The 52,795-nt window shown below is 34.9% G+C and overlaps 1 protein-coding gene and 1 long non-coding RNA gene across 3 annotated transcripts; both read left to right on the forward strand.

Annotated features, from left to right (window-relative positions):
• The first annotated feature begins 21,113 nt into the window (after positions 1-21,113).
• Positions 21,114-24,432, forward strand: LOC109072042. Its single transcript, XR_006154710.1, has 3 exons — positions 21,114-21,211; positions 22,308-22,430; positions 23,047-24,432. It is a non-coding gene; the product is annotated as an uncharacterized LOC109072042 (long non-coding RNA).
• Positions 24,433-28,850: 4,418 nt separating this feature from the next.
• Positions 28,851-51,474, forward strand: LOC109076648 (protein bicaudal D homolog 1-like). Of its 2 annotated transcripts, XM_042721640.1 has the most exons (8): positions 38,613-38,879; positions 38,993-39,145; positions 40,102-40,575; positions 41,799-42,920; positions 44,454-44,605; positions 45,838-46,048; positions 50,422-50,493; positions 50,802-51,474. In XM_042721640.1, the coding sequence occupies exons 1-8, from the start codon at positions 38,628-38,630 to the stop codon at positions 50,814-50,816; spliced, it is 2,451 nt and encodes an 816-aa protein (XP_042577574.1). In that variant the 5' UTR covers positions 38,613-38,627; the 3' UTR covers positions 50,817-51,474. The 2 variants fall into 2 exon arrangements, with proteins under 2 accessions (XP_042577575.1, XP_042577574.1); XM_042721641.1 differs by lacking the exons at positions 50,422-50,493; positions 50,802-51,474 and adding an exon at positions 28,851-29,375 and having other exon boundaries at positions 38,665-38,879; positions 45,838-47,066.
• The last annotated feature ends 1,321 nt before the right edge of the window (positions 51,475-52,795 follow it).

Below are 52,795 nucleotides of genomic sequence, written 5' to 3' on the forward strand. Positions count from 1 at the left end.
AGACTAAATTTCACAGTTCTCTGTTGGTGGTTGCTAAGGTGTTCTGAGTGGTTGTTAACTTTTAACACACTTCTGTGCAGTTGCTAGGATATTCAAAAAGGTCTTAAATGCATTGTAATGTGGTTGCTGCTGACCAGTTCTTGGTTTTTAGTGGGTTGCTATGTGGTTGCTAGGGCGTTGTGGGAGGTTCTTAATGTGTTGCTATGCAGCTGCTAAGTTGTTCTGGTTGTTTAGTGTGTTGCTATGTGGTTGCTAGGGTGTTCTGGGTGGTTTTGGGTTTTAGGGTGTTGCTTTACTGTTGCTCAGCTGTTCTTGGTTTTTAATGTGTTGTTATGTGGTTGCTAGGGTATTCTGGGTGATTTATGTTTTAATTGTGTTGCTATGCGGTTTGCTTAGTTGTGTTGGTCTGTTTTTAGTGTCTTGCTATGTGGTTGCTAAGTTTTTCTGGTTGTTTTTCAATTGGTTGCTATAAGGTTGCTAGGGTGTTATGGGAGGTTTTTAGTGTTGCTATGCAGTTGTTAAGTTGTTCTGGTTGGTTTTAGTGTGTTGCAATGGGATTGCTAAGGTGTTTTGGGTGGTTTATAGGGTGTTTTATGCAATTTTAATGTGTTTAAAGTGTTTTTATGCTGTTGCTAAGCTGTTTTTTTTTTTTTTTTTTTTTTTTAGTGTGTTGCTATGTGGTTGCCAAGTTGACTTTTTTGGTTTTTAGTGTTACTATGTGGTTGTTAAATTATTCTGGTTGGTTATTAGTGTGTTGCTAAGTTGACCGGGTGGTTTTAGTCAATTGCTATGCAGTTGCTAAGATGTTCTGGTTGATATTTAGTGTGTTTTTAAGTGATTGCTAGGGTGATCTGAGTGTTTGTGATATTTTATCCACCTGTTTTAACACACACAAATCTGATGCATAGAAAAGTTATACAAGCTACCAGGTTACAAACCAGACTTATTATTAGGGGTTTGTTCAAATCACTACCCCAAGTAAGAGCCCAAGTAATAGTGTTGCTTGCCTTAGCAAACAAAGCTAACCACAACCTGTCTTTTGTTCTTAAGATGGTGCCATTGCAGTGCCGTGTGAATTACACACTAGCAGCAGTTAATTGCAGTGTAGCGTCTGATGCCATCAATAGCTTTTGGAAACATTGGTATTAATGTTCAGTCTACGTCTGACATCCTGCGACAACTCCCAATGTGTTCTCAGCTGCGTGTCTCCGCAGAGCTTCCTAGCATCTCTTCACATTAGCTCGCAGCGGCAAGCTACTTAAGAGCCAATTGGAAAAGCGTCAAGAGTCAACATTTATACCACAGCCTTTGCTCTCTGAGGGAATATACAATGAATGAGGAACGTCACAAGGCTTCATTGAGGCTGAGTTGGCGCTAGCCACAGTTCTGCCGTGAGCTTTAGCACTGTACTTACGGCTAATCTGTTCCTGGCTGTGATCTTTTCCTGTAAGCATGTGAAGTTCCATGCTGGCTGAGAGCCAGGCACTATGGGAGTTTTTCACACAACTTTGTTCAAAATAGTTGGCTTCACCAACTGTCTTTCGATAAATCAACAAGTATATGCTAAACTTAGCACACTTTCTAGCAATTATGTCACTAAAATTTGTGATTATTTTACATTTGGTAAACTGGCCGCTAATTCGATACAATCTCATTTGTATGGTTTCGTATGATCTGCTTAGTCCCCACTTTCTGTTAGGTTTAGAGATGGACCTTCTAGTATATTGTGACGAGTGGGGCGGGGCCGAGAGCCGTGGGAACGGAGCGAGGCCGGTGGAGTGATTGGGAAATGAGCGACACCTGCTCCACTCACCGGTCTCGAGTCCCACGGAGGAGATCGGGAGGATACAAAAGAGGAGCGACGACAGTGAAGGATGAGAGAGGACCAGGCCTGGGCTTTATTTTGTGGTTTGGTTTTTGTTTGTGCGCAGCAGTCGACCGTGAGGGGCTGTCGCGCTGTTTTATGTTTATTTGGTTATTAAAGTTTTATTTGAAAGTTCGCCGGTTCCCGCCTCCTTCTTCCCGTGAGTTGTTTATTGTTACATATATGTTTATTGAATCTTTCGTTTAACTGATTCATTCAAAAGCAACAATTCAATCAGCAACAGAACAAGTGAATATCTTTATTAATGGGTCACTGAATTGTTCACTCAGTTGATTTGTTTAAAAATGCTGACTTATTATGAAACAAGGGATTGTCTTTATGAATGTCAATTATTCACTTAACTGATTTGTATGAAAAAACTGAATCAAAAACTTGCTTGGTTTGGCAATGATTTTCAAAAGTCACACGTTTCCTTACAAATCACATTGTATGAATTCATATAACATCGCCACCTTGTGAACTAGTTACATTTTCTCACGAGATTAGTTAGTTTTTCTTACAAGAAATGGCTAAATGAAGCAGTAAAGCTGATTCAGAATGTATGTTTTTTTTCCCATTAATTTTTCCCCATAGGAATTAAAAAAAAAGTTTTTGTTAAAACCAAACTAACCAGCTTTGAGGTGAATAACAACATTACAAACTTTGATTTGAAATAAAAAGTAAAAAAAAAAGGTTCCAAGGCTGTGTAATTAATGGCTTTTATGAGGGAAAGAACTACAATCCCATGAAGCATTGCAAATGATGATAGATAGAAAACTTTTGATTTACATAGGTTGTGTATATAAAACAATATAATTTTACATGTATTGCAAAATATGCATATATATATATATATATATATATATACACACACACATATTTAAGTAGTTTGAGAGCATAAAGAGACTTTTGGCGCAATTTGTTTGTATCAGCTTTCTAAAAAATTTAAAATACATTACACAATAATGCTTAAAGTAAATCATAAACAAATCATTGTAGCTCTCAGTAGATCTTAAAAAAGTTGAAATTATGAGGCCTGATGGCTTCAAGTGAAGCATATACCATTCATTGTAGCTCTCAGTAGATCTGATTAATGGTTTATCATTAAAAATCAATTCCCCTATGGAGAAAATGAATGGGATTTTTACTTACAGAACCCAACTGATGGACTCATCTCAAAACTACCATGCCTATCAAAGATTTTAGAGAAGGTGGTTTATTCCCAGTTGATGTCATTTTTAAGTAGGTATGAGATCTTAGACAAATTTCAGTCTGGTTTTAGGGCAGGTCACAGCACTGAGTATGCAGGTAACACGGCAGCTCTAATTTTATGGGACTAAAGTGCAGCTTTTGACACAATAGATCATTCTTATAAAGCGGTTATCCCATTTAATTGGAATTAGTGGGATGGTTTTAGAGTGGTTCAAGTCTTATCTGTCAAATAGATCATTTTCTGTAAAGTATGGTAACTTTGTTTCAACAGCAGTGCCTGTTACTTGTGGGGTCCCCCAGGGTTCTGTTATTGGCCCTTTTTTATTTTCCTTGTATATGTTGCCCCTGGGCTCAATTTTCAAAATATATGGCATGTCTTACCATTTGTATGCGGATGATACACAGATCTATTTACCTATAAGAGTGGGAGAGAACAATGGTTCTAATTTGCTATTTGTACATCTAGAGGAGGTTAAGAACTCAAAATCTGCTTCAGCTGAATCAGAGTAAAACTGAGATTATGTTTTTTGGCCCGCCAGAGGATGTTTAGATATGTCCACATATTTGGGTTCATGGTCTGATTATTGCCATGACCAAATAAGGAACTTAGGTGTGGTGTTTGACCCAGAGCTGAAATTTGACGAGCAGATTAATGCTGTAGTAAAGAGTTGTTTTTTCCAGATTAGGTCTATTGCTCGACTAAAGCCTATTCTGTCAAGAAAAGACTTAGAGAAGGTTATTAATGTCTTTGTTTTGTCTCATCTGGACTATTGCAATGTGTTGTATGTGGAGTCCTGCCAGACCACTATTTCACGCTTGCAGTTAGTTCAGAATGCAGCAGCTAGGCTGCTAGTGGGTGCTAAGAAAAGTCATCATATCTCTCTTATTTAAGCTTCTCTCAAGTGGCTACCAGTGAACTACAGGATAAATAATAAGTAATTGCTTACTGTCCCTCGTACTCATTTAAAGTTAAAAGGGGACCAGGCCTTTGCTGTTCCGGGGCCGTGGCTCTGGAATAGTCTTCCTCAGGAACTTAGAGAGGTCACATCTTTAAATGCTTTTAAAATTGAAGTCAAAAACTATTTCTTGTCTTTAGCCTTTGAGAGGGTGGGCTAGTCTTTTTTGTTTTATAGGATGTTTCTTGTTTTAAGTTGTGTTTTAATAAAGTGTTTGTACTGCACTTTGGTCTGCAGGTGCAGTAAAAAACTCTACAAAAAAAATAAAGAAAAAAAAAATGAAAAACAATAACAAAAATAAAAAAACAGTAAAAAACAGTTACTAAGGTTTGATTGGTCAGAAATGTTTTTAGGGCAGGTCTTAGCTACTCCAGGTCAACTGCAAACATCTAAGTGCAGGGCTGCATGTTTTTGGCTTCAATGAGATGCAGCGCTGCCAAGCATATGTTCAACACCAGCACCTCACACTTGAAAAACAGGCACATGCTGGCATGCATCAGACTGGAAGAGTTGGCAACATCAATAAACAGCTAGCAGCAATTGTTATTCAAGGAGTTTCCAAGGAAACACACTGGTAACGTCTTTCCTTTGTCGGCATCTGGAGATGCGAAACCTGCCCATGGCTGTCATTAGCAGCTTCTGAAGAGATTCCACTGCAGGTTTTCATTTATACACCTCGTATGAAAATGATTTTTCCACTCTGTGCTAGTATATACTGTGTGACAGTGAAAATGTAGAGATTTTGCTATAGCACAGTAGATATATTTGGTCATAAAACACTAATCATACTCTTCTGCTCAGCTACGCTGATATCTCTGCATCTCGCTTACAGCAGTGATATGAGAAGACATGTTTGTTTTCCATCCCTGTCTCCTGCTGTAAGTGTGCTGACTCTGAACGCTATACTTTTTTTTTTTAGTCCAGGATGTTCTGCTCCAGTTCCCAGAACAAATCAAAAGCTCTTTGTGCATGTAGGAGGTTGTAGCTGAATATGCCCTTGTCTCAAGTCCCTTGTATATGGTATTATTTTAATACTCTTTTGCTGAAAAAGTTGAATAACGGAAATTAAAGCAAAAATAGATTAAAGAATGCCTGGTTTCTTCTTCTTTTTGTCAGACTTAAAGGCAAATATTTATGGACTACGCCAGAGCTTGACTATATATTCATGCCTTGACTCTCAGGAAAGCAAAGACCCAAAAATATTAATGAAATGCATGAAACAGACACTTCAGGCAAAGATAGACTGAAATACTGAAGCCAAAATCCAACGAATTGCATGCTGGAAAGTTGCTGTCATGCACAAATGAAATAAATAGGCTTTTCAAACATATATAGAGTTATAAACTAATTACTGTCTTATTTCATTTTAAATATCTAAATTATATTATTATACATATATAGTCTACATAGTGTAGGTTGTGGTTATCTTTATGAGTGTGTCATTGAATCATTCACTCAACTGACTTGTTCAAAAATGACTCATTATGAAAAAGTGATTATCTCAACTGATTTGTTATAAAACACTGAATCATACAGCATATAAACACTGTGTGTTTCCTGGTGTGCCAATTATTCTGCATGTTTGTTTGGAACTTTCTATTTTTGTTGGTGGCAGTGATGCAAAATATAAAAATGCGAATCACAAAATCATCTCAACATGAAACTATCAATGAGGAAAGACTGAATCTTGCTGTAAGCCTATACAGTAAGATTGGTGTCATCTCTATGAACTTATTGATTTAAATAGCATCAAAAAGTGTTTTAAAATAAAAATGAATGCAACAAAAAATGGTCCTACCATTTAGCCATAGTAGTGCAACATGAAGACATGGACAAGGATTTTGTACTAGACGTCAAAGTTGAACAAAACTGGTATCTTGGGACACTGACGACCTTTCCAGGTCTAATCGAAATGTCAGTAACTTCATTCTTTGCCAACTCACCCCTATCTTAGCCTTTTGCTGTACCCTTGCCATCTGCATTGATTTTCATTGCATTTTATTTTTGTCTCTCACACCCGTCGATAACCTGGCTCATCTTGCAAAGAAGTCATACAGAAAAATATGAAATTATATTTTGCATAAAAAGAAGCCTATGACCATTAAGAATTTATTGCATTTTAAAAATATATATATTTTTTATGATGATTAAGCTCAGTTTTATTACTTTAATGTTATAAATGATGCATAAATACTTTACAATTTAAATAGTATTAAATCGTTTTTAGGAAAATCTAAGTGCTTAATTATACCTTGAGAAAAAGATATTCATAAAATAGGCTGCATTTGCAAAGTTTAATTTCTTCTTTTGATTTTGGGTTGAAATGTGACTTGGACAGGTTTTTTAAGCATTCATTTATTGGTTTCTCTCTCTCTCTCTCTAAAGGACAGTCTCTCTTAGCCAAATTATTACCTATTTCTTTCCTTCGTTCTGCTTCTGCTTGCTGCTTCTTTCTCTATATTCATCCTTCAGTCCTCAGACTGAGGCAAACAGTCCATTGAGTTTTATCACTGTAAATGGCACCTAAAGTATTTATCTGCTCTCACTCTCAGAGCTGCATCTGAGCACCTTTTACATGGATATGGAGCCTGACCTGGCAGAGATGTGCTGGAAAAACCCATCCATTTCTGTATGTCCTGCAACGCTGTGCTGGCCATTTCATTTTTAGTAGCATTTTAGTAGCTATTTCAGATGCATTTGCACGTTGCATTCTATGAGTCCAAGCAGTGTATACACAGATTGTGAATAAAACAACAGAGATGCTACAAAAGGACGCTCCTGACTTCAATGTAATTAAATCCGAAATTACAAACGCAGCTGCAAATGAACAGTCACACGAGGTTGATTGCCAATTAGCAGAACCTGTCAGCTAGAAAGGATATCTTGACAATTAGCGCAGTGATACGTGCATTTACAAAGCAAACATCAGACAAATAACAGTCACAACGAGGACAGACTGACACCGCAGGAGCACTGGTCTCACAACTGCAAAACTGTTTGTTATTTATGTGTACAAGTCTATGCAGAATCATGCTAGTTCCTTGTAAAGGGCAATGGCAGTGTAACGTAATGTAACTACATGGCTACAAGAGGAACCTACAGTACATCAGCAGCACTGAGGCTGAACTCAACAGAGATGGAAGAATGCACGCCATAAGCTTTATTAATCTGGGATTTATGGTAGAGGTGTTTTCACTGGTTGTCCACAGACAATGCACAAAAAAGCATAACATGGTCATCTGAGACATATTGCTTTATTTTTCCTACATCTGAAGTGGTTTACATTTTAGGACATGCAGAGAATGCAAAGAGTGCAAGTGTTTGATTTGATGACGGCAGTAAAGGGTTAATTTTCCCCTTATAAAACAACAACAACAACAAACAGATATTTTATTAAACATAATAATCTTTATATTATTTATGCACTGCCATTCATAAGGTTGGGTTTTTGTTTTATATTTTTTGCAAGAAGTATGTAATGTTTACCAAGGCTGCAAGGCTTTTTCTATAAAATAAATAAATAAATAAATAAATAAAAATAACTGTGACTTTATCCCACAGTTCTGACTTTTTTTCTCGAAAATCTGAGTTTATATCTCATAATTCAGATGTGTGAGTTTTTTCTCACAATTGTAAGATACAAACTCAGAATTTCAAAATATAAGCTCATAATTGCTAGACATAAATTTCGTAATTCTGAGAAGGAAAGTCAAAAAAAAAAAAGTAAGGACTGTAATATAAAAAGTCTTTACTTGTAATTTTTATCCAGTGGCATAAAAAAAAAAAATTCAAGAATGTAAACTCTTGATAAATGTTTATAAAATAAATAAAAAATATTAAAAAAAAAAAAAAAAAAAAAACTCAGAATTGTGAGATTCAAACTCAGAATTATGAGGAACAAAAAGTCAAAAAGTAAAAATGTGAGATAAAAAGTTGCAATTACTTTTTTATTTTTAATTCCTTGGTGAAAACAGGCTTCCATATTTTCCTATTTAAATATATATTGTAAAATGTCATTTATTCCTGTGATCAAAGCTGAATTTTCAGCATCATTACTCCAGTCTTCAGTGACACATGATCCTTCAGAAATCATTCTAATATACTGACAATCTTCAAAACAAACATTTCTGATTATTTTCAATTTTGAAAACATCCATACTCCACAAAAATTCATTTAATTTTCAAAAACATCCACAATCAATTCAGTTAACATTCATCTTCATGGACTATTAGTTCTTCTTACAGGGACATCTCATTCACATCTTCAATCTGTTCGGTTTTCCCGCCACTCTTTAGTTGTCATGGTCTTGTCATGGAATTCATTTATCAACTCAGTTGTTCATCGTTACTGTTTTTGTCTTGTATTAAGGACTAATCGTGACACCATACATATTTTCACAAAAATCACCTACACACTCACTGTGAATAAACCTCATTTTATTTTCATCATCTTCATCCTTGGACTAATCGTGACACCATACATCTGTTTTCAGAATTCACTGATGCACTCAAAGTTACAAAGAACAACATTTATTTTAATTATAAATCTTTTGTAACATAATTAACGTCTTTACTGTCACTTTTGATCAATTTAATGCATCCTTGCTGTATAAAAGTATTAATTTCTTTCTAAACAACACCTACTGAAGTCTATAATGCAGTAATTGTTATGCACATAAGGACAAACTCAACTATAGTGTCTGACAGTTGGAAGCACAGGTTTGCAAAGATTATAAATTTCAACCTCCTTCATCTCTATAAGAACTGGAGGCTATTCTACTTGAAGAATGGTGGAGTATCCCGCCGCAGGTATTTCACAACCCCTCCAACAGGATTTCATGAAAGTCTGAAGCCGTTCTGAAGGAAAATCACGCTTTATATTCAGTGTGATAAGGACACGAAGGCTGAATGGTGTTTTTTATCATAAGGCGCTCTATCATAACCTCCTGTATCGCTACTGTCAAGTGCTGTCGAGGGATAGAGGAACACAATAAAGCCGTATGAGGCTTTGAGCTGCTAAAGCCTCGGTGTTCGAATTCCCAGCCGAATGCACCACAACGTCGCCTGGCTTATTGCTGGTTATTTACCCTCTTAGAAATGAAAACAGTCCGGAGAGATTCAGATCCAGCTGGAATGGACGAAACCACAGCATATTAGCTGTCAGTCAAGCCGTGAGCGGCTCTGGACGGGCCTCGTCGCGTCACGCTGAGGTGAATGCTAATGGACCGCACACATGTTCATGTTTCCTCAGCGGGCTGTTCTTAAAGACAAACTCGCGGCGAGAACATTAGACGCCTGACAGAAACACAGTGCTTTCCTGCAATGACACTTTAACTATTGCTTTGCACCCTTCATGTCTCTGCTCTCGCACATTTATTTCTCTGGTTGTGTTTGTAACAGCACACTGCTCTTGCTATTTCTAAAGTGTGTATAGTAAGTACACTGTGCATAGCATGTGAATATTTTATATTTTACATATGTGTGTCAAAATGTGTTTTTTTTTTAAGTCATACTGTAAATGAAACATTATTGGAGATTAACAAGAAAAAACTACTTCTGTTGTTCTTCAAAGTTTAATGTTATTTGCCATATATTTTTATGAGCAATTTGTATATTTCTGAGTGAAAATTGTTTCTACACAGTGTGCACTACTGTATCCTAGTATTATTTTATTTTGAATTCGTTTTTATTTTTATTTTTTGCATTTTTTAAATTTTTATTTTAGTTAAAGTTAATTTTATTGTGTTTTTTAATCATTTTTCTTTCAATACAGAATGTCTATATCACTAACTATAATAACTTGTAATAACTTATGACTAAAATAATTTTCTGTTTCAATTTTAGTTAAAATTGTTTGTCTGTAATATGGAAGGTCAAGAGAAGAGATATGGAAGCGATATGGAAGGTCAAGTTGAGCTCATTGCATTGTGGGATATAGCAGAAGAAGTATGCCGTTCCTAAACATCCATCTGTGAATGTGACAGTCCATCCATCCTCATGTCTCTTTCATGTTTGATCATAAAACACACACACACACACACACACACACACACACACACACACACACACACACACACACACACACACACACACACACACACACACACACACACACACACACACACACTTCTGTTGGATGGATGCAGGACATTCTCTCTGACAGCGCTGGCCTTTTCTGTTAAAATATAGATTTTATTTATTATTTATTTATTCTGTTTTCTGCGGTTCAGGTTATGCTGTCATACAGGTCAGGACTACAGGAAGCATGACGCACACCGCCGCAGGCTAACGAGGAACAACCACCATCATGATGATCATCATCTGATGTTTGTCAGAGATGACAAGCCTCATGTTCCCAAATCAGCCCTCAGGACAGAAGAGCAGGAGATCTGATCTTATTACAGCAAATGAAAGCAGAGTAAATGGTGTTTTTTTTTTCCTCTAGTGAAAATATAGAAAACAAAACTGTGAAAACAACTATAAAACTATATTTTAGCTGACAAATTCAATCCAATTCTTATGGTTCTTCAATGGTTCTGTGCAGCAAAACACCTTTCATTTTACAGGATTATTTAGTTGACTACATGAAAATAAATGATTAAACATTTGAATAAATAAATTAATGAATAAATTAATGAATTAATTAATAAATAATACATTTAAGATTTTAAATTATAGATAAAAATATATATTTACGCACACACACACACACGCACACACACACACACAGCCAGACAAAAGTTTTTGAACAGTAAGATTTTTAAAGAAGTCTCTTCTGTTCACCAAGCCTGCATTTATTTGATCCAAAACAAAAACAGTAAAATTGTGAAATATTTTATCATTTGTTTTACTATTTAAATATTCAAAATGTAATTTAGTCCTGTGATCAAAGCTTAATTTTCAGCATCATTACATCCAGTCTTCAATGTCACATGATTCTTCAGAAATAATATACCCCCTCAACAACCTTTGTTTAAAGAGATACTCAAAATGAAAATTTTGTCATTAATCACTTACCCCCATGTCATTCCAAACTCCAAACCAATTCTTCTACCAATCAATTTAAGATATTTTGGATGAAAACAGGGAGGCTTGAGACTTTCCCATAGACTGCCAAATAAATAACAGTGTCAAGGTCCAGGAAAGTATTGAAAGCATTGTCAGAATACTCCATCTGCAATCAGTGATTCAACTGTAACATTATGAAGCGTTGAGAATACTTTTTGTACATGAAGAAAAAAAAATGACTTTACTCAATAATTCCTCTCCTCTGTGTCTCTCCAAATCAGCGTAGTGCCATTTTGACAAATCTGAGCAGTACGCAGGCGGCTTACGCTCTTCTGTGTCAGCCGCGCCACAAGGATATTTTTACATGTATTTACGCTTTGGTTTGAAAGAAAACTGCACAACAGCGCAGCTGACACAGAAGAGCGTACGCCGCCTGTGTACTGCTCAGATTCGGCAAGATGGCACTACGCTGATTTGGAGAGACACAGAGGAGAGGAATTGTTGAATAAAGTCATTATTATTTTTTTTCGCTTACAAAAAGTGTTCCCGTCTCTTCATATAACCCAGATTGCACGTCTGATGGCAGATGGAGTATTCTGAAGACGACTTTCATACCTTTTATGGACCTTGACACTGTTATTTATTTGGCAGTCTATGGGACAGGCACAGGCCTCCAGGTTTTCACCCAAAATATCTTAAATTGTGTTATGAAGACGAACGAAGCTTTTACGGGTTTGGAACGACATGGGAGTAAGTGATTAATGACTAAAATTTCATTTTGGGGTGGAGTATCCCTTTAACACTGTTATTTTGTTTAAAAACAAGTAAATAAAACAAATATTATTAGAGTTTTACAAGAAAGTATTATTTTAGTTTTCCCAGATTTCTTAAGTGTGTCACTTTGTTTTTCTGAGCAAATTTTGAAGTGTTTCCACACTAGTTTATTTATTACCAATTTTTTTTATTCACTTATTACTATTTTTAAAATAATAATTGTAATAATATTTATTAGATACACTCCTAGTGTCTGGTAATAAGAAAGTTTTAAAACAAGCAGCTAACACCAGAAGTATCTCTGAATATGGTATTGTATTGTATAGAGCACAGAACACTGATTTTACTGACTGAAGGTCTGTGTATGTGCTGCCAGTCGTTGGGTTTAGAGTTCGTAATTTCTCCTTCCTCTGGTTGGAGAGCTCAACCTTCAGCAGTCTCCATACCGAAAGACAGAAGGCAGAGGAGGAGCGGCGATTGACTTGACGCTGATCTCATTTCGGGGTTAATGGGCCCAAAAACCGTGTCTGTCTCAGATCAGAGAGTGTAAAGCATCCAGACTAAATCTGACCTGACAGCATTCTCCTCTGTACTGTCATTCACGTCAGAGCGGCTAACCGCGTCTGCTTCTGCCTTCAAGACAAAGGAGTCCACTGGGTGAAGCAGTCGGGCCCACCTACATCCATGAGATTACACGATCAAACTTCACCTGGACGGCTCACATGACTATTATGTGCTTCCGGTTATAGATTAACTGATGCTGATGCTCATTCCTGTAACTCAAACAGTAGAGTATTATGCTAGCAATGCCAGGGTCATAGGTTCAATTCCCAGCATGAACTGATAAACTGTATTGAATATCAAATGCAAATATAAATCTCACACTCACACATAGTTGTAAGATACGGCATTAACTTTTAAGATATTTTTTTTAATCTAAAATATGCTTATTTAGTATATTTACTGTAGCAAAATTATGTATGCTTTGTTTTCACATTAATATTTTCCATTGCATGTTTCTCATCCTTAGAATAAAAAATATATAACTTTTAAAGCAAATAGCTTTTTTTTTTAAAAAAAAAGAAAAAAGTACAATATTAATAAATTTGAAGTCACATTTTAATTGAAAACATACATACAAATTGTAGCATATAATATAAAAATAAATAACTAAATTAATTAATATATAGTGTATAAACATTCATTTATTCTTTGCATCATTTATAATTAAATTATTTGCATTTATACAATAAATTATATATGAATAAACAAACTGTAGAATATGCTTAATATATTAGAATAAATTAAAAACATATATAGTTTAAATAAAAAAATAAAAAAATCACATTTTATGCAAATGTATAAAATCCTGTTTCTATGATAAAACCCCTTAAAGGTGTGGGCCACCAGGATCACACAGAGCTTGAATGACAGACGTTTGTTCTATAATGTTACAATCCACATAAATCACGTTTACTGTCAAAGTCACTAAAGTCGTAAAGGATCTGTTCATTCTGTTCTGTCTCTATAACGAGTGACGCACCAATGGCAGAGCAGAAAGTCAACGGACCAATGAGAGACTCCTCATTCATAGGGAAACATCTCATTGGAGCACTGCTGTGCTCCCATGATGTAGACGGATGGGTAATGATGCTTGGAAAAACATAATCAGAAGCAGGAGGCTCCTTCTCAGCACAGCACTGACAGCACAACGACTGTATTAACAAATCAGTGTGTATATCATATGATGACATGCATATCTATGTCCAGTTTTGCATGATAATAAGACAGAACAGTTTGTTATGCGATCATCTGTTCAAGGAAGAAATTATAGAAAATAAATAGGGCCCAAATAAATAAATAAATAGGATGTAATATATATATATATATAGATATATATATATATATATATATATATATATTATATATATATATATATATAAAATGTGGAAGACATTGCAGAATCCAGTCATAAAAACTGAATTTACTGTATAAAGTGGAATATCACGGAATTTGCCAAATTTTTGATGAATAAATCAAAAGTAGGTCAGTACACTTGAATCAAAAGTGAAATATTAAGCCTCAAATTACTATTTAAATATGAATCCTGCATGTTCTGCGTGTCTCTGTGTGAATATATGGCGCAGACGCAAACTTAAAAGTCTTAACCCACCAAAATAAAAGTTTATTTTAATTTGAAGAAACTATGACAGAAATATATTACATAATGTAATGATAATATTACTACTACTAATAAAATTATTATTAAACCATTATTTTTAAGGTATATTTACCAGAAAATTATTTACCACAATTTTATTTACCAGAAAAATGCGAAAGCACAACACAGTATTTCTGAAAAAAAGAAAAATAAATAAGTACATTTTTTTATAAAAAGTTTTTAATAAAATCCAGAAAAATTAAAAGGGAAAAAACAAATAAACATAAAAATTAAATGTAAATTTCACCCTAAATAAAGTGAAAAAAGTGAAAGTGAAAGTGACGTGACATACAGCCAAGTATGGTGACCCATACTCGGAATTTGTGCACACACACACACACAGCAGTGAACACACACGGAGCAGTGGGCAGCCATTTATGCTGCGGTGGCCGGGGAGCAGTTTGGGGTTCAGTGCCTTGCTCAAGGGCACCTCAGTCGTGGTATTGAAGGTGGAGAGAGCGCTGTACATTCACTCCCCCACCTACAATTCCTGCCGGCCCGAGACTCGAACTCACAACCCATGAAACTCCAATCACAAAAACCATTAGGCCACGACTTCCCAAGATGTTCAGATTGTCATAAACAAGATGTTCAGACTGTCTGAGAAACATGTGAATGATGCTGCTGTGGGAAAACTCACCTGCGTGATGCTCCAGTGTTATTGCTGGTTGCCAGGGCATTACTAGAGTATTGTGTGATTGAAATGCTGTTTTATGTGGTTGCTAGGGCACTGGTATTGTTTTGGATGGTTGCCAGGGCTCTGTTCTGTAGTTGCTAAGCTGTTGTGGGTGGTTGCCAGGGTACTGGTGTGCGGTTGCTAATGTGTTGTGGGTGGTTGCCAGGGTACTGGTGTGCGGTTGCTAATGTGTTGTGGGTGGTTGTCAGGGCGTTGCAAAATGTTGTTGGTGGTTTTGGCCTGTTGCTATGCAGATGCTGCTAGTTACCAGGATGTTGCTATGCAGCTGTGGGTGGTTGTTCCAGATTGTTGCCCTTGCCATTTCTTGCGGTTGCTAGTGTATTGTGGGTGGTTGTCGGGGTGTTGTTCTACTGTATAGTTGCTAAGGTGAGTTGGGTGGTTGCTAAGGAGTTGCTATGTAAGAAAATCTTCTTTGTAGTTTAAGCGTGTTGCTACAGTGTTTATGGTGGTTACCAAGATGTTGCTATGGAGATGCTGTGCAGCTTTGGGTGGTTGCCAGGGCATTTCAATGTGGTTGTTAGGATATTCTTGGTGGTTGCCATGGCATTTTTGTGTGTTTGATTTTGTGTTGCTGGTGGTTGTCAGGGCCTTGCTGTGTAGTTTTCAAAAATATTCTTAATAGTTTTAGCCTGCTGCCATGCAGTTGCTACAGTGTTCTAGGTGATTTTCAAGATGTGACTAAACAGTTGCTATGCAGTTGTGAATGGCTGCCAAGGCAAATCTATGTGTTGTTAGAATGTTCTAGGTGGTTGCCATGGCATTTGTCTTTGTTTGCTTGTGTTCTGTAGGATGTCACTGTGTTCCAAGTTGTTGGTTGTCAAGTTGTTATGTAGTTGCTAAGGTGAGTTGGGTGGTTGCTAGTGTCATGCTATGCAAGAAAATCTTTTTAGTAGTTTAAGTGTGTTGCTACAGTGTTCTAGGTTGCTGCACAGTTGTTATGTGGCTGTGTTGCCAAGGCATTTCAATATGGTTGTTAGGATGTTCTAGGTGGTTGCCATGCAAATATGCATGCAAATATGTATGCATGCCATGACACAAAAAAACGATAGTTTCACTTTTTTTTAATGCGAGACTATCGAACTCCACCAGTCTGCACCAAAACGAGCTTCCCTGTGTGAACTGTGAACAGAATGCACAATGACACTGCAGTGCCTTTACCGAGATTAAGAACTTTCCATTAAGATTTGAAGAGGAAAAACGCAAAGAACCGAGACAGAACAGGACACAGGACAATTAGCGATGGAATAATGAAGCAGGTCCTACGGCACACAGAAACTCCAGCCTGTTTGGTGGAATTCTGTGAGTCATTTAACCTTTAGGCAAGTGAAGGATGATCAAAAATAGATACAGGCATGTGGAGTACGATGCATACTGAACAGTCTAATGTGTGTCCTCTATATACAGTACAAGCAGCAACTAACTGCCCTTCTGATAATGTAACTCCCACTTAAAGGGACAGTTCATCCAAGAAATATGTTCATTATTATGTCATCATTTACACTTCCGTCCCCATTTACTCTAAAAAGCACCATTAAATTAGTATATGTGACAGTATCAGTAAATAAATGACTTATCACTCAAAGCTATAACCTTAAAAAAAGTCAGACTGGGAAAGAATGATGACAGAATATTGATTCTGCTTCAAACCTCTGTTAGATCCAGAAGGAACTTTGTGCACTTTGAACTGATTGCAGTCTCTTTAATGTAGCATGAAATGCGCTCACTCAAATGCCTTCCACCTGGAAGATGCAGTGCCATCAGACTGTGCCAAAGCCTTCGCTCTTGAGAAGTGTTTGAGATCGACCTTCGGTGAATTGACTGGCATCGACATGTCGACTGTTAGTAGACGAGTCAACGGGCTGTGACAGCTCTGTATAAATCAACCAATAGCACTGAATCGCATGCACCTCAGGTAACTAATGACATCGAAAAAAGAATATTAGCATACTATTTTTGCAATATGCAGTATGTATAGTGTGCAAATATTCTGTATGCATGGAAAGAACGGATCCCACAATGCAACGCATTCAACTTCACAAATGACTTTGTGACAAATGACTTTCAGCAGTAAATTAAAAACAAGTTTTGAATTTAAGGAAATAGTTAGAATCTTTAGAATGTTGGAATTTAAATATTTGAATTACATTTTTAAAAATTTAAAGAAAATTTAAAATTCTTATTTGAATGATCTGATTATTTGATCAGACTGCAAAAAGTTAAGATATTTTATATAAATAAATAAATAGACTTAAAATTAATTAGAATATTAATTATATTTATTTAGAATATTTAGAATGCTGTAAATACAATATTCATCATTTTTATTAAAAGTTAATTTCTTATTTGAGTGACTATTTGATCGGACTACCAACAATAAAGACAAATTATGCTAAAGTACATGCAACATTAACATTAGATATTAAAGATTAAATATCTTTTTTTTGTGATCATTTTGAATGTGTGTCTGATTTAAACAGTCAGTATTATTTCATGTGACAACAATACAAAATGTTTGACTACACATATTGCATAGTTTCAAATACTGTTCACCTACTAAATAAATCAAACAAACACAAAACACAAAATACTAAGTATTCACCACTACGCTGCTTCATCACAAAAAACAAAGCCGTGTTCTAAATTTTCTGTCCTTTGTGAGAACTTCACACACACCTGCCCCCTATATCCACACTCTCAGATAAAACACACATATATTCACACATCTTCAGCACATAATAATTATTACACAAAAACAAAATCTCCCCCTATAGAAAAAAATTTCAAAAGAAGAAGGTCCACAGACCCCTAGGGGCCCATGAAAGTACTGAAGGGAGACTGTGGACTGATAAAAACAAATTACCTAAAACATTATTTAATGTGTTAAACTAATTATAAATATTTAAAAATATATTATAAAAAATTATTGTCATTAAAAATACAAAAATAACATTAAAATAATATATATTTTACTATTTTGATCTATTTATATTAATTTTAAAATATTATCATTTTAATTGTATTATATAAATTATAACATGGTTACTTTGTTTTATAGCAGGACCTCTGGGTTCATCATGTTGAGGGATCTCAGGTCATAAAAGGTTGACCACCGCTGCTGTAAGGGAATATTGGTGTTGTTAAACCGTGCCGTATTGTCGGGATGTAAATTGCCCGTGAGGCTGCGAGCGCAGGAGGGATTGTGTGTTAATTGAATGTGTAATCCATTTGCTGCTTCAGACTGGAGAAATAAAGCTATCTGGCACAACTCCTGCCTCTCAGAGAGACAGAGTACAGCCGAGACTCAGGGAGGGGGAATCAGACGACCATCAGATGACCAACAGAAAACAGAGAGAAAATAAAGACAAAAAGAAAACTAAAAAAAAACATATCACATATTCTTACATTAATCAATTTAGTATAGCATGCTAAGTATGCTTGGAATGGCACGGTGCATTGTATACACAATGCCCATGTTGCAGCTTAATATAAATCAGTTCTGACTCGGCATGATGATTGACTGGTACTAAAAATACAAAAGAAGTTCTATAAGCCATTCTGACAATTCATTCTGAATGGTCATATTTAATTCAAACAGTAACATCTTAAAAATAAATATGGCATTAGCAAAAACTTAATTTTAAAAAAATTAAAATTAATGCTTTAATTTAATAAATCAATAACCCACATAAATAATCACCCACGTTGTATTGTTGCATTAATTGTAATTAAAAAGATTACATTTAAATATTTTAAATGCTACATTTAATTCCAACATCCTGCCAATTTCTATACAAAACTGTGCACTTTTAATCTATAAATTTAAGTTGCATTTAATTTAGCATCAAATGTCTTGACTTTTGGAAGACTGATTAAATAATCACTTAAAATAAATACAAATGTGATGTTTAAATTCTAACATTCTTAATATTCTAAATAATTATTTTAATTTCACACACACACACACACACACACACACACACACACACACACACACACACACACACACACACACACACACACACACACACACAATTGTTTCTGTGAATTTGATTTTGGTCTGATTATGGTGTGATATGGATTTCAACCTCCCCAGTCTTTAATTTATGATTATGAATATATTGATTTCAGTTTTTTTCTTGATTTAGAGCTACCCACATACAGCATCAGAACAGGATTTGATATATTCAGACTCATTTAAATAGTTCCTGAGACTGATTTACATAACACACACTGCTTTTGATGTCTTAGGATGCCATCTAGTGTCTCTGGGGGTAATAGACTTTCAAGTGCTTCCAGAAAGGTGAAACGCAGCACAGATAAACAGAGCCACACAGATTCAGCCTGAGACACATCCGTCACGGACGAAAGCGTTTGACGTGATAAAATATTGATGAATGTTTCTCCCTGGAGTCGTCCATGAAGGACTTCTGCACTGCATATGTGGCCTTGCTCCTGTGTTTCCACAGAAGGACTTTTAGAAGTGTGTGGATAAATAGATTTGTGTTAGTGAATTATTCAGCTCAGGCTCTACGAGGATTTGAAATGACTTTCACCCTACTGTACTCTGCTCCTGCAATGTCTGCTAGAGAGGGTGGTACATATACCACACACACACACACACACACACACACACACACACACACACACACACACACACACCCACACATATTCCACTCACACACCATCACACACACACACACACACACACACACACACACACACACACACACACACACATTTGTTTCTGTGAACTAACTATCCTCATTTATATTTAACTATCCTCGTCATATATAGCCCCATTTAGGCACTATCCTCGTCATATATATAAATAAAGTGACTATATACATAACATGAGTATCATATTACAGAAACACAGATATATATATATATATAGATATATAAGTATCTATATATATAGTATTTAATGTGTTATTATATTAGTACCATTGAGAGATTGCTATTAAGAGTTTTATATTTTATATATATATAGCTACCTAATTATATATATATAGTATATTCCATTTCAATAGTATACTATAGAGTTTTTAATTGTTTTTGTTACTTCGTTTGTTTTAGTTACTGATTTCCATTTGTATTACCACATTTTTACTACAAATCCCGTATTATAATCATTTTCAACATCAATTGATAATTTTTTTAGTTTAAAATGAGAAATGCTGCCTTAGCAACTAGCTGAAATAAAAAAGTTTTTTTATTTCAGTTAACTTATTTATGTTTCTTATGCACAAAAAATTTATTTTGTATGGTTTAAGTTAACTATAATATTCCAGATGTAGATATCCAATACTAAATTATACAATATGTAACTTATTTAATGCATATATATCAATTTTTTTTTTATTTGTCCAATAAGACTTTTAAATGCAATTTAACTCTATGTCTGTTAAGTACGTAAATATATATTCTGTACACTAGCAATATAGATGAACTGAAAGCTAACATGCATGGACTAAAAGATATGCAATTTAGATTTTCATCATTGCATACAGCAACTTTAAGAAACGTGTGAATCCAGAGCTGACCGCTTGATGTCGCTGTCGTCTAAAGAAGCGTCACTAGGTGCTGTATCTGTGCACTACAAACAATTAATGAAGAAGGGTTGTCATAATTTACATAAAATGCTCTTTTAATAAACTTAACAAGTTGTGATGATTGCTACGCTGTGTTTAGTAACCAATCCCAATAGTGGCGATAGTGCAAACCTTGCTACAAGTGCCAATAGATGTTACACAATCTATAAAAATAAAAAACAAATCTTTATTGAATAGATATATAAAATGAAAACCACACCATTACAAGATCAAGCAAATAATTAATGAGCTGCTGCTCCTCCTATGAATGCTTCAGTCATATCAGACTCACGCTGCTGACTATTACACAAAAGCTGGACAGCTTCAAGTCATTCTGGGATAGTATCCTGAACTTTTGAGACACTGAAGAAGATTCAAAGACAATGCAATTAGATGATGTGGAGTTAGAGAAACACGTGGAGACGTCATCCCGTGAGAGCAGGACGGCCACAAACAGCCCAAAGCTTCTATCACACACTATTGAAGAACTACTGAAAAAACCTGTCCGACCTGACAGAACAGACAAGACACTTGAAACATCTGGATGTACACAGACCAAGATAAAGACGGACGCTCCTAAAATCAGTCCATACACAGGTGTGTTCTTTTTAGTTTTTGATAGGGTTTTACAGCTTGTGTATTGATCGGTTTAAGAAAAATGTACTCTGTCTTATCTTTTGAACCTATTTGAAGATATTTCCTGAATTTATGAGATCTATTATATTGATATTATATCTCCTCTCCCCTTTCAGAAGACTACTAACCACCACCACCGTGAGCCAGCTGGAGGAGCAGCAGAAGAGTTTTTTTCAGGGAACACACTATCCTGACGTTCACACCAGAGACCAGCTCGCCTGTCGAACGCAGCTGTCTGAGGGAAGAGTTCAGGTACAATACACTGTCTGCTGAAAACACAACACTTCTTGATAATCTTGTTTTCCATGACCAGGGTATCCTTTCATAAAATATGGGTAGTTTAAATGTTATTATGCAGGAATGTAAGTAAAAATTGTATAATTAATGAGCTGTAACTAAACACAGATTATTCCTAATTTTAATGTCTTTTAGTAATTTTAGTAATTAATGAATTTACATAAAGGTACAAATTTTGACAAAATAAAATATAACATGCAAATATTTGTATGTATGTATGTATGTGTGTGTGTTGTGTGTGTGTGTGTGTGTGTATATATATATATATATTATATATATATATATAAATTTTCAGTCAGTATTTGTAACTACAATACCTTAATATAATATCTTTATATATATATATATATTATAATATTAATGTATGTTAAAATATTTGTTTATTTATAATATTAATTAAATACATTTTAAAATGTTCTTTTATATATATATATATATATATATATATATATATATATATATATATTATATATATATTATATATTACATTTTTTTCATTTTAATATTTGTAAATACACCTTAATAAATAAATAATATATTAAATTATATATTTGTTTAAATATTTATTTGTAGTTAGTTTTTTGTAGTTTTAAATAAACTTTATGAAACAAAGTGATGACAGCGAAATATATATATTTTTTCATTTTTACTTTTTAATATTTGTTATATATATATATATACGATATATATATGATATATAGATATATAGATGATATATTGTATTATATTATATATATTTATATATATCTTTTTTTTTGTAGTTTTTTGTAGTTTTGAACTTTTTATAAAAGTTTTGCCTCAATATTTAAGAAAAAAATAAAATAAATAAATAAAAGAAATAGATAAATAAATATAAATTATCGATAAATAAAAGAACTAGATAAAAGACATTAAAACAGATAAATTATCTATCTATCTATCTATCTATCTATCTATCTATCTATCTATCTATCTATCTGTCGACTATATAATAAATGTTTAATGAAAGTTTATGAAATGTGTGCTTTATGAAGTTTGCCTACATGTCCAGGTGTGTATCACATTTGTTTAGATCTGGTTCCAGAACCGGCGGGCGAAGTGGAGGCGCAGTGAAGCTAAAGCAGCACACAGACCGCTAACCGTGCTGAGAGATGCACAACACACTCACCTCCTGACCCCTGTCCTCTGTGTTCCCGTAAATACTTTCATTCACCTCTATCACATTCACATCCTGAGCCCAGTATAATATATATATATATTTGGAACGAGTTTCGTTTAGTATAATTTGTATCTTAATTTTAATATGTTTTTTGTTGGACAATTATTTACCTAAATGAACAAGAAGAATGAATAAACATTTCATGGAATGAAGTGCATTCAAGACAAGGCCCGCTACCACGCTTCTGCGGCCAAAACAAAGGGGGAAACAAATATAATATAATATAATATAATATAATATAATATAATATAATATAATATAATATAATATAATATAATATAATATAATATAATATAATATAATATAATATAATAAGCCAGTATAAAATGAAGATTTTATTTTGTAAATCCATGTTATGGATCTTTTTGGCAACAATTCAGTGTTAACAAGTACAGTAAACTACATTTGCTTTATTTTATTTTGTATCAATTTTATTTACCCTCCATTTCTTCTTTTTGCTAATCTTTTACACTCAAATGTATGTATATCACAATACGGAAGAAAAGCTCTGTCTCTGTTTCTATTTCATCATGGATTTTAAAAGTGTCTGAATTTAAATATCCTGTTTCTGATTGGCTGTTTTCAACCACAGTACCTGAGTTTTCACCAGAAGCTCTGGCTGCCGGAGTCAATCTGTCCTCCCATTGGTTCTCCTGAACTCGCCACACATCAACACCGTTCATACTTCTGACCTCATCGCTTTCATGGGCCCCTGCCAAAGAGACATTTTCAGAAGATCAAGGACCTATTCTAAGAATAAAAGGACATATGGGGTCTTGTATTATATGGACTGTTAACAGCTTTTGCACACTGGTGTACAGAAACATCACTCTATCATGTGTTGTGTATTTAAGAACTGGCTTCTTTTTTTTATTCTAAAACAGAAATCATATGTGAAGTGATGACCGTGTGGCAAGCTGTAAATCAGTTTCCTTATCTCATCACAATAAAACCCTGATCAAACCAGAAAGTGACACAGCACTCACCCACTAAACTGATGGATTCCCAGAATCATACAAGACAAATGATGAAATACCATTTCCAGTCCTTTGAAGATGACCATATTTTCATTTTAATGAAGGCTCATTCAATTAAATCTGAGTATTTTCTGACAAATACAACATCTATAATTCAATTTCAAATCTAGTGCATGAAACTGTAGATGTGTGCATGTGTCTGTGGTTAATTGGACAACATTAAATATGTATTTAACTAATTGTTTAGAACAAGTGTTCTATTTTATCGCCGGCCTCCAAGAGGTGAACTTGTAAACTTGAATGGATATGGTGTCATAAAGGAATTTCGTTGTTGGAATTTCTAATTATCACTGAATTAGTTTATTGGCTCTTAAGCCATAAAGTTCAGTTTTATCTTAATTTGATAAAATAGTTCACAGGCAGGTCAGGACGGGTGGAGAGGGCAAACGCAGGGATGACTGCATGTTGAATACTGAAGGAAAACAGACAACAGATAACAGCAAAAATCAAACCCTAGTCTCGAGTTATCTGAGGGCAATGAGGCCGTGTTCTCAGGCTGGAGGACAGAAAACACAACATGTTTTGCTTGAAACCAACATAGAAAACCACTCCTAGTGAAAACAAGCTTTTGTGTCATTGGACTTTGAACTATTATTTGACATAATTTTAAAAACTGTTCTGAAGAATCACTTGGTTTTTGTAAAGTTAATTAGTATTGTGTATAGCAGCTCATTTTTTTGACACATAATAAACCCAAAATATCACAGAACAGAGAACATGGGCGCACACATACCTCATAAAATGGTAAAATAAACAAAACTTTTCATGGGACTTTGATATGGATGCAGTTTGTGTGTCATAAATTATAACAAGCTGATTCAAAGTGACTTTGCACTTAACGGTGAACATGAAAATCTGAGCTGGAATATTTTCTGTATGTAGAATGCACACGTATTTTTATAGACTACATTATGGGAAATTTGTGGGAGTCTGATGGTAAAGATGACATTTATCACATTAAATCGACAAAGCTATGTCAGAACTAGCATACTACTCTTACTCTTTATGTCACAGAAAAGATTTGGTAAAGGTTGTAAGAGCAGAGAGATTTTGTTTTAGCAATGATTCAGTTCAGTGAGTCGGTTGTTCACCTGAAATCATTCGGTCCGATTAGTGAACAAATCCTTCAGTACTATTCGTAATTTAGACTGGTTCTGTGAACAGGATCAAACAATTTATTGAAGATCACTGATATATATTAGTAATTTATTTTGTGAATCTCCTAGTAGTAGAATTTATATTTGATTTAATTATTATAATTGCTTGCTATTATATACAGTATGTTAAATCTCATGAAAAAGGCTAAGTTTCTTAGGTGTTCTATAGTCTTTGAAAAAGGCCTTAAATAATAATAAATAAAAAAAATAGCATTAAATATATTTGGAAACAATATCTAAAAGTAAAAACTCCAAAGTAATGCGAATTATGCAGCGGTTTAATATGTGCAATTATTGTCTGTTTGTTGTTGTTGTTGTTTTGTTTGTTTGTTTGTTTGTTTGTACAATTTGCTGGGATCTCAAAAAAATAAAAATAAATAAATAAATAAATCATTGCAAAGATCCGAATCGAAAAAAAAAACCACATTATAATAATACCATTTGACCATACTAAAACAACGTCCACTTTTGGTATGGTATAATGTCTTAAAATGTATTTATTTTTCTAACATTTAAAATTAGACAAAATAATCAAATTAAATTTTTACTTTATCAATACAGTTAAAAAACATCTTAATTATTTTTCTTTTGAGCTTTTTTGTGCAATTATTTCAAGACCTACCATTTTTTTGTCACTGGTGTTACCTTCTTTATCAATATTAAAAGATATTATAAAAGATTTTTTTTTCATCACTTAGTCAGAGTTACAGAAAATAATGAAAATGCAAGAAATAAGGAGATTATGTTTTATTTATTTAACGTGAAAGACAAAAACAGTACAGTAATACAGTAACACAGCACAGTAACACCAGTGACATACATAAGACCTGATATACTGATCTTCACTGGTGTTACCCATAAGGAAGGTAACACCAGTGACAATTTTCATGAAAAATGCATTTTACAAAATGTCTGCTGTAGGGTATCAACCCATATGTTGTCAATCATGCTATACCCACTAAATTAAATAGTTTAAAACATTTGTATTATAGTTATTTTTACAATTCCCTAACAATAAATAGGTCATACCAGTGATGTCAACTAAAAGCTTCATATGAAATTGTGAGTTAAATTAGAAAATTTCTGATAACTGAAAAGAAACAGTGGACTTAATATGGGCATTTATGGGCATTTCATAGATCTTTAGTAAACAGGAAGAAGGAAGTCAAGTGATGCCATCAGTGTGATCTTTATTTCAAACAGTAACGTTTTTTGTCAAACGGTAACACCAGTGACACAACTTCAGGGGACCACTGCTTTCATTATATATGTTATAATATTTATTCAGCATTTTGTTTTATTATGCCGTTTATATAATATATTTGATAGTTATGAATAGGCCTATATTATTGTATTTTAAATGGTAGAAAAACCTGTTTTTGAATGCAAAATAAAGCACTTTCCCACTGTACATGGCTGTGGGGACGAGCAGTTTTGTGGTGCTTGGAATTCTTAATAATGAATTAAAAACAAATATCGCCACATTGATGGCGCAAGAAGGTCTAATTGTTCAAATAACACATTGTTTTATTTTTAAATATATATATACATTTTTTTTTAACCCTAATGTGTTTTTCAATTGTAATATTTCTGTAAAGGCTAGGGACAGAAAAATGGAAGTTTCTGTAGAATGACCCTATGACGCTTGCAATTGTTTCAGTGTTGTTTTTGTTCATATACTGTAATAAAATGCTCATGTTAAAAACGGAAAAATACTGTCCTTACAGAAATAGCTACTGATTCATATTGTGTTGTGGCGCGTTCACGTTTTTTTTTTTTCTGCACCTTCACACACTTGTGTTCATAGTTGCCAAGTCTGCGTATTATACGCAACTTTGGGCTTCTTTTGTTTTTTTTGTTTTTTTGTAAATTGCGTAAAAAAATCCCGGGTCGCAGGTTGCGTTTTTTGGGCTTATTTTATAAAATATGGTTGCTTATTAGGAAAACCTGACAAGCAACTTCGTGTCTTTTCATTTATGTTCACTGTATTCGCCAATGCATTGACTGACACTGTCTGCTCACAGTTAATAGTCAATCAGTGCAAAAATATAAGCGCTGAAGCATAATTTGCCAAATATTCTGCCCCCTTCTCACGTGCCTTTTTTTAACGTGATTTTTCTTCAATGAGGGATTGGAGAAAAATCACATGTCACAAAATCACAAAGAACGTGCATGACGCTGTAATCCAAGCAATGATAGTAGTAGATGCAGAGAAGTGGGATGACTTTCTTTTTATTTTTTATTAATTTTTTTTATTTTTTTACAAAGTTTTGTATCAATGTTTTGTTATCACTGTAATAAAAAACAAGTAGGCCTATAGTATATAGTAGGCCTATAGCCTACTAATACTAAGAGTATATTTGTTTTTTATATTTTATATTTGGCCTTTTCCATCTCTCCAATCCTACTCTGCTCACAGGTGACTGGAGATGAGTTTTGTTCCTGCTTTGTGGCAGTTTGCTGATTTTTGCTTTTCAGATAAAGGGGTAATTTCAGTTTAATATGTTGCAGGCTCAGCTATTGGAAATAAATAATTGATAATAAATAATATTGATGATAATAAATTATCAACAAATATTGGGCTTGTTTTGGGCTTGTTGTTGAAGCTGCGGTTGCTTATTTGTGCTTGTGTTTATTTTAACATGCGTGGCCTTACCTTGACATCATTAACGTACTCTTCCAAATGTTCAACTTTTCACCTTCGTGTTTATCAGTGTTTACAGCTTCTAATATCTCGATGTTATCAGCGCACACTTCTGACTACGGCAGAAAATCCGGTATTGGTCGATATGAGGATTAATCAATATATTTCTGAGTGATAATCAAATGTTGGATCAGGGAGTAAAACACGTTAACATGGTGGTAACACGTTAGAATATAGATTACGTGAATGCGTTTAATCAAAGTAGCTACTTTTTAAGGATTTGTGGTCTTTGGTATAATATAATTAATTTGCAGTCTTGTTATTATCATCAATATTCGGTAGACTTCTGCCCTCTTGTGGCATTTTTAGCGACTCACTCCTCAAACAGACTGAAATAGACCCAGCCTATGCATCGTTTACATCAAACTAAGTGACTTATTGATGATTATAAACAGTGTTGCGAAGTAGCTATAGTAGGTAAATTACGTAATTTAATTACATTATAAATGGCATTGTAATTAGTCACAGTTACTGAGGAAAAAATGTGTAATTAAATTAATTACTCATGAAAATGTTAACGAGTACAAAAGGGGTTACTTGTTTTTTTTTTTTTTTTTTTTTTTTTTTTTTTTTTTTTCAACAGTGTCGTAGCTACCAAAGTATTTCTTGTTATAGTTTTAAATCTTTAAAACTATCTTTAAATTTATTTAGTTTGAACTAAATCAACAAAAATTAATTGTGGTGGCTGTGCTTTAAAATTAAATTATTATAAAACCAATAAAAACAAAACATATATTATATTTCGATAAAAAAAAAAAAAAATAAAAAGATACGAATCATATTAATAAATTTAATAATCTAATAAAGTAAATTTCAAAAACACAAATTTAAATTAACAAAAAATTAATAATAAATCTTCAAGGACTTTTAAGTTTTTATTTTGTTTTTATTCTTTTTTTATTATTATTATTATCTCTCCAACAGTTTTTATTCTATTTTTTTTCGATAGAAAATCCTCTCCAATCCTACTCTGCTCACAGGTGACTGGATAAGTTTTGTCCTGCTTTGTTGCAGTTTGCTGAATCTTCTAAATATAAACTTATGTTTTTGCTTTTCAGATAAGTGGTAATTTCAGTTTAATATGTTGCAGGCTCAGCTATTGGAAATAAATAATTGCTAATAAATAATATTGATGATAAAAATTATCAAAAAATACTGGGCGTGTTTTTGGGCTTGTTTTTGAAGCTGCGGTTGCTTATTTGCTTATTTTGCAGCTATGCTTGTGTTTATTTTAACATGCGTGGCCTTACCTTGACTTTTAAGTTTTTATTTTGTTTTTATTATTATTTTTTCTTCCTTTTTCTTTCATGAAATGTGATAGTTCTGTAATTGTGGCTTGAATGTTAATTGTTCAGCATATACAATAAAATTAAAATTAAATAATAATAACATGCGGAAGCGCAGCTTATGAATATTAATTAAGTCACGTGCCCGGGCGCTCCCGGAAGGTTACTAAGCAACGTCGGCGCGACTCGATTCATATGCATGAGCTGCAGCAAGATGCGCTGACGTCACAGCAGGAGGAGAGCAGAAGTGAGTCGGGCCGCTTTTCTCCATCCTAGCGATGATGGCCTCCCCACACCCATGAGCAAGCAGAAAAAGAAGAGGAAGAAAGAGAGGAAGAAAGAAAGAAAGCGAGGCCCCTTTCAGGATCGCGATGATTAATTTTTTCGTTCGTCTTTTGTTGTTGCTATGTCTGGATCATTGACTTTGTATTGGAGGCTGGGGTAAGGCGCAGGTGCCTCCATCCATCCGTTCATCTATCCGTGCATCCAGCGCAGTGGAGGGGCCGGGCCGATGGCTGCTGGTGGTGGAGGTGGAGGAGGATGCGGGGAGTCGGTTGATCATTACCGGGCGGAGGTGGAGCGGCTGACCCGCGAGCTCGCGGAGGCGAACCGGGAGAAGGTCCGGGCGGCGGAGTGCGGGCTGGCGGTGCTGGAGGAGAACCAGAGCCTCAAACAGCAGTATGCGGATCTCGAGGCCGAGCAGGAGACCCTCAGACAGGAGCCTGAACAACTTAAAGATCAACATCCCATTATAACAATAAAATAATAACACTTACATACATCACACACACCATGCCCATAATTCTATAAAGAAATAAAACAAAAAAAAAAAAAAAGAAAAGAGTGTGGCCAAAAATCTGGGCATGTCATGTTATGGAATTGAATATTGCAAAGAAATAGGTTATGAAAAAAATAAGTTAATGTAATGTTATGTTATGTTATGTTATGTTATGTCATGTTATGTTATGTTATGTTATGTTATGGGAAAGATCAGGAAACAGAATATTGGCCAAAATCAGTTCATGTCATGTTAGGAAAAGAATATGAAATCTGAATAGAATAGGAAAAGAATAGAAAACAATAGAATAGACTACTGCAAAAATCTGATAATGTCATGTTATGTCTGGAAACAGAATACTGTCAACATGTTGCGTCATGCTACCGAAAAGAATGACCATTTTTTAAAAAGTGTAGAATATTGTCAAGTTATTATTGAATAGAGTATAGAATAAAGTAGACTTTTGCGAAGTCTGTTCATGTCATGTTATGTTTTGGAAAGGATATTGACAATATTTACTGTATGTTATTTTATTTTGTGTTATTATGTTATTAAATTAATATAAATCAATAGAATAGAATATTGTCAGAAATCCGGTAATGTTATTATTGAAAAGAGTAGAATAAACTTGACTATTGCAAATAAATAAATACATACATTTAAAAAAAATATATTAAAATAAATAAATAAATAAAAATCTATTCATGTCATGTCATGTTTTAGATAGGATATTGACAATATATACAGTATGTTATTTTATTTTGTGTTATGTTATCAAAAGAATATAAATCAGTAGAATAGAATATTGTCAGAAATCCGGTAATGTTATTATTTAAAAGAGTAGAATAAACTTGACTATTGCAAATAAATAAATACATACATTTTAAAAATATAAAAATAAACAAATAAATAAAAATCTGTTCATGTCATGTCATGTTTTGGAAAAGAATATTGACAACATATATGTTATATTTTGTTGTGTTATGTTGTTTGAAAAGGAAAGAATTGAATATTAGTGTGAAATAGAACAATAGAATAGAATATTGTAAAAACAAATCTGGTTATGCTGTAATGGAAAAGAGTAGTACTTAGAACTTCAAAGATACAGGAAAGGCGATCCTCCGTGCTCAATGAAGTCTGTGCTCTGACCTGAATAAGGTTGTTTTGTGCCTGTCTAGTGTGCTCAGAGATTGTGTGTCTGCTCATGCCTGTTTGTTTGCAACATTTATTTACAAAGTTGCAACATGATTTAGTTCCAGTTATCTAGTTTTAAATCCTGAGCAGCTATCTCAAAAGGTCTGAGTAAACAATAATAGTTTTGCAGCATGTTAACGTTACAGAGTCGCAGAGTAAGTTATGTTCTTGACCGATGCATTTCGCTGCTCCTTGTCTATATTCCCACTGCCTGAGTTTATACATAGCTTCATTAGTAGAGGCGGTGTACTCTTGCTGACTGCGCGACGACTCACGGATTATAAGATTGACAGAGTCACATAGAAACACATCTGCTTCGGGAGTCCTTCATATGCACTTGAGTAAAAAGACTGTCAATGAAACCCCCCGAAAATCCAAAGTAAAACTAAACTGAACTCCAGAGTAGATTGAATTACAGTGATAAGTCCGGCCGGATTTATAACCATGTTTTAAAGAATCATATCTTCATATCTTTATATCATAATCATATCTTAAAGAATCTATAATCTTAGCTTTTCTTGTGATGGAAGTGAATGAGGTTATAATAAGAATATGTGATTAAAAATGAGAACTGCAGGCTTTGCTAGTGCACATCTTTAACTGGCTGCTTCGCTTCTTCATTAAATCTCAATGAACTGTATTGATCGTTGACTAACAGATCAGAGCTCTGCGCTGCAAATTGCTCACAACTTTGGCACTGAGCGATATTCTTTAGTTCTTCAGATAATAAGAGGACTGGGATGAAAGCCATCAGTATTGCATATCATAATCATGAAACTATTGGGTAATATATTTCATTTTTATTCAGGTCGAACTGCGTTTGATTGGTTCTTTTTGGCATTGAATGAATTATAAATAAATTGTAAGTATGTTTTGAAATTAATAGCCAGCATTTCTATCTTTATCCTTTGTATTAGATGGATTGTTTTTGTTGCAAGTATATAGGAAGGTATCTTAGAAGGTAGTGTAAGTCAGTCTGTGATGCCTTTAATTAAATGTAAGCAGCTCACATTTGATTTTTTTTTTAAATTGTCAGTAATGAATATTGCGCATATAATTTCTTGTAATATGCATTTTATTGGTAATTAAATGCAATAATAATGGCAATTTTAAGAGACATACCAGATGATAAAGGCATCTGCTGATATATTATTCATAAATGTCTATTTCTGACATTCAATACTCCCCATTGGCCTGCTAAGATTAGCTGCTACTATAACCTGAAACTGGAAATGAGCAATAATATGCTTAAATATGACAAACACAAAAATATATAAAATAAAAATGTATTTGCCAAAAATTATTTTATTCTATTTATTTATTTTTGTTGTTACAAAAGCATGTTTCCCAGAGTCCTTTGTGTTTCCTTTGCAAAACCACAACTCCGTGAGCTCAGAAGCTTCCAGGAGCCTTGTGTGACCTTCCCAAGAATTCCCATTACAAACGGCCATTCATTCAAAAGCTGCTTTATAGTTGTTTACTTGGATTCCACCGAGCACATGCATCATTCAGAGTGAGTCTCCCAATCAAGTTTCCCACAGTCTTTCATAATGAACAAGCAGAGCTGACAGTTTATTGGCTGATGCCGGTTTACCTTCATTTGCAATATTGGCAGAATACAGCAGTGTCTGTTGTGGCTTGTAAGCTGCCAGTCAAACACAACGTCAACAGTTGTTCCTTTAATATCACAAAATACAAGCAAAACACACTCAGATGTCATCTTACGTCTCTGATATCCTCAGTATGGCTTGTGAGAGCATTTTTTACTCCGACTGAGAGTCTTCTGAAGGCTTTGAGGATTGAATCTGTCTCAGAGCGATATATTTGAGGCTGTGCCTTATTCTACTGGAAAAAAAGGATAGTTTTTCCAACAACTCTAGATCTGAGAATTACAGGGTTTTTGTGATCCTCTTGTGCATTTCTATGTTTTCGGAGGATTATATAATTAATATGATTGCTGCAATAGCTCATTATTAGGGCCATTTACACATTAACTGTAAAATGTTTACTTATTCACTGTTGATGAGATGTTTAGACTCATAGCACTGCATTTGCTAATTGCTGATTGGTTGGTGGTAATATGCTTTAAGAGCACCATAAAATAAATTCACACATTACAAACTCACTCATTTTTTCTGGCTTTGCATCACTGGCGGTGCATCATGTTTGGCTGGTAATGTACATCAAATGAAAAATGCAGAGAGGTGTATTAGTTGCAGCAGCTCGGAGCTAAAAGCATCATTCGGCAGTGCAGCATATCTCATGAAGAGATGGTTTAATGCAGCTCAAGTGTGTGTGAATGTGTGCAGATTTCAGAATAGGTATCTAAAATAATCTGGGGAAAACATGATGGATATGTGGGTTTGATGAAACGGTAGATAAAGTGTTGAGAATGAAGACAAAAAGGCACTTTGTGACCTTTAAAACAAAGGCTTGTGCTTTGTCTCGTTGAGATAATTCAATGACGGATTTCTTCAGAGTTCATGCCGAGTTCCTGAAGTGCTTGGGCCGGAGCTTGGAGACACTGAGTTATGAATTATGGATGGGACAGATCCAGGCACTTAGGGGGAGACATGTGAACGTCAGGTTGTATAATACACACAGAGAAACACTTGCTGCATTATTCATGTGATGAGTGATGTCATGCACTTGACTTCATTAAAACACCCAGGTCAGATTTAAGCATAAAATCATAAGGGGAAAAATGCTTAATTAATTAGCATAAAGGAAATGAAGCCTATTTTAGGTCGATTATTTAATTTTGACATTATTTTCATGAGACTTAATCACATTCAAACTCTCCATTTTGTATTTTTTGTATTATCCATATGCTCAAACGTGTCATTACTGTAATACAATAGTAATTTTAACCATATATTTAAATAATATATCTTTATTATATATTAAAATATATGAAATACTTTTTATCATTTTATTTTTTAATTTTTAATATTTGTCAAATATGCTTATGCTTCATGAAAAGCATACTGTATAAAATATAAAATAATTGTTATTTTTATTAATTTTTTTGATGAATGTAACCTAACTTGGCATGTTTTTGTTATGCATAACTGCTTATTTTATTGGCTCTATCTGATTCAAATATATGATAATTGTTGTTGATCATATACAGAAATTCAATATACATACCAGTAAATATATACAGTATATATCTCACAAGCACACTTTTACAAACTCCGGCAAGGGCAAAGCTGTCAGTAGCTGATTAATGATGATTATTTGGTATTATGCAACAAGAAACTCCATGTCAGACATGGAGGCATCCTGTTCACCAGCTCTGTCTCTCAGAAGATGCATCTAACAGACACGCATCTCATCATGTTTCTGTTGCAGCACCTGATCTGATTGCTGTCCAGAAATAAACTGACTTTGGAGCTCTGCTGCTGCTGCAGAGCAGGTCACATATAAAGGTTCACTGCGGCCCACGGGCCTTCATATCGATCCGTGTGTCCGTGTGGAGCTCTTTCCAGAAAATTATAAGGCTCAGCTTACCGCCTGCCTCTCACAGCGCCAGCAGACATCAAACCCCCACTGACACTGTTTAAACCAGACTGAAAGACAGACAGACAGACAGATAGACAGATAGATAGATAGATAGATAGATAGATAGATAGATAGATAGATAGATAGATAGATAGATAGATAGATAGATAGATAGATAGATAGATAGATAGATAGACAGACAGGATCATGGGAAATGTGTTGTGGGAGTGAGATCGTAGGAGGGGTGTGAATGTGGAGAGAGAGAGAGAGAGAGATGGAGGGCTGCTGTGCTTCAGCTTTGTCTTTGTCTTTGTGAAGAAAGAGAATCTCCTGGGTGATTTTCACAGTCTCTCTCTCTCTCTCTCTCTCTCTCTCTCTCTCTCTCTCTCTCTCTCTCTCTGTGTGTGTGAGTGTGTGTGTGTGTGTGTGTGTGTGTGTGTGTGTGGGTCTTACGCAGTCAGTCAGACAGATCTGTTGAAGTTTCACTTTCCTTGAAACAATTTGTTCTTTTGGAATGTTTGGAATCGTCATCAAACAGTTGACATCATACATCAAACAAAGATTAGGAGGAGTATGATGAAAACAATTCAAACAATTCAAAACAACTTGTGAAAACATAAATATGATTTAAATTGTATTTAAATATAATTTATATATAAATAAGACATCCAAGTTTATTTATATAACTATTATGCATTTAAATTCATTTAAATATCAGTCAATATGCTTGAAACTGACTCATTTAGTGATAAATAACTATGTTTTATATGAAAATAAATATGATAATTTTATATTATTTTATATGTGTTTTTTTTTTTACTGGTTTGGTTAATTAAGTGTAAACATTAGTCACCATGTTTATTTTATCCTATATTTATGTATCGAGGTGAATCACAATGACTCAGGGCTAAATCTCTGCAGTCTGCTTCCTGTCATGTGATACATGAACGTACAACTGTTCCTCAAGCCGCTAACATCTGATACTCCCTATAATTGAGTGCATACTGCGCTGTGTTATGTTAGTAATATTTATATATTTACTTATTAATATTTTTAGTATTTATATGTGCTTTTGCCATTTACATTAGTTTTTTTTTAATCTATTTAGCTTATATAAATTTTTATCATTATTTAAATTAACTGATTCAATTTAATTAATAGTTTAACATTGGTAAAGTGTGCCCTCCATTCAGTTAATAATAATTTCAGTTAATCTTAATAACATTTATAAAATACATTTAAAAGCTTTTTAAAGAAATCCGGTCAAAAGAGCTCAGATTGTGACTGTGATGATATTGATGCTTTAGAATATCATTATGAAATATTATCGACAGACTGTTGTTGGCAGAAGAGAATCTTAGATCAGAATATGTAACTGGAAGAAAAAAAGGACATGATATTGTGCTTGATTAGGCATGCTGGTTGTGATGACATGCATGTTATTATCTAACAAATGCTTTTGGCAAGAGCCAGATCTGGTCTCGGATCAGCCGAAACGTTTAACCTTTCAACCCCGGCGCAGATTACTGACTTTTATAATACTGCACAACATTGTCTATTTAATTTGTGTTTATTCCACATCACAAGGTCTCATCAAGTTACTGATTTGTGGGATAAATAAAGCGTGATAAGAGTCCTGTGATAAAGGCCCAGTGCGTCACTCATTATATCACACCATATTACTGAATTGACGAAATATAGTCTCAGGACGTCTTGAGGCAAATGACAGAAATTCCTGCTCAGCACAGTCTATATTTTGTCTTCTGTGTCCTTGTCCCAATCACATATGGTGAGTCTTCCCATAATTCACTGCTGCACAGCCCTAAACATCACCTCTGTAGAGTTAAAGTCACTTCTAACTAGATTCAGTGGTGTTTTTCTGAAAAAAAAAAAACAGGCTGCCATGATGCAAGGATGTGGTGAATGGTTGCCAAGGTGTTGTTATTTGGTTGCTAAGGTGTTCTGGATGGTTGCTAGGGTGTTAAATGTGGTTGCTAGGTGGTTACTTTCTGGCCCAAGTCAAAAAGCTCTCTACCTCCTCAAATGTGATTTTCTGATAACACTTTACAAAAAGGTTTCATTATTTAACTACATTAGTTAACATGAGCTAACAATAAATAATACAGTATTTTCCTAATTCTAATGTAGATTTCAAAATGTAATAATACATTTAAAAAATAGTTTCTGTTACAGTGTTATTTTGAACTAATAATAAATAATATTCTCCTAATCCTAAAGTAAATTTAAAAATGTACTATTACATTTTAAAATATTTTCAGTTTAGTATCATTGACATACTATTATAGTTTTTGTTAAGATTGGGAATTTTATTTTAGCATTTTATAATGTGAATAATGTTTATAATCTTCATTGTAAAGTTTTAGCAATTTTCTTGTGTTTTTGTCATTTTTATTTTTTATATATTTAGTTTAATTATTTTAATATCATTGATTTTATTTTTTTTAATACATATTTAATGCCTTTTGATTGTATTTTGTATATATATATATATATATATATATATATAGTAATATTATATATATATATATATATATATATTATATATATATATATATATAGAAGTAATGAATTTTTTATGGTTTTAGTTTTCATTTAAACTTATGATAATATCCCTGATCTGTTGACATTAATTATAATGCATTGTGTGAACTACCATGAACAAACAAACAGTTTATTTTTTTAAAAAATGTCAATAAAAAAAATAAACATCAGAAAATAATAACAAAATAAATATATAAAAAATTATAAATATAATTAAATTATGTTAATCAATTATTATTAATATATTCTAATATATTTATTAAAATTACAACAATCTACATATCACCTAATCACCAAAACACTATAACAACCAACAACAAAACATTTAAACATCATCCAAATACACTCTCAAATAAAAATAGATAATAAATACATTAAATACCATCCCAAAGGAAAACTGGGGAATATATACATTAAATTTTATCCCAGAGTTTAATAGAATTAGATGTTTGTTCAAATGATTTGAGCAATAGTAATAGTGAGTCTTGATTTAACAAACGCCACTAAATACTTCAAGAGTTCAACCCCAACTCTGATCTCATCCAAGTGTAAAAACACTGAGTTCTCCTTCCTGCCCAGCAGGACTGGCTGACCATGAAGGGAGAGTTTGATTAAGTTTCCAGCTAATGGAAAACCCCAGTGGCGTCTGTTTGAAAGGCTCCATCGCTCTCCAGCCATGCTTCCTCTGAGAGCATAATAAGACTCATTCTGCTCTCTCTCCGTTAAAGTGCTGCTCTCTTACACAGTAAATCCTATGGTCATTCTGCCTCTGATCATGCATGCTGTTATCAGTTCTGTCCCATGATGCACTGCTCCATAAGTCTGTTATTTCTCCTGTCATTCCTCATACCTGGAGCGTTGAGCTTCTCTACACCTCCTAATTGATTTTCCACACTATGAGCTTTTCTCAGTGTCTTTTGCAAGATCACCGTTGTCATTTATTCCCCTCACGTCTTCCAGATTATGGACAATCTCACCTGAACTTCACCTCGCATTGACAGCACACCTCACTCCTGTACTCCACATACTCTACATCTTAGCATCTTTATCATAATTGTCTTAATTGTCTGTTTTTAAGATATTTAATCCATGGTTATTATCATTAACTAGAATTAAAAAAAATTGTTAATTGAAATAAAAGCAGAAATAAAATGAAAAATAAAAAAAGCTAATTTAAAAAATAAAAAAATTAAAGTATATAAATAATACTAAAATGTTACTCTCAGATCACACATGCAGTATAATCTACTTTTTAAGTAAGGAAACTTTGATATTTGACCTTATCTACCTTAAGTATATACTAGAGCATGGACATCTTAGCATATGCTTTTTTGATATTTGACCTTATCTACCTTAAGTATATACTAGAGCATGGACATCTTAGCATATGCTTTTGGTAAAAATGGCAAAACAAGATATTTCACATTTAAACCTGGATTTCAAGCACTGATGTGAATGTATTACGATTAAATATTACAATTAAAAGTATGTGCTTCACTATTGATTTAGTACATGCTTTGGATTGTGAAAAAGCTATTTCATAAAACTACAATGGCCTTACTTACCACAAGGAATTATAAGCATACTCGGATGTATACTTCAAAAATCCACCTTAAATAGTATTTTTGGTCACTTTTGAATTACTGTAAGCACAAATCTAAATCACAGATTGCTTTGTCGTGTACGTTTTGTGTTTACATGAAGTGTTGGGATCTAGCTAAATTCATCGCCTTAAAATGAATTAATATTAATATTTCACAACTGAAAAAATATTTAATGCAAGGATTTCTGAGAAATGTTAGCCCAAAATAACATGCACAGATGCATACTTTTTAAATGCATGCTATATTAAATGTTCTGTTATTTGGGATGGATTAATCCTAGTATTGCACACTATTTACTATGTTTCAGGTACAAATTGTGATGCATCGAAATTGCATTTTATGCATGAATGTATTCCTTAATTAAGCATTTTTTTCCTCTTCCTCAGGCCTTCAGCCAGGCGTACACCACCCAAAGGAAGGTGGCTGAAGATGGGGAGACTAATGAGGAGACGCTGCTGCAGGAGTCGGCCACTAAGGAAGCATACTACATGGGTCGCCTACTTGAGCAGCAGGCTGAGCTGAAGAGCAGCAGATCACAGGCGTCCTGCACACAGGCCGAGAACGAGAGACTCAGCACCATCCTACAGGAGCTGAAAGAGGTCAGAAACTCTCTTAATAAACAGCATAAAACCCTTATTGGGTTGACATCGCAAATATATCCCCGTGTTCAGGTGTTTAAATCTTTCTCTGTTTCCCCCTCTGTGTCTCTCAGAGTAATGAGATGTTGGAGTTGCAGAGAAGCCAGATGAGAGAGGAGATCAGGGAGTTTAAGTTTCGAGAGGCCAGATTAATGCAAGACTACACCGAACTGGAGGAGGAGAACATCTCGCTGCAGAAACTGGTGTCCGCGCTCAAGCAGAACCAGGTAAACACACTCACGGCTACCCCCTTCACACTGACACAGTTCTGGTGAGCAGTCTAGAACCATAAAACACATTTCCACTAAAGAAAATAAACATTAAATTTACCAATCATGACTAAATATACCCCAACAATAAGTATCAATATTAAAATTATAAACATTACAATTAAAATTATAAACATTAAATGCAGAAAGCTAGCTTCTATTAGATTTCCCCATCAATCTATATTTCTATTATAAGTATTATTATTAAAATTATAAACATTACATGTGAATTGATTACTTTGTATTGTATTTCTTTTTATATAAATTTATTAATTGATTACTTAAAATTATATTTTTTATTAATATAAATATTAAATAAAAGAATTATTACTTGTAAGTAATAAAAAATTAAAAAATTATAACACACATATATTAAAAAATACTTGTAAGTACTTACATATTTTTATATTATATTACACATATATTTAAATTGATTTGTAAATAGTTATTACATACATTTATTAACTATTTATGAAATTATTTATATAAATGTTTATGTTACATTATATTATACTTATTTTTTTATTCATATTTAAATAGCTTCTGACTAATTGATTACTATACATTTTATTTTCATATAAATTTATGAACTTATAAGTCTTTACATATATTTTAAGTTATACTTATATTTAAGTTGATGATATTCAAATATCTTGTGACCAATTAATTACTATAAAATTTAATTTATTTTAATACATATTTATATAGTATTTTTATTTTACACATTTTTAAATTGAAATTTAAGAAACTTCTGACCATAAAGTGACAGATGGCATACATGCACTAAATTATAGTACTTTAATTGTTGAAATAAATTCTCAAAACCAGGCGTAAAACCTTTATGCATCATATTTGTTTGTGGCAGGTTATGTGGATGCAGATTCAAAACAAACAGCTTTTCTCTGTTCTATCAGGTGGAGTATGAGGGCTTAAAGCATGAAATCAAAGTTCTGGAGGAGGAAACAGCCCTTCTTAAAAGCCAATTAGAAGATGCGCTGCGCCTGAAGGACATCTCTGAGCACCAGTTGGAGGAGGCTTTGGATTCTCTGAAAAGTGAGCGAGAACAGAAGTACGCTCTGCGTAAGGAATTAGCACATCATCTAACCTTGTGCGACGGGGGTTTCAGCTCAGGCTGTGCCCACCTGATCGCCCTGACCTCAGCACCACCTAGTGGCAGTGCCACCCCGACAGCCGCCACATCGCCCAGCAGCGAGGATGGTGGCAAGTGCAACGGGCATCTGCTTCAAGGTGCGGCGGGATCAGTTTTAAGCCGATTAAACGGAGACTTCAGTTCATCGAGTTTGAGGAAGACTGAAATTCTGACTCCTGACCTCTTCAGTGAGCTCAATGGCCCTGAAATCCTGAAACAAAGACAACAGCTTCAGCAGGTCAGTGTGAGGGGGTGGGGCCTATGTTAGCCACACCCATATAATGAATATATAAACAGCATAAACATATATAAACATTTCTATCAGCATGCATTCATTTTTGTTGCCAGCCCAGAGGTATAATAAATTTACCTCTTTAATATTTCTTTCATATATCCTTTGGTTGTTTTTTTTCTCTTAATTTCCCTATTTTGAAAGCTTTTTAAACTCATCTTTCATGCTCAAGATCCTAAATAGTGACAAACGACTGCTGCATTGCTTTAGGCGTTGTTCTGTTTACAACGGGATGCTGCAGTGTCGTGGGATGAAATATGAGACCACCATACACACTAATGGGCCATGCTACTAGCTGATTTATATCCTTCCTGTCACAAGAGATCACTGTTCCTACAGTGCAAGTTCATTTGAGTCATATACATACATATGAACTTTACATCTATGTGTTAACATTGATCATGCATTAACTGTGCAAAATGCACCGACCATGTCTGACTCACTTGTGAATTCATTTAGAAGAAACATATGAGACAGAGTTGATTAAATTAAGCGTATCTCCATTAAGTCTCCTGAGCATTAAAATGCTCCTTTGCATGCATTAGATTAAGTCAGGACAGTACAGGCAAAACCATTTGGCTATTTTGTCTTCCTTTTCAGACTGGTGCAAGAAAACATCCAAAATACACATTAAAGTGTTTCTTTTATTGCACTTTATCTATTTGCATTTGTAAATTTCAATTACAATGTATATCTTCCAGCCAGAAATCTATATAAATGCAATTTATATAGAAAGAGAGAGAGTGATAAGAGAAAGAGAATTGCTATGTAAAAACCATTAACTATAATATGGCAACAAAATTAAACAAGAATTTTGAACCTGGCTTTCTCCAATGTTCAGATTTCTATTCTCAAAAGGTATGCAAATTACTGCATATTTAATTGCATAATGCATAATGTGCATATTTAGACAGAACATATCAGAAAACTTGTAATACAAAACCGTTGTCTTAATGTACTGTGATTAATCAGCTGAGGAAATTATTGTGATATCTATTAGTTAAATAAGACCTTGTTGGTTGCCTGCCCCACCAATTCTTGTTTCTGCCTCACCAGATAGATTTCACTGATGTTTTTCATGGCTATGATGGTTTATCATCTAGACCAGCATCAGGACTAACCAGTATACACCAAATAAAGTCATTAATTGACTTGTTTATTTGCTGCAGGTGGAACGTGAAAAAGCTTCTTTGCTCAGCTGCTTGCAGGAATCACAGGCTTTGCTCCGTCACACACAGGGGGCGCTGACGGAGCAGCACGAGAAGGCCAGTCGCTTGGGCGAGCGTTTCCGAAAACTTCGCCGCCAGCGCAGCAGCAAAGAAACCAAGGGGGAAGAGGAAGACGAAGAAGAAGAGACCACATCTGCCCCTAGCAGCCAGGAAGGGCTGAGTCTGGAATTGCTGCAATGTAAATACAGGGTGGCTGTTACGGAGGTGGTTGGACTGAAGGCAGAGCTTAAGGAGGTGAAGGATAGATATAATGAGAGTGTGGAAGCAAGAGCGCGGACGGAGGAGCAGGGCAAGGTGCAGCTGCAAGCATTGGAGAGGCAAGTGGTGCAGCTGGAATGCAGTTGCAGGGAAAGCCGGGAGAAGGTGGTGAATCTGGAACGCAAGCTGCAGGCAGCCAATAACACGGGCTTGGAGACGCAGGGAGTCCTGGGAACTGCCCAAGAAGAGCTGGCGACATTCAGTGAGGAGTTAGCGCAACTTTACCACCACGTCTGCCTGTGCAACAATGAGACACCCAAGCGCGTTACGCTGGACTACTACCGGCAGGGCCGATTGCCAACCCGCATTTCCACCCCTGTCCACAAGGGGCAGGATGATCACCGTGTGTTTTTGACCCCGCGTCTCGCACGTCGTTTGGCGGCGATTAACGCTGCAACGTCTGCCGAGTCTCGTAGCCCGTCGAACTCACCATCCAAAGAACCTCTCACTGCTGAGCAGAGCCCGGTCCGTACGCCACAGGGTTCACCCGTCGTTAGTGCCTCTTCATCATCTTCATCATCATCCCCAGCAACCGAGCCGGCCACGGGGTTCGACCTCCGCCGTGAACCCACCAACATCCACCACCTCACCGCCCTCATCCGTGACCAGATCAAGCACTTGCAGAAGGCGGTGGACCGCTCGCTCCAGCTGTCCCGCCAGAGAGCGGCCGCTAGCGAACTCGCCCCGCTGATGGACAAGGACAAGGAGGCCTGCATGGAGGAGATACTCAAGCTCAAGTCCCTCACGAGCACAAAGAGGGAGCAGATCGCAACCTTGCGCCTTTTGCTCAAAGCCAACAAGCAGGTAGGCTAACCAGCTTTATTTATTACCCAGCATCCTATTGATTGCCATGAGGCCTGTGAGTATTGAACCATGGGAATCCTTACATTGACTGAGACTCTCTGACTTCTCATTAATGTTACTCTGTAGCTTCTGCATTTCTTGGTAGAAATGGTACGTTTCCACATTTTGTGCCTACTGTAGTCTTGAGTAACAAGATTTTTAACCATTGGCATTAAGTCTTGGTCCACTTTGCTACTTAGTCTGACATCTCATTTCTTGGTAAACCTTAAATTTTTTAACACGAGTTGCCATCTTTCTTGGTAAAACTGTTCTGTTTCCACTTGAATTGCTATCTTTCGCTTGCAGAAGTCTTGCGTACCAAGACTTTAAACTATCGGCATAAAATTTAGTTCACTTTGCAACTAATTACAGTCAGCTTATTCTGATGTCTCATTAACATTGATTTGTCGCTTTATTATTTTTGGTAAACCATTTCGTCTCATTAATGTTGCTCTGTTGGTATATTTTGCATACCATAGTCTTGCGAGCCAAGATTTTCAAGTGTGATTCACTTTACAACGTATTCCAGCTACCTTAATCTGATGCCTCATTAGCATTGCTCTGTAGCTTCTGCTGCATTACTACGAGTTGCTATCTTTCGCCTACAATAGTCTTGCATACGAAGATTTTTTTATACTATCGGTATTAAGTCTAATCCACTTTGCTATTTATTCTAGGCAAGAAATGTCCACATAGACAAGAGCAGACCGTCTGACCAGACTGTTAAATAATTAACCATAATTTGTTTTTAAGGGTGTTTTTATACTCCTTTTTTACATCTCTACAAGTTTTGGGCTGATATAAGGCGTGAACACCCCAAATGATACAAAAATTGGCAAATCTAGCATTTAGTTCTTTTTAAAAGCTCCAGTACCTTGTAAACATGGCATTTCAGGCGGAGCGGTGCACCCCGACGGAGGCGTTTGATCTATAGCCAGTAAAATGAAATGTTGATGAAAAGGGACCATTATAACCGACACATCATTTCTTTCTCTGTGTTGGCCACTGTGTGATATAAAGCATGTTGTATGACCCTTCCAGGCCAGAGATGATTAATGGACATTGCGATTTATAGATCCCACACTAGAGAGAAATTGCTGTGCTCTATGGGCCACAAAGTAATTACTGCATCCATTACTATGTGCAAACACACACAAGAGGAGTTCTTAGTTACTGCTATGACAAGCATTCAGTTGAATGAACAGTTCACTGAATGAAATTAGATCATGACTTCAATAAGGTATTCTTAAAGTAGGCCTTTAAACCAGAGCAATTATTTGGTAAATATATCCCATATATCAAAACGAACATGATGTTGAGCTAATTATAATCCATGTGTAACCATCTTAACCCTGGTTTTTGATTTAGAAAAATCAAATTGCATTTTTTTCAGAAAACACCTTCAGTGGTCTTATGTGGTTTATATTATATCAGCAGTGCTTAGTTAACTTATTGTTGGCAGAACTAGTTGTTTGTTGGTTGTAATGCTCACAGACGGCTGAGGTGGCTCTGGCCAACCTGAAGAGTAAATACGAGAACGAGAAGACGATGGTGACTGAGACCATGTTGAAGCTGAGGAACGAGCTAAAGGCCTTGAAAGAGGACGCGGCCACCTTCTCTTCCCTCAGAGCCATGTTCGCCACACGGTGAGAAATACGCAATGTAACACTATACTCAAAATTCATTTGTTTGCAGATCATTTCAATGAGCCATACAAATGAACAAAAAAAACAAAACAAAACAAAACATTAACAGAACAAAAAATCACAATATAGAATATTGTACAATGCAAAGTGACAAAAATTGCATTTTGTTGCATACACAACTATTCGTTGGGAAAAGTAGCTTGGTACTGGAAAAGTATTTAGGATACTGCTAAGATTCTGTTTAAGTTAGTTGCTTCTCCAACATTGCTTTACAACGTCCACTGGTGCAGGATGCTGACAGAATCATATACGAGCTTACAGACTGCAGCCGAAGCAATATCTGACAAGATGAGCATTTTTTCCATCTGTGATTTGGATTATTTTTGCTGTTCAGGGCAAAATCAGGTGGATAGATGACTGAATAATGAGCCAACCAGAGCTTTCACAGCACATCAGAGCGGAGGTTTACTAATTAGGGATGTATGATGCAGAAAAATGCAATTGCTAATATTAGATTTTCTTTGGGGTAGTAATTATTATTATTACTACTACTACTATATAAAAATGAAATAAAACAAAAAATATTCCTATTGTAATATTTCACTGTAAAAATAAAAGAAAAGGGTTTTTTTTTTTTTTTTTTTTTTTACAGTACAACTGTTCAAATGTTACAACATCCAGCTGTTGAAGCTTTTTACTGAAAGTTAAAGAAGTAGAAGTTTTTTTTAAATAATTAACGTTTATTTGTTATTTATCAATATGACTAATTAGGCCTATATATAATCATTTTTACTACTACTAAATAAAAAAAAATTACACCTAAGAAATAAATAAATAATTAAATAATAAATTAATTAATAAAATAAATAAATATAAAAATAAAATGAAAAATACTATTGTAATATTTCACTGTAAAATAAAAAAAACATATATTTAATTAAAAATATATATATTATTTTATGTTGAACTCTAGTTTTTTATTCTAAAACCATAAAAAGCCCTTTAAAGCTTTTCTTTTGCTGTCAACGTGCAGACAGTTCATAAGCACTTCTAATTACAACTTCGGAAAGATGGTTGTCACATATTGCATTCCCAAATGCACATTATATGCAACATTTACTGTCAAACTATGACACCGAAAACACCAGATTATAAATATTTATTGAAATAATAAGTTTGGTTTCGATTAATTGTGCAGCACAAATACTAATTTCTCCTTTCTCTCTGATCAGGTGTGATGAGTACGTGTCTCAGCTGGACGAGATGCAGAGACAACTCGCGGCGGCGGAGGACGAGAAAAAGACGCTCAACTCTCTCCTCCGCATGGCCATCCAGCAAAAAATCGCCCTCACGCAGAAACTGGAAGACCTGGAGTTCGACCAAGAGCAGTCGCACCGGCCCCGGTTGGTAAAAGCGTCCCGGCAGAGGAGAAGCACACCCAAAGTAAGTGGAACGCCAGTCCCGCCCCTTCCTGACACCCCTTTGACAATTACAGAGGTCCTTACGGCAGCAGCCGCCATCACCTCGCCCACCACACCCACCCAGCCATCCACTCCCAACAGCCCACCCTCCCTGGAGCCCCCTTCGTCTCCCGCATCGTCTTCCTCGTCCTCTTGGACGCCCCCAACCACGGCGTACCGTCATTGGACGATGGGCGTCCGGGCGTACGTCGTCGAACCGCACACTTACACCAACCTCCTGTCCCGTCGCTATGCAAGTGAGTCGCACTATTCCCCAGGCTCAGCCCCTTCCTCGCCCTACCGCTCGCCCCTATTGGCCAGTCGCCGCTCCATGTGGAGCTCTTCCCAATCTCGCCCCCTTCCCAGCACCTTCCAGCGCTCTACGTCCCGCTACACGCCCCCCTCGTCCACCTACAGTCCTTTGTACCCCAGAAACTACGGCTCCCAGAATCCCCGCTACTGACAGGTGCCGCAGAGAGGAGGACACACAATGGTTTCTGTGTTTGAATGTTTTGGGGAGTGTTTTCGTTTTTTTTAACTCAGGGATTTAATGGAGCACAAGCGGCCCGGCCTTCTTCAAAAGAGACTGTTGATCAGTTCTCAGGACACTGTCTGAGCGCACGTGGACTGTTCAGTTACTCAAATGAACGACTTTAAGACAGATTTAACGTTAACAGAATCGGATTTGGTCGTGGGTTGTTGGTGTGTATGAGAGTGAATGTGTGATTGTCACATGATTTGAACACTGAGAGTCAATGAAGTGGTTGATTTGTAACAACAAGATTTTATATGAAATGCCGATTGCAGTATCAGCATCTGATAAAGCTGGCTATGTTTGGAATAGGATGCTAATGTAGTTTATTACGCACACTGCATACTGTTTTCAAACAGAACACTGATAAAAAATTACTTTACTGACAGTTTACTCACCCTCAGGTCATCCAAGATGTAGATGAGTTTGTTTCTTCATCAGATTTGGAGAAATGTAGCATTACATCTCTTGCTCACCAATGGATGCTCTGCAGTGAATGGGTGCCGTCAGAATGAGAGTCCAAACATCTGATAAAAACATCACAATAATCCACACCACTCCAGTCTATCAGTTAAAGTCCTGTAAAGCAAAAAGCTGCATGTTTGTAAGAAACAAATCCATCATTAGGGCTTTTTAAACCAAAAACCGCCACTTACGGCCAAAATACATGTCCATAATAGCATACCCAATTTTCATTTTTGGTCAAACTATAAAATTTAAAATCCTTTAAAAATGTAACTATCCTTTAAAATCTTAAAATCTTAAAATAAGAAATAAGTCAATAAAGTGGGAAAATGCAGGAGAACGTCAACTTTTTTGTGTTCCATACTGTGTACTGCATGCATACTGCAGTATGCTATTCCAAACATAGCCATAGTCACAGTGCCATCCAGTGGATAAACAGCGAAAATGTGGCCCATCCCATGTAATGGTGAGTGTGCAAAGATTGTTGAGTCATGTTTATAGAAGTCATTAAAACATCGTCTTAATTTGCAGTTAAGATCAGATTGGGTCAGATGTGAACTCATTAATGTTGTAAGTGCTTACAGGAACAGTGACACTGCATTAAATGTATGTTAATGATGAAGTGATGCAATTGTCTAGATGACTAAATTCTCAGGGAATATCATTCATTGTCAGCTGTCTAAAGGTGGCCAATGACATTGCAACTTTTTTTTTTTTTTTTTTTTTTTTACAGCACATATGATCTGCAGCAGTGATTTACAATATAACAGATGCAGTGCTTATGTCCTGTCTAGTCAGTTTTCTTCCGTTTTTTGCCCTTTTATCAGTTGCATTGATGTTTTTGTTGTTGTTTTTCCCCACATTTTGGCAAGACACCATACGCCAAAACTCACAGCCACATAACAAGCTGCCAAATGGCGCAGAAAGCGTCACTTAGAAATGGACGTGCATGAGCCCAAACATCTGTTAAATGTCTTTTCTGTCCAAAAATTGCCTGTGTCCTCCCATTAAACGTCTTGTGTGACACTGATGGGCCACACACTGGCCTTCTTGAGCCATATCAGACCCACACCAACCTACACCACATCACACAGTGCTTGAAGCATTTGACAGGTATCAAACCCTCAACCCAAGCCTGCCATGATTTCCCTGCATGCCATTTTTTAACAGCTGGTTTTTGCTGAATACATTTTTTGAATATTTATTTTTAAATAAATGGGTCTTTCTGCAATTGCTGTGATTTTTCCAATATATAAAATATTTTTTAATAACATTTAATTCTAGTATAAAATATAAATCATTATATATAATAAATAAAAAAATAATATTTATAATATACATTTTGTAAATTTTTAACTAGAATTTTATATATATATATATATATATATATATATATATATATCGTTAAAATATATTAAATACATTCTAACTATATATAATACAATTACCAATTTATTACATATTTAAACAGTTAGCTATTTTACTATTTGATTTGTTTTTTGAGTTTCAGTAAATCATGAGTTAAAAAAAAAAAGAAATTCATGGAAACGTCACCGCTATTGTAGAAAGGCTCAATTCTGATCCCAATTCAGTGTTTAATTCATAATTGCTCACACAGGCCTCAGTTTTGCATGAAACTGAATTGTAAATTTTAGTTTAGCGCTCTGTTTGTGACTTGTAGATCTAATATTACAATTATAATTAGGTGGCGATCTTTAAAAAGTAGGATCTTTTCTCTATTCTTGCTGTTTTATGCTGGTTTCCTGCACTGAAGTCAGATCTGGGACTGATAAACGGGTGAAACTGATCGTTTGTTTTGGTTCATACAGAGGGCTTTGTGTAATTATCTGTGATCAGGCAAAGCAGTTTTAGGGGTGTTGTCTTCAAATCAGGACAGAAACCATGTGAGACCTCCTCTCTGTCGCACCCACGCACCTGAGGCCTGATGCACACAAACAAACACGTTTGCACATGATCACATGATCATGACATCACTGCTCCAAAACCTGAATCCCAGTGTGTCGTCGTCTCATTCAGTCCGACGTCCAATTTTAGGGAACCTGTCAAATGCTTCTTGCTTCATGCATCACTTTCTCTTTGATTTTCTCTCATTCATGTCCCGCTGCAATGTCTGCACTAGCTGGAGTCGTAGGTGAATGTGTTTTCTACTCTGTGCATTACTGTAAACAGACACTTTGCGCAAATGCAAAACACTTTTTGAGGGCAGACTGTTATTCATGTCCCTGTCTGCTGTCATATGCATGTGTATACAGTACACGGCCTACAGCAAAACACTGTATATGTCTGTTGTGAACTGGACTGTAATGTTGTATATTCTTCATATATACTGTAAATAACAGGTATGAATGCATTGATTGAGTCTGCGTCCTCACTGTTTTTATCAGTTGTCAAAGCATCAAGCAACATTAAATATTAACAAGGTAGCTAGTTTCTAGCTGTTTCAAACTCGTTTAAATGGTTGACAAGGAAGAACACCAGCTCACTGGGACCTGTCTGGGCTAGTAGACCATTTTGGATCAGCAATAAACCAGCAATAAATCTCAGAAAGCGGTCTGACATTGATGCTAAAGCTATAATGTCCCAATAGTGAGGTAAGTAAACGCTGTGTCCCAATCACTTGAATTATAATATTAGAATTAAAACATTCCGGTTTCAAATAAATGCTGTTAGTTTTGAATTTTCTATTCAGCGAAGAATCCTGTAAATAAGAAACATGTTGGTATCCCCAAAAAAATACTATGGTTTTCAACATTAATATTAATAAATGTTTCTTGAGCACCAATCAGCATATTAGAATGATTTCTGAAGGATCATGTGACACTGAAGACTGGAGGAAATGACGCTGAAAATTCAGCTTTGACCACGGGAATAAATTACATTTTAAAATATATTATTAAACTATAATAATATTTCACAATATTACTGTTTCTACTGTATTTTTAATCAAATAAATGCAACCTTAGACAGCAGACTTATTTTCATAACATTTAAAAAAAATGTCTGAACAGTAGTGAATATTATTTTTAATTATAAACAGAACTACATCATAGTACATTAAACACAGTATTTCAAAGGTGTCTTTATGTTATATTAGTTTGTAGGTTTTTAAAGTGTGCATCCAAGCATGCATGTTTTTATATGTACTTAGAATGACATTAATACATTTAGATGATAATGCTTACATATAAATGCAAACAACAGTATTTGTGCATCCAGGCCAAATTATATGCCCCAGTTCTGCCATACTGCTAAAGTATGCACAGATTGGGACACTGCCTATGTTTACTGTCTGTGCTGCTCTATTCTGCCTCCTAGCAGTGTGAGAACTAATCTGTTAGTCTCTTCTAGAAAGTCGTCAGCTTCCTCCTGCCAGCCAAGAACTAAACACACCGGACCCTGTTAACCCACAGGTAACCAAGTATGAAGTTGCTTTTTGATCAAAAGATTGAGAGAAAAAACACAACAAAAAACTTGAGCAGCAAATCAGCATATCAGAATGATTTCTGAAGGATCATGTGACACTGAAGACTGGAGTAATGATGCTGAAAATTCAGCTTTGCATCACAGAAATGAATTGCATTGTAAAATATATTCAAGTAGAAAACAGTTTTTTGAAATTGTAAAAATATTTCACGATTTTACTGTTTTTAATGTATTTTTGGCTAAATATATGCAGTCTTGGATGTCCTCTGATTACTTTCCCCTCTTAACTGCCCAGGTCTCTGGACCCTGAAGCTTTTCTCCTCGATTCCTGCCTCCCCTAGCGTAGATCTTGGAAATGAAACACCACAGGAGTGCCTCACACCCGCGACGATGGCAGAGAGACACAATCCGAAGTAAAACACAGGCCCTGAATGCTGATCACATGAGGCTCTGACATCATGGTCATGTGATCTCTTGTACATTTGCATCCTTGTCCAGCAGCTTTTTGCCTATATGACACTTTTTTACACGCTAACTTGAAAGTGTTCATGTTTCACAGTTTTGTCAGCTGAATGTGGTGATGTACAATCACTGAGGGAAGTTACAGAGTGTGGACTCGTGAATATAAAGGGAAATTATGAGGGAAAAAAATATTAAACCTTATGAATACTGATACTAGTACTATTATAATGGAATAATCACTGGAAAGGTAGAGTAGTTAACGGTAAGTTACAAAGTTAAATTAAACCCTTACAGACCAAATATGAATGTTCAAGGTTAAAAACAAGTTAAGATCTATAAACAACATCATGCTGCCACTTACTTAGTATAGAGAATAATTTTGACTATATACAGTATGTACGTATGCATGTGTGTGTATATATGTGTGTGTGAGTGTATATTATGTATATATACATATGCATATAATACACACTCACACACACACTGATCTTGATAAACATTTAAAAGTAAACGCTGTTCTATAAAATTTACATTAAAATATGATATTAAAATATTTCACATTAATATTTAATTAATAAAAATTTGGTTTAGAATATGTAATTTTGCAATTTTAAATTATCTCTATTTTAAAGCTAAATATAAATATTTAAAAAATATTATTTTTAAATAAAACTTATTTAAAAATCATATTTATTATTTTGCATATTTCTATTTAGCTTTAAATGTATATTTATTATTATTTTATTTGTTTTTTACTTTGTTGACTTTGGTTTATTAGTTAATAAACATGATTTTTTTTCCCAAGTAAACATTTTTAGTTTTTTTTATTTTATTATTTAATATTACCATTTTATTTTATATCACCTGATATAATATTATGTAGAATATTATATCACCTTATTTCATATCTTTAAGTGCATTACTATAAATGCAATTTTTGGTTGTTTTTACTAACTGAAGTATGACTTGAAGTTCTTTTCTGTAATAATCAACAGCATGTAATATATTGCTGAAAGAGTTTAACTTGTATTTAAACTAGAACATTCATTTGTTAAACTTACCAAAGCCTTTAAAATCCCCTGAAACTGAGGGAACAACATTTACCTAAAGACTGGACTTTGGAAGATGCAGTAAGCTTATGTATCCTATTTTAAGCCTTACTCTTCGAAAACATATTCATTCAATTCCATAAACTACCTCTCTGTATATTGTTTCAGATCATCACAGTCCATCTGATGGGAATGTTGCATGCGTGATTTTGTTCATGAGATATCATCACTGTATAATCGTCTCTATTTGCACTACTATTGAAGTGTGTATAACCATGGACTTCTGCAACCCAGCAGCCATTTGAGCTGCAAGCACAAACACACACACACACACACACACGCACAAATCTAGAGCATTCCAGCACTGTCAGTTTTCAGTAAGACTGTTAACCAAGACTATAATGCTGAAGATGGATCACTAAAATGTCTTAACCTGCTGTTTCACTCACACTGGATCTCCTGACCGATTGTCCAAAGGTCTGGACAATCCCATGGTGCACATTCAGACACTCAAACTTCCAACTTTATCAACTATGAAGCCATCTAAAGTATTAACCATGTGGTATATTGTTTTTTATTTTATTTAAAATAATTGATATGCATTTTTGACCACTCATGTATGACTCAGTAGGCTTAGTCTCATGTATTTAACTAATTAAATAATAATAAAAAAAACAACAACATATATTTACAATGAATAAGTAGCTGATTAGTGTCTTCCTGGCAAACAGCAATACAGCTTTACTGCAATTATCTATTACTAGATATTATATGGTGT

Source organism: Cyprinus carpio, chromosome B4, assembly GCF_018340385.1.
Source record: "Cyprinus carpio isolate SPL01 chromosome B4, ASM1834038v1, whole genome shotgun sequence".
Classification (NCBI taxonomy): domain Eukaryota; kingdom Metazoa; phylum Chordata; class Actinopteri; order Cypriniformes; family Cyprinidae; genus Cyprinus; species Cyprinus carpio.

Bases quoted from the DNA above. Each gene is read 5' to 3' on its own strand.
- LOC109076648 (XM_042721641.1), top strand. From the start codon at position 29,150: ATGGCTGCTGGTGGTGGAGGTGGAGGAGGATGCGGGGAGTCGGTTGAT. The intron at 42,921-44,453 runs GTAGGCTAACCA...TAATGCTCACAG, and splicing joins TGCTCAAAGCCAACAAGCAG to ACGGCTGAGGTGGCTCTGGC. The intron at 44,606-45,837 runs GTGAGAAATACG...CTCTCTGATCAG, and splicing joins AGAGCCATGTTCGCCACACG to GTGTGATGAGTACGTGTCTC.